Genomic DNA, 72,089 nt, shown 5'->3' on the forward strand with positions numbered 1-72,089 from the left:
TAAAGAAAAGAATAAATGAGCAAACTAATCAGAAGTAGTCTCAGAGATATAGGGGGAAAACTGAGGGTTTCTAGATGGGAGGGCGGGTGGGGGTGAGGAAGAAGGTGAGGGGTTTAGAAAGCACAATCAGTAACCACAAAATTGCCACGGGACTACAAAAGTCAGTTTGGGGAATATAATCAATAATGCTGTAAAGATTTTGTAGGGTATCCGATGGACACTTGTCTCATTAGGGAGACCACCTCAGGGATGATGTAGATGCCTGATCACTGCACTGTACACCTGAAGCTGAACAATAATGAATGTCAACTATAATTTTATATATACACACACACACACACACACACACACACACGAAGTCGAGTACAGCATTAGGAATAGAGAGTGGAAATGTAACAGCTGGATGCGATGTCAGAGGGGTAGTAGATTGAGGGCAAGGGGTTATCACTTTGTGAAGGACATAAATGATAAATGTCTAACTATTACATTGTTTTGTATACCTGAAACTAATATAAATAAATAAATAAACAAAAATTGGTGGCAAAAATATTTTTCAGGAACCTAAGGAGAGGATGCATATCTACCGTGTTTCCCCCAAAATAAGACCTAGCCAGACAATCAGCTCTAATGAGTCTTTTGGAGCAAAAATTAATATAAGATGCAGTATATTATTATTATATTATATTATACTATAAGACCCAGTCTTATAGTAAAATAAGACCGGGTCTTACATTAATTTTTGCTCCAAAAGACACATTAGAGCTGATTGTCCAGCTAGGTCTTATTTTTGGAGAAATACGGTATATCCACTTACATGGAGAGAAAGTCCAGGATATATTATTGAGAAAAATAAAATGAGTCATAGATTGCATGTATATATGAAGCCATTTACATAAAATTATATATTGAATGCTTTGTATGTATACAGAGGGTGCCAAAAACATGTATACACATTTTAAGAAAGGAAAAACTATTCAAATTGTAACACTCAATATATACTGATAACAAAAAATGAATGTACTGATAACAAACAATGAATACAAGTCACGTTTGACTTCTGCAATTACAAGAGGTGCTCAAAGTGGTTACCATCAGCTCTAGACACTTCTGATTATGTCGAACCACTACTTGAGCAACATTGACCAAAGTGTCCACTTGTATAGACTTTTTTGGCACCCCCGATATATGTATAAAAAGAATGAAAGAATGTTTGTTAAAATAGTAATTATTATTTCTAGTTGGTGGAATTTTAGATGTTTACTTTCTCCTTTATATTTCTTGGATAGTTTTTTAAAGTTAGAATGTATCTGATTTTTTGCTATAATAAAAGTTATTTGTATAAATAAAAAATAAGAATAAAAACAATTATGAATATTACAAAACAACCTGGAAAAATGTGTATGATGTTTAATTAAAAAAATCACAATCGAGTTAAATCTGCCCTATGATTACATCTTCAAAATAGGTGGGCTTACTGGCAAGGAATAGAAAGGAATAAAAAATGGAAGGAAATAACTGGTATGTTGTTTAACTGACAGAGTTGATTTTTCTTTTCTTATAAAAATGTCAGCTATTGTTCTGTTACTTGTTAAGTAAACATTTTAACAGAATTTAAGTATTTTAACAAACAGATAGGACCAACAAAGGAAGAACGGCAGATTAATAGTAGGAGCTAGTGGTTTCATTGGTGAAAAAGAAAAGCGATCAGAACAAGGTTGCAAACTGCAGGAAATTTGGAAGAGATGTGGCATAGTCACAAATTGTATAACCTCCAGCACACCCCCACAAATGTGCCTATAGGGTTATTTCTTCCCCGGAGTATTTAGAATAGCATTAACAGAGCTGAAATGGTGAAATACCTACTAATTTTGTAACTTTTATCTAACCCTCTTAGTGGAAAATATTTCCAATAATGAAGACTATAGAAAAAACACTATATATACTCATTTAAATTTGTGAACACTAAGCTCTTCAACATAGCCTCGATCTCACAAAGTTTCTTACAAATCAGTTATAACTCATGATGGATTTCTTTCAGCCTAATTAAACAAACTCTGCTAGACCAGCCCCTGTGTATGTCCATACCTAGAAACTCTGTTAATAAATTACCCATTAAATATCTACATATTATCTAATAGTGTCATGAACGCCCTATGATGAAAGTCCCCTTGGGACGGAATGAAGAGCTTCCAGATCCTAGGTGAAAAGATTATCGTGGAGCTTAACAGACACAACCTTCAGAAAAGTCTTTGTACTGGTCAAAATAATTTCTCCATATTTCAATCTTCTGAGCCTGGGAGGGTTTCTGAGGCTTCATCAGAAGGATTCCCAGATTCCTGACCCAGAAAGATACCTAATAGTCTGCCACTGTAAGATGCTAGCAAAATGTATTCCTCTCTGACAGCTCAACCTTTCGCCTATAAAAGGGGAGAATCAGGAAATTGCAGAATGTTAGCTGTACAAGCAAGGAGAGATCACAGCCCTAGGAACTTCCTGAAGGGTGGTTGTAGGGGAATTTTTTTGAATTTTTGGTGGGTGATTGAGGCAAATTAATAGAAGCTCTCTGCTCTCCCACTGCTTCCATCAAAGCAGCCATGCTGTGACCGGTTTTATACACTGGACTTCCTGTAGGATTTGGTTTGAGGTATGGGGGAAAATTGTGAAAGACTTTGAATTGGATCAAATAATCACTGGGAATAGTTAATGCAAAAGAAAGCCTTGTCTAACACATCCTGAGTTATCTAATTCTATGGGACCTTTGGGACTTTACTAGACTTTTGAGCTATTTTATAACTCTGATAGCAGTATAAACAGCACTTGTCCACAGGCATGCAAATTCTCTCCAGTGGAGGGACAACTGATCCACTCTCCCCCCAAAAAGGCAAGTTTTGCATCTATTTGTAAATCAATTTCCACATACCGGATTCAACAATAAAAGTGTGGTATTTCCAATTCTCTGTACCAGTTGTAACATCTTACTGGTTCTCTCATTACTTAATCCATTAAATAGTATCTTTGACATGTGTTCATTTTATATTTGTATGAGAGCCATGATTTTATACTTTTAAAAATACTTTAAAAGAAAAAGAAGGATAATATTGAAACTGAGTCTAGCCGAAATCCCCATATTTCGTATGCAAAGGAATTGAGGCCCTGAGAGGTGAAGTGATGAGGAGAGATAGCATCTAGTCTTTTCTCACCAAAGAAATCCTCCTTATTAAGTGAACAAAATGAACAGATAATGCTATTTACTCACTTATGCTGAAGAGTGATTGTTTTTAGTAAATCTCCATATTTTATGATATGTACAAGTATATACAAGTATCACGGCTGAATTACTAGTGAAAGATTCTGGAGTCACATGAATTGAGTTTAATTCTCAACTCTCCTACTTCCAAGCATATGACTCAGGCAAGTTACCTTTTCTTTGCCTCAGCTTCTTTACCTGGAAAATGGAGACAATAATAGTAGTTTCCTTTTAAGTTTGTTACAGCATTAAATTGGATAATAATTAAGCTCTTGAAACTGTGCCAGGAACATAAAAAGTGTTCTACAAAGATTGTATGCTATTATCATCCATACTCGTCTAAGGTACAGTTTGCTTATAGAGGAGTTATCATTTTGAAATACTCTAATATAAAATGTAATCATACCTGGATTTGTTCTTTAGGTGTCATTATGAAAACTCGTAAATAAAGTGTTATACGTTGACTTCTATTTTAGTTCTATTAAGTCACCTCTTTTTTACAGCAATTATGTAGTGAATTACTTGGTAAAATTTAAAATAATTTTGTAAAATTTAAAATAATTCTGACTTATTACCAGATTTTAATAAATAGTTTTAAGATATACCTCACTGTAAACAGTACATTGTTATTGTCTAAAAACAACACTTCTAGGGTTGTCTACATATGGTTACTATGGATTATGTGGCCTAATAGCCAGTTTCAAATGTAATTTGGAAACAATTTAATAAAATCAAAAATATTTGATTAAGATCAGTAATGAATGTTTATTTAATAAGTAATAAGGAATAACATACTCTCACCTTTCACATAAGATTGATATTTAATCATTTGATTCCATATATTTCTCAACAGCATTTTACTCAATACTTCAATATTCCTTACATGCATCCACCACAACATTTATACATAGTAGGTGTTCAATAAATGTAAAATAATCTATAAACTAGTATACATTGTAGTTTATGCCCTGATAACCTTATGCAGCTGTGACCTGAAAATAAGAATAGGAGCTGAGCATTTTCCTGTGCACAGGGCTGCCTCTTGTTCATTTTCAGTTTTCATTATTATTCTCCCCTCTATGCTCCTTTTCCTCTGCAGTTCTAGGATGCTCTATAATTAGAAGCCAGCCAGGCATCAACTACTTCCTCTGGGCAAGTGTGTGCCTTAACACCTCTTAGTGACCTTCCATGCTAATTAAACTACCGTGTGAGAATAAAGAACATTGGTACTTAACTGAAATAAAAAGCAATTAAGTGGAAACATTTGGAGATGATTGTATGTTAATAAGAAATCTTAATCAATGTGTATACCTATGAGACTAACAGAAGCACCTTTGAAGAATTCACATTGTCTAATCAAACAAAATACAAACTTTCTTGTTTCCTAAGATGTGCACAAGCTCATAAAAAAATCCTTGATTTGTTTCATAGACAGAGGGAAAAAATTACTTTCTCTGTTATTCTCTTTGCAGTTTTCTGAAAATATCCCTGAAGCAAAATTTACTTTCTCTAATATATTAACTGAGAATACTCTAAATTTTATCCAAGAAATCTAAACTTGGGCTTTTTATCTTTCTAAATCTTTGGAGCACATTATTTATTTGTATTGTAAGTGCAGATAAAAATAGATTAAATGCAGCAAGTTCAGGTCAGGGGTTAGGAAACTATAGTCACAGGCCATACCTTTTTCTGTACAGTCCAACAGCTAGGAATGGTTTTTACATTTTTAAGGGGTTGTTAAAAAAAAAAAATTGAAAGAAAGAAAGAACATGAGACAGGGAGCCTAGGTAACCCACAAAACCTAAAATATTTACTATCTAGCTCTTCAGCAGAAGAAATTTTCCAACTCCTCATTTGGATGATAGTCTGAACTGGAAATCTTAGTACAACCCATGTATATAAAATCATCCTAATTACAAATAAAATGCAGTTAAAAGTCTAGATTAAGGCAGTTAAAATTTAATTTACTCATTGTATAATAAAATGAATTCAATAAATAATTATTTCATTCCAACCATGTTCCAAAGAATGTTCATACAATTAGCTCATTTACTTCTCACAAATGCCTAAGGAGGTACTCGTCATCTGTTTTCTTCGGAGGAATGAGAACCAGGGGTAGTTATGTACGTTACCCTATGTCACCCTTGACTGAAGATGATGTGCCTCTGACGCCAAAGACTGAAAGATTTTCATTATATCATACCAGCTTCGTTACTGTAAAGAACATGCAGGTATGCTTTTAATGACCACTGGTGTTTAAGAACATGTTTTGATTAATAAATAAAAATGATTTGAATAAAACATGAAATTTTAGTATAAAATGTTTTTCATGTTTTGAAAAATAATTTCTTTCTTAAATAAGACAACTTCCCACAAGTTTTATGCACTGTGAATTGTCTTTTCAAATCTTCTTCCTCTTCTATTCCCCAAACAAGTAGGATACACTTAAGAGCATTTGACAAGGTTGAAATTAATACATTCTCTGAATTATTCAGTCCAAATTAGTGAGGTTGTTCATACCAACCACAAGAATTTCAGCATGTTTTATCCAATCTATTCAGGGCATATCATTCTGTGTAGAGTAACTATAACAGTGTTCCTGACCTATAAATGAAAGTTTCCACAGCTACAAATATGAAAAGAGGACTTAGTAACAATCAAAATTCTCTGAGATTTCTGCAATAGTTTTACTAGAAAAGTTTGCAAACCCCAGGATATTACACAGAAAAATCTTAGAATTAACTCTCATTCAATTAAATAAAGGAAGACTTGTTTCTTGACAGGAGAAAGTCAGTAGAGTGCCAACTGTGCTCAGATAAACTGAATCTACTATGTTCTACAATCCTGTATTTTAGGTACACATGGACCCCTCATATGTATTCACAGACCCCGTAGAAAAACAAAGAATATTGCATATGACATGCCTAAAGATAAATCTTGGCTGATCTGATAAAGGATAATATTGGTCAGTAAAATTATGCATTACTCTCCTTTTTCACGTTAATTAAACAAGTTTTTATTCCCAATTTTTATGAAATGTTGACTATACTCCTATCTTCTATATGCACAGTGGTATTCTAGAATTATACCAAACAGCATGGAAGGAATACTTCGGGCCCTCTGGGACCTTAAGATCTACTTCTGGAGGCAAGTAATATAATATTTTGTTGATTCTAAGATTATATTTTTTTCAGTGTTAAACATCTCAAATTGAGATATGCCAACCCCAAATTATAAGGAACTTTATCCCAATTATTGTATTATTATAAGTAGTATTATTTTTACAAAGAGTAATGTGTGTTTCCATGATAAATAAAATAACCCTTTTGGCAGAAGGAATAAGGAATGAACACTCATTAATATCCTTTATTTCCCAAATCTTTCCCTAAAATCTGTGCATTGGGGGAAATATTTTTGCTCTACACCTTGTATTTCCTTCACATGAAGAAAGGTTACATAGCCAAACTCCTCGTCTTCTGCTCCTTCTTCCATTCCACCTTCTGGGGGGATGCTGAAGGCGACTACACTGATGGCTAAATTTAGAAATAATATCTGGGTAGTCTCAGCTCAGCACCGCTCCTCTTCTTCTTGGTAATGAGCCTCCTGGCAGAGAGCCTAAGTCCTCCCTGCTTCTCTACACGATGCACCTCTCCTGGGCCAGCCACCTCCACCAAGGGAGACCTGCAACCACACAGCACGAGGCTACCTCATTCTGAATTTATTGATCAAGCTAGTCTGTCAATTTTTGATCATGAAAATGATATTTTGACCTTTATCTTCATTCTCGTATTTCTCAAATTGTTTAGAACCTGGGTTGGGAAAATGGGCACTATTCACTTAGAAACTTATGCATTATACAATCCAATATCTCCCCATTTCCACTGCATTATAAAATGTACATATACTTCCACAGTCCCTGTTTCTTTTATGCCCTGCCATTTAAATATGAACAAACAACATGAGTTTGCTCCATTTCTTTCCAATGATTACTAGTTAGCTTGAATAATAAATTAAGAATGCCTCTAAAATTTTCAGCTTGCTTTAGAGACTGTTCTGAATAGGGTACAGTGGTTGGGAGGTGGGAATATTGAAGAAAGTAAAGTAAGAAAATTAAGACTTCAAGAATCTCACCATAGATTCAAAAAGAACAGTACAAATTTTACAGTTTAATACACTGGGTTACCATAAAAACGTATGTCTGAAGAAAGTTTCCATTAAAAAAAAAAATATATGGCAGGTTAAAAACTACTATCTCCTTGGAAATGGGATGGCTCGGTGCGATGACAGAGAGATAGTGGATGGGGGGCGGGGGGTCCACAGTGTGAGGGATGTAAATGATAAACGTCTAAGAAAAAAAAAAAACCTCATAGACAAGACAGACAATAGTTTAGTGGTTACCAGAGGGTAAGGGGGCAGGGGGGTGGGAGATGAAGGTAAGAGGGATCAAATATATGGTGATGGAAGGAGAACTGACTCTGGGTGGTGAACACACAATGTAATTTACAGATGATGTGATACAGAATTGTACACCTGAAATCTATGTAATTTTACTAACAATTGTCACCCCAATAAATTAAAAAAAAAACTACTATCTCCGATAATCTTTTATGATTAGGTAAATATTTAGCAGAATATTACTGAAAAATCATGTTATACGTCACAAAAATCTGTCTTCTCTGGAGAATTTTCCCCATTGTATTTAGTATGGGAGCAGTAAGCGAAGAAACTCGATTAAGCATTCTAAAATGTCAAGTCTGGAACTAGAATCTTAGGAACAGAGTACTTTTAGACATAGATGTTCAGTTTACAAATTCTACCTTTTACTTACCTTTCCTTTTAGTCATCTTAGAGCTACTGACGTCTGGTCACGAAAGATTCTGGGAGTCAGTCTCTTGCCCCTGACTTGTAATGCATAAAGAGATTTTTAAAAACTTAAATTGGATCTAATGATATATAAATAATTATAGGCCAAATGCTGAGTGAAAATCTGAATGACAAAAAACTCTTACTCAGCAGGAAGATGTTTGCTCTGTTTGAGCCTTCTCAGAAGTTGCCTTTACCAGATTTCGGAAACCATAAACTCCAGTTTCCGATCTGCTGACTAAAAACTGTCACACATATTTTCTAATCTCCTACAGATCAGGTATGATGTTTTAAATCCTACTCTCCTGTGTCACACATAGCAAAAAAAGACCCTTTTATCTTCTTACTGGCAGGCAAAATTGTAAAGTCTACAAGTTTACTATCCTGTGAAACCAAAGAGGCAGTTTGAAAGAAAAAATAAAGTTTGTGGCCAACTATCTCCAGGAAGCTTGCCAAAGGAAATGTTAATTACCAAGGGACTTTGTCCTAATTGCAAGGAAGGGCTCAGTTTCATTTAGCAACCATGGCTTCTTCCTGTAATCCACTCATATCATACAAAACCAATTTCTAAGAATTAAAAGGTATTTTTACTTTAATGTTTGGTGAATACTATTTAACAACAACAACAAAAAGCCAAGTATCGTATATTTACATTCAGGACAGGCTACATAATTTGCAAGGCCTAGCACAATGTGAAATTGACGGGCCTCTGGCTACACTCACATGCATGAGAAAAACACCCGAGACCACTGAAGAACCATAGTGAAATAATTTTCACCGCCTTTTACCAGGCCTGTCCCTGAAACAGACATGCTAAAAATGTTTTCCCATCTCATTTTCTTACTTTCATGTCTGGTGTTTGGGTGAACTCCTTCACAATCTCCATCTTAGCCACTGCCAAATTAGATATTGTATCCTTAATTTATCCAAAACTTCTATTTTGCATGGGTCTCTTCATGCCAGTCATGAGAACTAGCAGTTAGCTAACTTGTCAGGTCCAGCCACAAACAGGAGGGCTCTTTGTTCTCAAGGACAAGTTGGTGGGTTTGAGGAAGCAGGACTGAAGTTAAATCTGACATGAGTACAAATGTTCTACATAAAAAAGGGAGAAGAATTTGATGTTCAAGGAAGTATTTAGGAAAGGTAGAACAAGAAGAAAAAGGGTAGGGCCGGCCCGGTGGCTCAGGTGGTTGGAGCTCTGTGCTCCTAACTCCTAAGGCTGCTGGTTCGATTCCCACATGGGCCAGTGGGCTCTCAACCACAAGCTTGCCGGTTCAACTCATCAAGTTCCACAAGGGATGGTGGGCTCCGCCCCCTGCAACTAAGATTGAACACGGCACCTTGAGTTGAGCTGCCTCCTGGATGGCTCAGTTAGTTGGAGCACTGGGCTCTCAACCACAAATTTGCCAGTTCGATTCCTCAAGTCCCACAAGGGATGGTGGGCAGCACCGCCTGCAACTAAGACTGAACACAGCACCTTTAGCTGAGCTGCTGCTGAGCTCCCGGATGGCTCAGTGGCTTGGAAAGCGTCCTCTCAACCACAAGGTTGACAGTTCGACTCCCGCAAGGGATGGTGGGCTGCGCCCCCCACAACTAAAACTGAAAGGACAACAACTTGACTTGGAAAAGAAGTCCGGGAAGTACACACTGTTCCCCAATAAAGTCCTGTTCCTCTTCCCCAATAAAATCTTAAAAAAAAAAAAAAAGAAAGAAAGAGAGAAAGAGTAGATGCAGGAGACAATATATATGTGCAATATAATTCTTTTTCTTAACCTCCAAAATGATCCACAAGATCTGTGTGGATGTTTGTGGACTCAGACGAAAGTGGAGTGCCACCTTGGATCTCTGTGGCACAGAGCAGAGACCACTAACACAAAAGAAACAGAAGGATGACTAAAGAATCTTGAGAGCATGAGAAACCTCAGAAATTAGTCTAACTCTTAGAAGGAGGAATGGGGACTTTGGACTTCCACAGGCCATGGAATTAGGGGACTGGAGCCACATTTTCTAGTTCCAGAGGCAATGAGTGCTCTGAGCTCCCACGTGACTCTCACATTAATAATTATGAGAGCTTTAGCATGTGCCAGCCCTCATGGTCACCACTCCCCACAAATCAGCTCAGGTAATCATCCCAAAAACCCTATGAAATAGGGATTATTTTCAGATGATGAGAATAAGATACAAAGAGATTACCGGATTTTCCCAGGATCAGACGCTTACTAAGTATTGGAGGTGTAAGGACTGGAAACCAGGCAATTAGCTTCCAAAACCAATGACCTTGACTACTCTAAAACTCTATTTCCTGTAATGTCTCCAGTGGTCCAGGTAAGTAGATATTATCATTCAGAGTTTATAAGTGACATAAATTCAGAAACATTCATTAACTTATCGGAAGGAAGATAGTACGTGGCAGAACGGGGATCAAACAGGATGTGGTTGATTCCACCTCTTTGTTTTTCCTCTAAGCTCTTTTGACTCATCTGGACATAGAGCTTAGGTTCAGATTCTAGCTCTGCTCTTCACTGTCTATGCAATCTGAGCAAATTACTTAACCTGCTGGATTCTTAGTTTTCTTATTGGCAATGTTACAATTATAAATACTTGGAAGTGTAGTTTTAATAGAATATGAAACAACACACATGTGAGCTGGGATGCATTATGCAAATATAAGGCATATTTACTGCTGTTGTTTTGAAATACAAGGACAGTTCTTCCTTTGATGCTTTTCACTCCCCCATTGCTCACTATTCACAAAGCAGAAAAGAAAGAGATATATCTTTTGAACAATGTTAATTTCATTCCACGGTGTTTTGATTATTCATCCCTCTGAGTGATCCAGTCTCATCACATTCAGTCATTCGCTCTAAATGCTTGGCAGGCATCCAAACAGTTATTTGTTCAACTTAATAATCTAAGTTTATTGTCTTAAATAAATCACACCTGACAAATAATGTATGCTTCCAAATGATTCTTTAAAAGTGCGTGCTAAAGTGACATTGTCAATTCCAAAAATCATGGATGATTTTACGGCTTTTAACAAAACTACTTAAAATCTTGACATTTTAATTTATTGCTATACTGCTTCTTGTAACTGTACTTTGATTGGTTTCCACTACTTACTAAAGCAGTAATTTTTTCATGTGAAATATAATTTATACTTTTAGACGAGAGCAGCTATGAGCAGAGTAGGCAGGGGCAATGTAAATATAAAACTCTTCTTGGAGATCCAATGCTTTGCTACATTTAATTTTCACATTTTTAACATGTTATAATAGTATCAGTGGCCACAAACATATAAAAAGCTGGAGATATTTAATTTCCATAAAAAGATACTAGAAACTCATTTGTATAATTGTGGAAGCACGCTGAGGAGTGTGAAAAATAAATTTTGCATTATATATTATAAAAATGAAAAGAAAGTAGATTAATAATATGATCCTAATTGTCATAAATGCTAGACTTCAGAAGCTATACTGAAAAGAGATAAAGTAATAAAATAACATTTAATCAATATATTTGAATAATGTAAGATTGAAATCAATTAATAAGTACTCAGGTAACGTTTATCATTTCAACCAAGGCAGACTTATATGTTTTAATGGAGGAAAGTATTAGCATGAACAACCCAGAGGAGTATATCATTAAAACAATTTATACTAAATGTATGAGTACTTTGCTCTTTATATTGAATATAAATTTTAGAAGCAACTCAATTTTGTATATCATATTATAATTAAATATATGCTGAGTATATGCTAAAAATATCCAATTAAGGAGAATTTATAAAACTGATGCAATTTCCTGTTGTTTTTCTCCAGCTCTTTATTCAGTTTCCTCCTCTATAATAAGAGAACGTGGTATGATTAATCCAAAGTACCGGCCTAAAACTAACCTGGCTTCTCCCCTAAATGCCTTGTTAACCACTTCCTTAACTGATCAGAAGTCAATATAAAAATAGGTAGGTTAGTTGATTTTTAATTATTTTTTAAGATTAAATACTTTAATCAATTATAATAAATCAATTATATATTATATAAAAATCCTGATTCATGCATCAGATTACATAAATTTTACAATTGCTACATTATGCAATGCTTACATACTTTTGAGTTTGTACCACAGGCGACTCACAGGCCTAACTCCCTCTCTAGGTAGGTTAGTTTAAATGCTTCTCCTTTTGATCTGCCCTCAAATAATCTTCAACCTCATGTCCAGAAAAGACAGAAAGTAAGCAAAGTAAATTGCAATGTAAATACATTGGAAACAAAATATGCAGTAGTTTATGTGCCCTCAGATAATTGGGAACAGAATGCGTTATAATTAAATGTAATATATCCCATATGATCACAGTGTTATGTTTCAGTAACCAGACGTCTAGAATAGAGGGACTAGCTATAGTAGTCCCCCTTTATCCGCGGTTTTGCTTTCCATAGTTTCATTTACCCAGTCAACCATGGTCTGAAAATATTAAATGGAAAATTATAGAAATAAAAAATTCATAAGTTTTAAATTGCATGCCATTCTGAGCAGTGTAATGAAATCTTGCCCCATGCTTTTCCATCCCTCCGGAGACTTAAATCATCCCTTTGTCCAGGGTATCTATGCTGTATATTCTCCCCATCTTTTAGTCATTAGTAGCCTTCTGCGTTATCAGATCAACTGTCCGGGTATCACAGTGCTTACGTTCAAGTAACCCTTATTTTACTTAATAATGGCCCTGAAGAGCAAGAGTAGTCTTCCTAGCAATTTTATCTGGACAAAAAAAAAGTGCTGAAATGCTTCCTTTAAGTGGAAGGGTGAACAGCGTACAATAAGATATTTTGAGAGAGACCATATTCACTTAACTTTTATTACAATATAATTATTTTTATTTTGTTATTAGTTATTGCTGTTAATCTCTTACTGTACCTAATATATAAATTAAATTTTATCATGCATATATAGAAAAAAACATAGTTTACATAGAGTTCGGTACTGTCCACACTTTCAGGCATCCACTGGGGTCTTGTACCCTCTGTGGATAAGGGGGGATGATTGTACAAAAATAAAGCCATTAAGTTACTTAGAAACCTATTAACAATATTGAACATTCCTATCAGGATTCAGATTGTGATAAATTGACTTATAATTTACATTATTAACTAAAAATAAAATATTAATAAAAAAGGTTTTCAAACATTTTTGTCCATCAATATTTGCCTGTAATAACTAAAGTACTAGATTGTACTTCTATCACAAAAATAAGTACTTATATCATAAAAATAACAATTCAATATTATTTTTCATACCATATTGATTGTTTAATTTGTTTTCTTATTCAATCACCTACAGGGATTCCTGCGTTTCTTTAGAATAAATGCCTTTAGTCTACATAAAGATATTTCAGGTCATCCTTAAGAAGTAAGACTTTATCAGATAACACAGTTACCTGGTACTTTGGGGACCATGCACCCAGAAGAATCCAGGCAAGGTATGTTTTTTTCTTTAACTTGAAATTATAGGGTCAGCTGAGTGCAAGGTCCTAAAGGCATCGGCTGATTAAACAATGTTCTGCTACGTTGGGGCTCCCTAGAGATTGCATGTGAAAAGTAACCTATGGGTCAAATTGCATAGAACTGTGCACACACTCACACAAACATGCATGTAGACACACACAGAGATACATGAGTGCAAGTAAAGACTGGTAAAAAATGAAGAAGATCTGGAATCTAGTTAACAATTGCTATATTAATGTTAATTTCGCCATTTTGATATTGCACTGCAGTTACATAAGCAGTCATCAGTAGAGAGAAGGTTAGTAAAGGGCCCATGGGACTCTAAGCACTATTTTTACTACTCCCTGTGAGTTGATAATTATTCCAAAATAAGTTTTTTGTTGTTTGTTTGTCTTTGTTTTTAGTAACCTTTTCAACAATTATGCCTCAATGAACTGATGCATTGCTATATGTAGAATGCTGGATCAGTACCACAGAAAAAAAGATCTATATGAAAATTAGTTTAAAACAAGGCAATAATTTAGTATCGATTCCATAATTTTTGATCTAAAGCTTTAAAAAGAAAACAACTAAGTTTAGGTTAGAATCAGGGTCATAGTTATTGGTGTGCTGGTAAATGTTTAACAACCAGTTCTTGAGTAGCAAGCGCTTTGCCATTTTCCAGAGTGTAAATATTCCACTATGGCCAATTTCAAACTACAAATGTAATAACTGGCTCACAAAATTCCTGAAAATTCAGCATCAGTTCTCACGTGAAACTCTTTCACCAGGAAAGAGAATGGACTCTGAGTGGGTCCATATCCTCTTGGCCCATTTGACTCATCCCATGGGGAGTGGGCAGCAAGGCAAGGGCCAGAGTTGGGTCTCTACAACTGAGGTCCTCTATGTCTAGATCTATATCATCATCCTATATGCCAACTTTGTCCACCCAATTTTCTTTTGTTCATTCACTTTATAACTAAAACAGATTCAACCAAGTTCAGAAATATTTGATAAAAGTTGGAGAGGACATGCTTATTACACATCCCTTTGTGGGATAATTTCTGTATCAATGGTTTTCTCTCCACATACATACCTGACTCACGCTCTGGGCTATTACCAACTTGCTTATCACTGATTCTAGAGAATCAAAACACCTTCTTATGTTAGTACCCTGTTTCCCCGAAAATAAGACCTAGCCAGACAATTAACTCTAATGCATCTTTTGGAGCAAAAATTAACATAAGACACGGTATTATATTATATTATATTATATTATATTATATTATATTATATTATATTATATTACATTATATTATATTATATTATAAAGACCCAGTCTTATATTATAGTAAAATAAGACCTGGTCTTATATTAATTTTCGCTCCAAAAGACGCATTAGAGCTGATTGTCCGGCTAGGTATTATTTTCGGGGAAACACAGTACATAGTATATTCCAGTAATCACTCCTGCAAATGAATGATGAGAGCTTCTCTGAAGATTCTGTGCTCTTGACTAAAAATTCATTTCTCTTCTATTGGAGAATCATGCTCTTTGATAAAACATGTGTCTTTGTGGGACAGGACTGCAATGTAGCAGCAGGGAAATAAAAGGATACTTAGCTAGGCAACCAGATTCTTGTTAATATTGATAGGTGGTGATTGATGCCAGCCATCAACCCAGTCATAACTGACTGGTCCAGTATAGAAAGTTCAATATAAAATAAAATAACAGCTTAAAATATAATATAGGTCACAAAGACTGATTTAACAGCACATTTTAAACAATGACTCAGAATTTTAAGACAAAAAAATTCAGGGTAAAACTAAGACAGACAAAATTAATTTTAGATTACTTGGAGTCCTGATTTGCTTTTTTATTCTTTCTAGACAACATTCACTAGACAAACTATGAGTGTCTTTATTCCCAGAGAAGTGATCCTACTCACTTCCATAACCTGCCTAATCATTTTGGAATCACTCAAACTTGCCAAAAGTGTGATTTTGGCTTAAAATCACAATGGAAGTTTTATGTTACTCGTTATTCAGTCCATCTCTTCCTATGATTTTCCTATTGGATTAAAATAAAATTTAAACCCATTTCCATGGCCTACAAATTACACATTCATTTTTTTTTCAGAATGTAGATAAAATTAATTTACATGAATTACAACTGACATATTTTAAGGAAAGGAATGGAATAGAGTAGCATAGGATAGCATAGAATATCCATTTTACAAGTACTGTATGGGAAACTATCACCCATAGTTGCAATCTTAAATTTATTTTTTATATAATACTAGTAATAACTTAAAAAGTAAACTGCACAGCTGTAATTGTGGTACCCTCCTCTCTGACTTCATCTTATATTTTGTTCTATTCTTTACATTCATTTTTTTTTCAATTTAAGACCTTTATTAACAGGTGCTTGCAGTTTGTTGACTTTTTTGGGGAAAAAATCAAGTTGTAAAGTTTTATTACAAATTAAAAATGAAGTTCTTAAAAATTTCACCTTGACCAGATATGAAACAATTTAAAAACCTTTTTGAAGGCTTTTTTAAAAAAAACATGTTTGTCATTAGCAAAAAGAGACATCTTTAAGTAATAATAATAAACTTGCTGCATATATAATGCAGTTATTTCAAGTTTTGTAGTCAATGGGCAAAAAACAAGCACTTAAGGTCTTCAGCTCCAATCTTTCGTTCATTTATTATTTCGTTCATTATTATTAATTTCATATTCATTTCTTCTTGTTGAATGACTAAACTGGATGACGGCAGAGATGCTAAGCAGGCATTTACTCAGCCCTGCCCTGCTCAGCCTCAAGATCAGACAAATTCTCAGCTGGTGTACCCGCTGCTTGTGTCTCCTTGCCATCTTGTGGTTTAGGGTCTTCTGGGCATCTGCGTTGGTGATGGAAGCTATGGCAGTACCGACGTTGAGGTGGCTGTTGACCTTAGGTCTCAACTTCTTAATTTTCCTTACCTTCTTCATTGCCGTCCTCTCTAAGGTGTGCTGTCTAGGCTGTGTGTATAGCCCCATACATACTCTCTCCATCACGTCTCCCTGTACAAGAGGATTGAAATACGGTGATCAACACCCATAGGGTCTCTATAGGAAGTAAGGTGGGAATCTTCACCTGCGGTACGGCGGGGCTGTTGGGCCTGGCCTTAGGGAGCACTCTCCAGTCCTTCATTCTTTTCCCCATTCTCACTATTTGGTAATTTTGCTGATAATTTCTTGGAGGACCCCTGTTATATAGATAAATCCCTAATGGTTACACTGGGCTGCATATTTACTGCCTTGCACTGGAACTCGATCAGGGCCTGTAACATTGGCTGCCCCTGCACCCTTTTCTCCTTCAACAGCATCAGACTCCGCAGTCTCTCCATCTCCTATACAGCGAAAGTACTGTGTTATTCTTTATGGCAGTCTGGTGTACAAATACATCTTCCTTGGTGTCATTCCTGTTGAAGAAACCATATCCATTTCTTACACTGAACCATTTTACTGCTCCCCAAACTCTCATTGAGACGACCTTCTTGTCCCCGCACGCAGGCACTGCCTATGTGAGGCCACCTGGGCAGCGGATTCCTGTGCCCCTGCGGGTGGTGTGGGGCCTGGTGTCTACAGCGCTGAGGGCGGCGGTGGCCGCGGGAGGCTGCTGGGTCTCTGGCTCACCACTTACAGTTGCGGTGATGGTGACTGGGGCCGGCTGCAGCAGCTGCGGCTCCGACCATGGTGTGATGGTAACTAGGCGGGCGATGGCGGTGGGGCTGGCTGCTCAGGGCTCTCTGGGGTCTGCTCTGCGCCCCTGCTACCATTCAAACTCTTTTCATTCCTTTTATCTTGTTGTAGTTCCCTTTGGATATTTCCTGATGACTAGCTTGAATTTGCTTAACCTGTCTTCTGCGCTGCCTAATCTGCTCTTAAACCCACCAAATAGCTCTTAATTTTACAAATTATGCTTTTTAGCTTTTAATATACAGTTTTTTCCTGTGGATTCCAACTCTCTTTCAAAACTCCAAATTTTCATCCATTTTATATTTTCCTGTATTGTCTTTAACATATATTTAATAGCTATTTTACAACACTTGTCTGCGAACTCCAACATTTAAATCATCTTCCATTGCTTGTTTTTTTTATCAGTCATATTTTTCATCCTTTTTCATACCTAGTCATTTTTTTACTTATATGCAAGAAATTGTGACTAAAGGAATTGTGAAGACTGACGTTAATGTTATTTTCCTCCAGAGATATTTCATTCTTAACTCTATTGGGCATATGGAGTGAGGAGCTGTTTATCTTAGTCCAATGAGGAGCTGAGCTGAGATAACAGACAGCCATCAGATAGACTCTCTCCATGTCTGGTCTCGAGTATCTTAAGCATGAGATCAGTCTTGGTTGCAGGCCTCTCTATCTAGAGGACAAGGAGACTGTGGGATAGTTGACTTAGCCCATTTAGCCTTGCATCCAGCACCATATCATATCCCAGAACTAAGCAAATTTTACACAGAGAAAATCAGCCAAAATTTTAGGGATCTTTAGATTCTAGTTCATAATGCCAGTCCACATAACAGTCCACATAAAAATATTTGCTGGTTTCCTTCTCCCATTAGAGCCTCTATGCCAATGGCAAACTCAATCCTCAACCTGTGCCCAGACCAGCAATTGCCCCTAGATACGCATATCTCAACCCATCAGAACACAGCTCTTCAAATAACCCAACTGAAAAACACGGACAAAGGACTTGAATACATATTTCTCCAAAAAAATATACACATGGCCAACAAGCACATGAAAATATTCTCAATATCATTAGTTACTAGAGAAACGCAAATCAAAACCATAATACGATAGTACCTCATACTCCTTGGGTGGCTATAGTTTTTTTTTTTTTTTAATGAAAATTACAAGTATCAGCGAGGATGTGGAGAAACTGGAACCCTCTTGCATGGCTGGTGAGAATATAAAATGATCTAGCTACTTTGGAAAACAGTTTTGTGGTTCCTCAAAAAATTAAACATAGAATTACCAGCAATTCCTCTCCTAGATATATACCCAAAAGAATTGAAAACAAACAAATACATGCACAAGCATGTTTATAGCAGCACTATTCACAATAGCCCGAATATAAAAACAGCCCAAATGTCCACCAGCTGATGAATGGATAAACAACTTGTGGTATATGTATACAATGGAATATTATTCAGCCTTAAAAAAGATGTAACTACTGATACATGCTACAATGCAAGTGAACCTATTATGCTAAGTGAAAGAAAGCAGATACAAAAGGACAAATATTATATAATTCCTTTTATATGAAATACCAGAATAAGTAAGTCTGTAGAAACAGAACACAGATTGGTTGTATCCACTGGTTAGGGGAAACAGAGGAATAAAGAGGAACTAACTAACGGGCATGGGATTTTCATTGGGGATGATGAAAACGCTCTGGAACTAGATAGAAGTGGTAGTTGCACAACATTGCAAATGTAGTAAATGCCACTGAATTTTTCATTTTTAAATGTGTAATTTTATGTTTTATGAATTTCACCTCAAAAAAAGAGTGCTTTCCCCTAGGGGAGTTTAGTTCATATACTCCTCTATGCTTTCATAGCTCTACAATGCATTTTTTAAAATGATTTTAAAATTTCTTTCTAATTGTTACAGTGAAAAGAATGTCCTAACCAGAAGTGAAATTCTACACATTAAATTTTTAATTTTTTTAAATCATTTATTACTTTTTGAAATTATTTTGTTGATTTACTAATTTCCTTCTTTGCTATCTGCTTGTAGTGATCCTTAGCCCCCATTCCCAGATTCCCCTGCAGACTCTAGCAGAGCAGGGACCTTGTCTATTTTCTTCACTGCTATATCCATACATCTAGCACAGGGCTCAGTTCACAGCAGGCACTCAACAAATAATTCCTGCATACATTAAATGTTTTCAGGAGAAAGAGTGCAGTTCTCTTTTAATATTATTTCATATAAAACTCCCATCTATCTTTGTCCCTGAATTAATTGATAAATCTATGGTTACTTGGTAGGGGTAGAGGGGGGTGTCATATTTCTATTGTCTCTAAAGTAAAATTGGGAGGAAGGAATGGAGAATAAAATTTTCAATTCAGTAACACCAAAGATTCACAAACAAGCTGAACAGCTTTCAGATGCAATTTCAGTGAAGACAATTTACTATTATAATCCTAGAGTATCACAAAATCCTTGCAACCTGGGAGGCTCTATAAAAACGATTGCTCTGGTGACTAGACCCCAATATGAAGTGGCACAAATTAAAGAAGTCATATCAGTTGCCACCTTGTCAAGCAGTTCTTGAGATCAGAGGGTGATAGAAAATATTTGCTTACCTGATCTCAGCTGACTGACCAAGGTCTGAAGTACCAAAAAAAGACCATCCCAATCAATGAACCTGCTCTGAGCAGTGGCTTTCAAGGGCTTCTCAGCTCTCCTTTAGGTCAAACTGCAACATAAAAACAGCACCAATGATATTCACCCAGCCTTCCTTCATTAAACGTTATCGCCAAATTTAGCTCTCACTTCAAGTGCATGGGCTCTTAGGTTTCCAACCGCCTTGACAATTTTGGAATTTATGTAATAAGTACCATTGACTTCGTGGGAAGTCAGACTTAATATTTCTGAATAAATAGGACTTAGCAGACGAGAAAACGGCTAATGAGTCTTCTTGGAAATCAAATAGCCCTTTTGGAAAATGGACACAGCTTGCATGGACACCCTTGAAAAGTGTCTGCAATAAAAAAACAAAATTCCAGTTCCTTATGCTTACTCATTCCTCTCTTGTACATTCTATGAAAGCTTAACCAAAAAGCTAAGAATATGAAATTGTAACTGAACTGTTTCTTCCAAGATTCTATTTCTATGTGGTTTGCACCAAATAATTTTTTATTTTCTCATGCTTTTAGGTATATATTTTACCATTCCATATGCCAAACTCACTCGGTTCAGGTTTATTGTACCACAGATAGCTAGCAACACATTCAGAACAGTCTATAAATAGATTTCATGTGGTTACTTCAATCTGTAACTATTCTTTTAGAATATGTGGTTGTGTATGCCTTATATGTAGTATTTTATATGCGAAGTACCTTCAGGTGATCAAATGAAAACGTATATTAAAGCGTGACAGTGTGTTTACCTTACCATCTTAATATCATTAATTTCTTTGGAGAGGATTAATTCTAGATAAAACTGGGATTTGGGCACATTGATAACATTCTGACAATTATATCAGTTTCAATTCAGTGAGACTAAGTTTATTTCTGTAAAAGCTATGGGCCTTGCATGCAATAAGCTCTTGGAATCTTAAAATTAATAATAATAATAATAATAAAATCATTTAGCTTGGGTTTTTCTCCTCTTCTCAAGAGAGCCACATTTCATTGTTTCTCAAAATGACCCTAAAGTCTTTACATCAATATCTCAAAACCTCATTCTACAAAATAAAAAAGTACTTCCTGAACAGTGGTGTGATAGTTCTCTTTTCACTCCCATTCTTCCCTGGTAATCTTCACTAGGTTAGTAAAAGAGGTATTGATTTTATCTACAGCTTCAAAAAGAACTGTTTGTGGAGTCCTCAGTTTAACCCCCATTGGCATACCTTCCTCATTTTATTTACGAATGGCCTCTGCATGTATACGCATTTTGAAAAAACTGATCCCAAACTTGGAATATTTTGCTACTATAGAAACAGGTAACAAAATTATCCTCTCCATCCTTTACAGGACATTAATTCTCTGACCAAGGGTACCTACATGAACCTCGCTCATAGCCTCCGATTGACATCAACTCCCGGCTACAGCTTTGGTAGTTTCTCTGACATCCAGCGGATCTGGAGAACAGTGCCCAGGAGAGGTGTTTGCACTTCAGGTTGTTCCTAGGTGAGCAGATGCTGCCGGGCAGGAGTTGGTAAGTACACCATCTACCCATAGGGCCACCACGAGGCCACTGAGATAGAAGGCACAACAATTTCTGCAAAAGAACATGGCAATGTGGGGGTCGGGGTGGGGGTGAGGGTGTCTTACTGACTCAGCCCAGTAATTTTCTCAGTTGAACCTGGTGGTTTGTAAGTCAACATGTCCTCTCTTGTACAAAGCAAAACTGACTTAAGAGCTGGGGGCAGTAGGTGCTGCGAATAAGACCACGGTACCTGAGCGCTCCAGTCATGAGCCTTTCTATGACGTAAGCTGCTGGAAATTACTGCCTTTTGAACACATGCTGGCTTTCTCTGTGCCTTTAGTTCCTCTATGGAGACAGTTCCTTCTAGTTCTTTTTTTTTTTTTTTTTAATGAGATTGATCTAGAAAACAACCTCTATTCTTCCTTCAAAGTTTAAACTTTTTATTGTAATTTCACTTACATAAACTCTTTTCCTCATTTCTGATTATCTATTTTTTTGTGGCTTTTTATCTTTCAATGCAGAAATAACAGCAAGTTTGATAATCAGGTGTTTCCCCAGATTTCCCTGGAGGTAGTGGGTAATATATGTTGCATTATCTATCTAAAATTGGAAAAATGATGAATTCCAAGAGTTTAAGACTAGCAGAGCCTTCTGCTGGCCCGTTTCAGCCATGTAGCTTGAGCAATAAGTAAACCTTTGCTGTGTGCACTTAACTTGGGAGTGTTTATTATATATCCCATCCTGGCAGATATGGGCCCCAACCCAAAAGCTTCATATGTCAAAAAAAGCGTCCTTTTCCATATATTATTAATTCATATAAATTAAATGGTATGTGTTACTTGTTAAATAGGACAAAGTTTAAATCTACCTGTAAGTTATCCTTATTAAATATATTTTAAATACAGCTTAAAGTGAGTTATTTGAAATATGCTGATCCAAAATACTTTTAATTAAAATGGTTAAGTGATTTTTTTGTATCTCAAGGAGGATTCTCCAGGTTGTGTATAACTGGAAAAGAGATTTAAAGGTGAGTCCATGGTCCCAAACATTCCTAGCAACCCTGGTTTCTGGGATGCTGCTCTTTGAAGAAGGTCAGAGCAGAGGCCTCTTGTAGCTGCCACAGTGGCCTCTAACATAGGGATGCAAACAAAAGCAAGCCCTCATCAGTTTGGTTGAATCCTGATAATTTTCACTTCAGTAACCGCCAGTGCTGTAGAGTAATTCTTATGAAAATTACTACCTGCCTCTGCTTAGTGCACAGAAAATTCAGTAGTAGACGAATTCAAAGAAAGTTCTCTGTGTAAAGATTTCATTGCTAGTACAAGATATATTTATTAAGAAACATTATCACTGTTCAAGTTTAACTACTTCTTTTTAAAAGTGACTACCATGATTTAGGGTTCCAGCATTAGACTACTTGATCAGCAAGACAAGGTGTGTGGGAAGGTTCTTTGTATAAACAGAGTGAAGAACTATGAGATCAAAGTGGGGTTTCAAGGCTCAGAAATGTTGGCCCACTAATTTCCTTTCCCCTGGAATCCCCACCACCAGAGTTAAGTGAAGTTCTCATGTGTTGCATCAGCTCCTACTACTTGCCCAGCCCTAAGTTAGTTGTTATGGGGATTGCCAAAAAACATTTAGAAGGCAAATTTTACTAAAGGTATCAACAGTAATGAAATATTCAGAACTCCACAATTCTACTGCTAGGAATTTATTCAAATGAAATAATCATAGTTGTGCACAAAAATATTTCTATCAGTTTTGTTTTCTTTTTAATAACATCACTGAAAAAACTGGGTATAACCTAAGTGTCCAAGAATAGGAAATTGTTTAAATTAATTTCCATATAAAACAGAGTCAATAATAAGTTAAGAGCAAGGCTTTGGAGCCACATGTAGTAGGATCAGAATCAGCGCTTCACTCCTTTCTATTTATTCAATCTTGGGCAAAATATTTAACTTTTCTAACAACTATTTCCTCATCTGTAAAATAGGAATAACACCTACATTATAAAAAAACAATTTGGGGGAATTGAATTATGAAATTTAGACATAATATGTAGCACAGAGTCGACTACATAGTAAGTATTCATCATATAATTATCATTTTTGTAACAATAAAACTACATTTAAGGATCAAAATTATGCTATGAAACAAGATTTTGATATGAGAAAATGCTCACAATTTACTGTTAAATCAGAAAAACTAGTAACAAAAAAATATGGGAAATTATCTTAATTTTTAAAAAGTATTAAAAAATGTGTATGGGTATAAAATAATGGGAAAGATACAACATATTCTAATAATGTTTACTCCTAATAATGATAGAATTATGGGTGATTTTTGCTTTTTTCTTGATGTTTTGCTTAATTGATATATTATGCATTGCAAACTGAATACACATGTTTTTTGCAACATGTAAAAAGGTGACTGCTGCCATAAAAGATAATAATAATAATTTTCTATAAAAAGCAGGAGAGATTGCGTCCATCTAGGGGGATTAGGGAAAGCTACAGGGAGGACATTGCACATAAAATGAACTCCAAAGTATATGCAGGATTTGGTCAGGCATGGACAAGGAAAGTATCTGAGGGAATATAATAGAAAGGAGGGAAATGCAAAGGTATAAATATTTTAAGCTTATTTAGGGAACAGTTCATGCAGTTCAGTTTATATGAAGTACAGGAAAGAGTTTCAAACATCCAGATCTGAAAAAAATTTAAAGGCTAAGTCTAAAAACTTTGTTCTAAGTCCAACAAAATGTTAATAGAACTCTTAGAAAAAGATCTGTAGTCATATAAGTTAAGGAAAAGCTTAATGTTTTACCCTCGTCAGATAGTCCCAGTGTGATTTTAGTATATTAAAGTCTTTGCCAAATTGCACCTTTAAAAGACAGAAAAACAAACTATATTTAAGTTTGTTTAACCCAGTATTTGTAGATGGTCTAACACTATTTCCCTATGCTACCTTAAGAATGACATGACGTGTAGATGAACTTCGTAAAAAGAAGGAAATGAGAAAAGGTTCAAAGTTTCAGAGTTCTGTCCACGTAGAAAAATTGTGAATAAAACATTCCAGGCAGGTTTTTAGGACCTAAGAAGCAGAATGTTAGAAAGAAGCACACCAAGGGATGGAAGAGAGAATGCAGAAGAAAAACTTTATCTCCCTCCCGGTCCTACCTGAGCTGATTTAGTCTGCAATATAATTACCCAAATGCTCCACTGTGAAGAAACAGGTGGGAAATCTTCATAAGACGCAATGGGAGGTCTCCAGGAGGGGAGTCTAGCAAGAATCAAACACTTCGTCTCAGCCTAACCCATCATTTACAATCCCTCGCTAAACACAATGAAAAAAGGAAGGTCAAGTTCTTCCACTGCTGACCAAGTGAAAAGGAGAAGCTATTGTAACATACCACTTAGCTCTCCATGCCCCCTTCCAACCTGACCTTCTTGTATATCATTACCATTACTTGTATGGCACTTTTCACACACGTCATTTCATTAATAAAAAGAACTCAATTGAAGCCAGTAGAGCAGATAACCCCAGTTTACAAATGAAGATTATTAAAGTTAAGACTATAATGAATATAGTACTAAGGAGACCTTTATCACACATAAGTACAAGGCAACTATTTAGATCACAAAGTTCTACAAGCATTTATTAATGATGATTAATAAATAGTATCAAATATAAACACACAACATAAAAATACAAAAAATGCTAGCAAATATAAGCTGTAAGATGAAAATACTAGCATTATATGTGTAAAATGTTCAGAAACAGTGTGAAAAATATGGTCAAGTTTGACACACAATGGAAGACAAGAAAATGTGCATCCATCATATCAAAATCAATTGATTTCTAAAATGTGCTTAGTTATATCTTAAATAACAAAAGAAACAGTAAATCTAAATAGATTTCTACAATGTCAGAGGGGCAATAGATTGGGGGGGGGTTATTACTTCGTGAGGGGTGAAATGTCTATTCCATTGTTTTGTACACCTGAAGCTAATACAATAAAATAAACAAATAAACAAACAAAAGAACAGTAAGAAGGATTGCTTTATAGTTATCCCACATTATTCAAACACTTCATACATTTTAGTTTGTTTTTTTTTTAATTACAGCAAGTACCAGTGTTCTAACAAATCCATCTGGTTTCTTTCCCATTGCATGACTCTACAGTGTCAAAATCTATTTTACAGACTAAAGGGGAAAAATGATCTGAGAAACAAAATAGCAAACTCTTGCATCCCATGCAATTTTCTTCTCTAGAGATAAACACAATTTGTCAGCCTCGTATGTAAACTGGAACTATACAGATCCTCAAAGATTCATTGTTGAAATTTTTTTGGAATGAAATTGAGGCAATATTTTGACTAAGTCTTAGGGGAAAAAAGAGTTTAGACTTCGAACTCGGATTTAAATTATTATATAATTGTTCATTGTTCCACAGAAATTATGAAATAATTTGAATTGCAGCCAATTACAAATTAATTTTGCCAAATGTACTTCTAAAACACTATATATACTGGTCCAGGGCAAGTAACTATAAACCAGAAACACTTTAGTAATGCTTAACGATGGGGAAATCAAATTTATTAGGCCTCATCATAAGCGCATTAAGCACATTTTGCAATAATTCTTCTAAAAACTCCACTGCAGTTTAATGTACACTTCAGAATGTGAGTAATTAACTTCAGGTATCGGAAACAAAGAAAATGGAAAGCTCTCCACAGCAAAAATGAGATTCAGATTTCTAAATTTTATCTAATCTCTAGGGAGATGTGTGTGTGTGTGTGTGTGTGTGTGTGTGTGTGTTTGTGTGTGTCTGTGTGTGTACATGTACCCACACCCATATATATGAAGAAATAAATGGAAAGAGAACTAAAGAGAGATCACTGTAAGCTGAAAAACTGGTGGGAACAAAGGAGATGGCAATTACAAATATTTCTCCTCAAGATATTAACAAAAATCGTAAATATATTTTATCACATCAGTCATTATTCTAAATTTACTCCAACAATACTTGAAAACAGTCCCTTAAGTTGGAATATTATAGTATCATTTTTTGTCTGAGTTCATAGAATCTCATGAGGTTTTAAAAACTCATTAGCTAATAGAATTGCTCTAGATCTGGAAGTTCACTAATAAAATTAAATTCTCTAGTGTTTAACTAGCAAATTGTACTTGCTAATTGGTTCTTTGTAAATTGCATTTTGATGCACATTGTCCACAGTTTATTTGATGGAGGGGAAAACAATATGTATACGGGTATATATAAAATTCAGTGTCCATATATTTATAACATGAAGTAGCTAAAATACTGTTTCCCAGATACAATAACTTAAAAAAACAAACAAACAAACAAAATACAGGGCTATATATAGCACTCAAGTTTGCATCTTATATATACATATGTCCTTTAAATATTTGGATGTCATGTATTTTTTCACCTGATATAAATTTGGAAAATTTACAGTCAATACTTTAATAAGAGCCAAATCCAATGGACTGGATCACTTTAAATGGAGTGACTAGTTTTTCTCCAGGATACATCTAATCTTCTCATGAAATCTAGAGATGACTCCTAGAGATTTAACAAATCTTGTTGACATGGAAGGAATAAAGCTACAGTTTTGTTATTATGGAAGACTCATGATTCCCACCCACCTGGAAAGTTTTTGTCTTTGACCTTGATTGTTTGAGAGGTGAACAAGTTATTTCTGTTTTTTTATTTCATATAATGCACTCTATGTTAACCTGACTAATTTATACAACTTTACCATCAAACATCGTTAATCTGCTTATTAAGGATACAGTTTTCTGATCATGAAAAAGGAGGGTGTATTCCCTAGAACATGGACATTTAATGAAATTCATTTTCCTTATTTCCAAGTGATTTAAGGAAATCCATTTGGAGAGAATACAACTTATGCGAATATCCTATACTTAGAAAAATCTGGTAGGATTGTCTCCTCTCAGATATGAATAAATGTAAATATTTATACTGTAATATTTATATACATATGCATAAATGTATATAAATGTATGTACAATAACAAAATGTACTTTCATTAATTTATCAGCAATAACTATGTTTATTTTTAAAACTTCGGCAATTTAAAACTTTGTCAGAGAAAATGACAAGCCAACAATGCATTTGTTTTCTAGTTTTTGTTTTTATTTCCTGTGTGCAGGTGACAATAGTAGATATAGTTTGGGAAAGAGAAGATTATGAGATGGAGGCATTCAATATATATATTGAATTCAATTCAACAAGTAGTCATTGAATTCCATTCACAATCAGTGTAGCAATAAGCTTTATTGTTGTGGAATATACAAAGGAGATAATATAAAGATTGGCTATGCAAAAATACTTAGGGAAATAGATCATTCTTGACATTTAGGATGGCTATAGTTTTACCTTTTTAAGCTTACAAATATATTAACTTTGATCATTTCCATTTCACAATAAAAATAAAACTTAAAATTTTAGTAATTCATGAACACACTATGTTGTAATTAAAGTGATGCTTTCAGGACTTTTTGATGCATTCTGAATTAAGTGGCTTTAAATTAAATAGCCCAAGACCTCTGCAGTGTGTGAGTGTGTGAATGTGTGAGTGTGTGAGTGTGTGTGTGTGTGTGTGTGTGTCTGTCTGTCTCCATTCTCTCTTTCAGCCTTATGATTATCATCTCTTACTGTTGTGAATGTGTCTGCCTATAAGCAGTCCTTACCTGCCTTCTACTTTACTCCTGTCAACCTATGTGGCCTTGGAGACCATACAATCTGACTTGCTAAAGGTGTTTATAAAGTAAAGGCAGATAAGATCCAAGTAAGAGACCAAAGATCTGTTTTGTGAATAGTGTCAGTGTTAGCATACGGTTTTGAATCAATTATTTTGATTGGTCTTAATGGTTTTTTTTATATACTTAATGGCCCTCAGCTCTGCTCTGAAGAGGTAAGGCTGCCAATGGGTTCAGGTCTTTTCCAGTGAAATACAAGGTGTCTCAGTCTTGGTGCAGTTTTAGGCTTTAAGAACTTTATAATGATAAATGCTGATATCTTATTTTTAAATCACTTAAAAGTTTAATTATTTCCATTTCTTTCATATTTGTTGAGTTTTGAGAATTTTTAATAATATGCTTTTAATTATTGTTTTGTCTCAGTCAATCTTTGCTATATTCAATCAGCAGAAATAAAATAAAAACAAATTAAAAATGTAATGTTGAAAATTCCCAAAACTATAGTATAAAATCATTTAAATAACTAAGTGTTTAAATAATTTGTACAAGGTTTACTAACTATACTTCTGAATTTATTAAAGCTTAAGTCTGACTAAAACTTTTGGGACATTCTATATTATTTTATATAACAATAACAATGACCTAGAAAAAATTAATCTATTCTTTTCCTGGTGGTGGAAGATGTGAATTTCAGAGGGCATTTTGATCAAATCCCTCTATTAGAATGTTTTAAGAAAAAGGAGATGCTGAAGGGATAGAAGAAATGTAACTGTTTTGAATGCTTACTATGGTAAATTGATTACAAAAATGGCTCAAGCTTTCTACTTTGCATTTCTTACATACAACAATATCTCATATATATATATGTGTGTGTGTATATATATATATATATATATATGTGAATTTGAATCATTTAGTCTGTCCTTATTTCTCTATCCTTACACCAATATTATGCTGCATTATTTACTAAAGTTTCATAATAATCTTTTGATATCTGATAGGGCAGGTTACTCTTCATTATTGTTCATATTCAAAATGATTTTATGTATTATTAAACATATACCCTTTCATATGAATTTTAAAGTTGGTTTCACAACTTCCATATAAAAAATTATTGGAGATTTTGACTGGGATTGCGCTACATTTATAGAATAATTTTTGAAACATTGACCTCTACTAAAAATTAAAAATTTTGTCCATGAATATGGTATATCTCCCTATATATTCAAGTTTTATTTTGTGTTCTTCAATAAAATTTTATTGCTTTCTCATGAAGTCTTGTATGTGGCTATAAAACCTTTCTTAATGTTCTTAAGATCTTAAGATCTCTGAAATGTTTAAGGTATTGCTTAATAGATATTTTCAACTGTACAAAATGGTTTCTAGGAGTCTTAAGTCTATTATGAACAAAACAGTCTGACGTACCCAAAGTAATAGTAACTAAGTCTACATAGAGAGGTATATCTCAAAAAGAGTTGTGGATGTGGTTTCAGCACATGGAATGAAATGGATCCAAATATATTGAAAACCCACAGTCTTTGAGATATCTCTTGGTAAAAGAGTTACCATCCTGTGGTAAAACGACTTAGGTTGTTTTATAATGTAGAAAAATCCTCTGTGCTCTCCATTTCCTATAGGCAGGAAGATAGTTGGAAAAAAGTTGCTCAAAGGGTATGTTCTCTAAGGCCTTCTTCAGAAGTGACCAAAAGGGGTAATAGAAAAGTAAGATTTTCCAGAGAGCAAAGATAATAACTATGAACAACAATAGACTAAGAAGCCAAGGTCAGTAAGCCAAACTGGAGACTAATTAAAGAATATTCTCCATTCCAGAACAGAAAGACCTAGCAATATTTGACCAGTGGAATTTCAGACTTCTTAGCTGCCTCACAATCTTCTCGTTTTCAAACATGAGGGTTTACTTGGTTATATTTTTCCTGTTTTATTATTATACGCTGGATGTGTGGTAGTACATAACTAACCTTTTTAGTTCAAAGATATCTGAATCAAGAGGAGTCACATATGGACCTGATACAGATCATGATATTCTGGACTTTGAGCCAATTGGCTGGATTGAATTCTTTTGGGGGATCTGAGATACAGATGAGAATATTTTGCATTTGGATGAACTGAGAATACTTGTGGCCATAGGAACAGACAGGGATAAATTTTGTTGATGGTTTCTATTCTTTATCTTCCATGTATCCTTACATTTTGCCAAGTAACTTCAGTACCTTAATTCCATGTGAGGGGTCGTCTACCATATCCCTTTTCATGGGGCTCAATCATTTGACTTGCTTTGGCCAATAAAGTATTAGCAGATATGACATAAGCAGCAACTAGAAAGCAGCTTACTATCTCAGGCTTGCTGTCTTGTACCTTGGCTGTAAGCACAAGAATAAACCCAAGCCATCCTGTTGGCTGGATAATGAGAAACATGTGGAGCAGAGATGAGTTGCCTCAGACTTCCTGGCTTGAGTCCAGTCTAAATCAGCTGAGAGTTAGTGGATCACCTAGACATGTTAATGAGCCCAGCCAATTTCAGCCTACATGCCTAGCAAAACCACCAGCTGACCCCACACATGGGCAGTACAATTGTTTAATGATTTTGCCACTGAAATGTTTGTGATATGGCATTATTACGGGGATGACGCCTTTAAAAATTTGTATAATTCCCCTACTAGACATTAATGTATTGAGGTAAAGGCCTAGTCTAATTAAACTTTGAATATCCTACCTAGCAGAGTGCCTTATACACTTTTTTAAACAGTAAATTAATCTCAGTGTGTTTAGTAAAGTAATAAATTGTAGAAAATGTGGATTATATTGAATTGGATTATTATTTAGAAGAACCTCAAAGAGTGCTGCTAATCAATTACTTAGCCAAAAGGAAAAACAAAATAAAACAAATATTGCTACAAGCTAAAGAGGCTATTAGAACCATGATAGAATGTAATGTGGGTGCTCCAAAGGAGAAAAGGTAAAATAATACCCACTCACACAAATTGTTCAGTGCAATTAAACTTTGAATGGGATGTGTTAGTTATGGGCTAAAAAAAAACAAATATAATTACATTCCCTTCTAATCATCAACACAGCAAGAGCCTTTATCATCATAGAATAAGCATTACCAACATCCCTATAGTAGCCCTTAAAATTATGCTATATATTTTATATATTTTTAACTACTCTCTTTATCTCAAATAAGAAAAGCCTTACTATCCATCTGACTATCAAATGTTACTGGTGGAAAAACATTAGAAAGAGTACATGATCCTAACCACAAAGCCAAAAGCTCCGTCACCTGATCATAGAACTTCCACATCTTGTGTTACTTTTCTTATATCCCATTTTATACAATCTTGGACTTTTTATTATGGCCAAGTAAAACTATGGCTTATGACTTACTTTCTCTATGAATAAGCCTCCTCTCAGGACCTCACTTATGTTTTTCTTACTAAGTCACTTCAACAAATTGACTGTGTGAATCTTTATATAATGCCAGAAAATTCATTTTGTATTTCAATAACTTAAAAATGGGTATGGCCTACCAAGAAACAGATTTAAAAATGTGGTACACGGACTACCACTTCCAGGTATGAATGAATGTGTCAACCCAAAATATTACATAGAGATAAAATAGCCTTCATTTGTTTCCAGCACACCTGCACTACAAAACAAATAAACAAGCAAAAATGCCAAAGGCCATTGTTCTAGTTTAAGGAAATAAATGCCAGAGAGAAACCTGAACCTATGGAAAGTAATGAACAACAATAGAAAAGCTAAATAAGTGGGTAAGTTAAAAAGACTGTTTCTTTTATCCTTATCAAAAATTGCATTAAATGTAAATGTACAAAACATTCCAACTGAGATAAATTTTGAGACTGAGATAAATTTTAACACAGCAAGACCCAACTACATGTTCCCTACAAAAAAAAACATACATTTTTAAATATAAAAACATAGATAGGGTGAAAGTAAAAGGAAGGGAAAAGATACAGCATGAAACCAGTATGTATAAAAAAGCTGGTATGGCTACATTAATATAGAACAGAAAAGACTTCAAGATCAAGAATATTACTAGACATAAGAATATTTCATAATGATAAAAGGGGCAATTCATCAGTAACAAACCATAGTCCTAAATGTATATACACCTAAATAATGGGTATCTAAATAAATGAAAAAAAAAAAAAAACTGACAGTGCTAAAGGGAAAAAAAAAATCAACGTATCCAAAATCATATGTGTAGATATTTAACAACCTTCTCTTAATAATTGACAAGACAAGTAAACAAAAACTTAGAAAAGATGTAGACAATCTGAACAACAGTATCACCTAAGTTGACATGACATTAATAGAACACAATCTCCAGTACCTGCAAAATATACCTTCTTTTCAAGTGTACTTGAAATACTGACATAGATCATATTCTAGCCAATACAACAAGTCTCAATAAATCCCAATGATGGAAATTTGGCAAAGCATGTCCTCTGATTACAAGGGAATTAAATTCAAAATCAACAATAAGGTATATACAGTAATTTCCAAACATTTTGAAATTAAATAACAGAACACTAAATAAGCCATACATCAAAGAGGAAATCATCATGGAAATTAGAACTATTTTATGATTAAAAACACAGTATGTCAAAAATTGTGGGATGAAGATAAAACATTGTGTGAGAGAATATTTATAATCTTAAAACATAAAGTCTATAAATAAATAACATTTACACTTTAGGAAGTTAGAAAAATAAAAGCAAATTAAGTGAAACAATTAGAAGGAAGAACTTAATAAATATAAGAACAGAAATCAATAAAATAAAAAATACCAACAGAAGAAATAAGAAAGGCAATGTTGGTTCGTTGAAAATGTTAAGGAAATTGATAAAAACTTTAAATATTAATCAAGAAAAAAGAAAAAAAATTATCAGAATAAGTAATGAAAGACAGGATATCATTATAGATCCTAATAATGCTAAAAGGGTAATAAATGAACAAAATGAACAACTCTATGCCAATAAACTTGATAACTTAGATGAAATGGAGAGTCTTTGAACTATTTACTAAAGTTAGCTCAAGAATAAACAGAATGGTAAATAGTCATATATTTATTAAGAATATTGAATTCATAATAAAAAGAAAAATTCTCCAAATAAATAAAACTCCAGTGCTAGATTGTTTTACCAGGGAATTACATCAAATATTTAAGAAGGAAGTAGTACCAATTTTACACAAGATCTTTCAGATACTAAAGAAGGGAATGCTTCTCAATTCATTTTATGAAGGCAACATAACACTGATAACAAAATCAAAGATATCACAAGAAAATAATATTACAGACTATTATCCATCACTAACATATGCAAAAATTCTTAACAAAATGTTAGCAAATAGAATTCAACAATATATGCCAAAGATAATACTTCATGACTAATTTGGGTTTAATCACATGAATGCAAGGTTATTTAAACAATCAGAAATCAATCAGTGTAGTTCACCATACTAACAGAACAAAGCAGAATAATTAAATGAACATCTCAGCACTTTCAGAAAAAGCACTGGACAAACTTTAAACACCTATGTATAATAAAATCTCAGAAAACCAGAAATAAAATAAACTTTTCTTAACTTGATAAAGGGCAATCATAAAAAACTTATAGCTAATCATATTTAATAATCAGATATTGAACACTAAGAGCAGGAATAAGGCTAGAACTCTCGTGGTTTCTATTTAATACTGCACTGAAGGTCTAGCCAGGGCAGTGAGAAAATAAAAAAATAAAACAAAGATTTTTAAAGACTAAAACGGTCTGTATTCTCTGATGACATGTTTATCTTATTGAAAATACCAAGGAATACATTTTTTAAAATATATTACAGGGGCTGGCCCAGTGACTCAGGCAGTTAGAGTTCCATGCTTCTGACTCCAAAGGCTGCCGGTTCGATTCCCCCATGGACCAGTGGGCTCTCAACCACAAGGGTGCCGGTTCAATTCCTCAACTCCCACAAAGTATGGTGGGCAGCGCCCCCTGCAACTAAGATTGAACATGGCACCTTGAGTTGAGCTGCCGCTGAGCTCCTGGATGGCTCAGTTGGTTGGAGCGCATCCTCTCAACCACAAGGTTGCCAGTTAGACTCCCACAAGGGAATGGTAGGCTGCACCCCTGCAACTAGCAACGGCAACTGGACTTGGAGCTGAGCTGTGCCTCCACAACTAAGATTGAAAGGAAAACAACTTGATTTGGAAAAACGTCCTGGAAGTACACACTATTCCTCAATAAAAGTTCTGTTCCCCTTTAAAAAAAAAATTCCTATTAAAAAAAATATATATACTAGAATTAGTAAGTGAAATTAGCAAGACCACAAAATACAAAATTAATATATAGAAAACATTTGTAAATTGGACATCATCAAAATTTGACTTCTTGATGATTTGACGTCATCAAAATGGCGGTGTGAGGTGAGCCTCCGTAAAGCTCCCCTGGAATTTACAACTAATCGAACAACAATAACTCCACAAAGGACTCCCTGCACAGCAGACAGGCAAGACAAAGAGGCCCACTACTGAATTCACCTAAAGGTGGGCGAATCGCGAGCGGGGGGGAGGATGGAAGGGAGAAGTGCGGAGACGGAGTCAAACTCCAGTGCTAGATTGTTTTACCAGGGAATTACATCAAATATTTAAGAAGGAAGTAGTACCAATTTTACACAAGATCTTTCAGATACTAAAGAAGGGAATGCTTCTCAATTCATTTTATGAAGGCAACATAACACTGATAACAAAATCAAAGATATCACAAGAAAATAATATTACAGACTATTATCTGCGCTGTTTTGCCGGCGCAGGACGCAGACCTAGCTCAGTGCTCCGAGCTCACTGCATCCCGGAACTACCACAGCTGTGGGAGAGGGAAGAACTCGGACTGCTAGGGCTCTGCTTATGGCCCACAGGGCTGAGGGGGCAGCATATAACACGGCTGAACCCAACGCTCACAGCAGAGACCTCGGAGAAAAGACTGAATGAAGAAGGCTGAAAACAGTGGTTTAAGCCCTCACTATCAAGCAGAGAACGGAAGCCTTAGGCACTGAGACAAGCCGCCCCTCCCTACTCTCCCAGATCTCGCCCTGCCCCCACTTGCCCTGTGCTAGAAGCGGAACAGCAGCAGTGTCAGATCAAAAGAACAGAATATTCGCTGTTTTGTGAACTGTGGACCGCAGACACAGATTCACAGCCCAACTAGTTCTGGCAAAGGGGAGGGAGCTGTGGAAGCAGGACCGGCTGTGGTGGTGGTTGCCGCCATTGCTCTGGGCCACCTCTCACAACTCACCGCACCCCTGGCCCCACCTATCTGGGCGGATCCATGCAGGAGTAAACAGAACTGCTGAAACATACGGGCTCTGAATCTGGTGCAGGAAGAGCTTTGGAACTTCAAAAGCTCTCCGCTAACCGACACAGACACTGTGCACTGTGACCCAGGTGAGCTATTAACAGAGGAGAAGCCCATCTCCCAGGGAATCCCCCCATTGTTTGAGAAGCTGGAATAGTGCAGAGAAAACAAAGCACTACCATGTGAGAGAGAAAATAAAAGGCTGTAGTCAGAGAGAAAAAAAAACATTCTACCGACAAGTACTGGAAAACAAAAGAAAGACCTCTTCCTATCAACCTGTTGCAGAAGCCACTCCTGTAGATGTCTAGGAAGAGAAATAATAAATCAGTAATTTCCATGAATAACCAAGGCAACAAGACAGCTCAGAAAGAAAGTGAAAAGTCTCCCAGAAAAGGAACTTAAAGATATGGAAATATGTGACTTAAATGACAGAGAATTCAAGATTGCAGTTCTGAAAAAAACTCAACCAGATGCAAGAAAACACAGAAAGGCAGTTTAATGAACTCAGAAACACAATCAAAGAACAACATGAGCATTTTATGAAAGAGACTGAAATTTTAAAAAAGAACAAAATAGAATTTCTGGAGATTAAGAACTAAAAAGAAGAAATTAAGAATGAAATAACAAGCTTAGCTAGTAGAGTTGACCAGATGGAGGAAAGAAACAGTGACATTGAAGATAGAAATCTGGAAATGACACAGATGGAAGAAGAAAGAGACTTGAGACTTAAAAGAAATAAAGAACTCTGCAAGAACTTTCTGACTCCATCAGAAAGAGCAATATAAGAATAATGGGCATACCAGAAGGAGAAGAAAGAGAGAAGGGAACAGAGAATATATTCAAACAAATTGTTGATGAGAACTTCCCAAACTTGTGGACAGAACTGGGTCCTCGAATCCAAGAAGCAAATAGAACACCTAATTACCTCAATCCCAACAGGCCTTCTCCAAGGCACATTGTATTGAAGCTGTCTAAAATCAACGACAAAGAAAGAATCCGCAAGGCAACCAGGGAAAAGAAGACGGTAACCTACAAAGGAAAGCCCATTAGATTATCATCAGGTTTTTCAGCAGAAACTCTACAAGCCAGGAGCGAGTGGAACCAAATATTCAAACTATTGAAAGAGAGAAATTTTGAGCCAAGAATAATATATCCAGCAAAGATATCCTTTAGATATGAAGGAGGAATAAAGACCTTTCCAGACATACAGAAGCTGAGGGAATTTTCTAATACACAACATGCACTACAAGAAATACTAAAGGAGGCTATTCGACCATCATCAACAGGGACAATTTGTGGCAACCAAAACATAAAAAGGGGGAGAGTAAAGGCCTGAACCAGAATATGGGAATGGAGACAGTAAGCGTGATGAAGAAAATGGAATGCTCTAAATATCAAACTTTCTTTTACATAAACTTAAGGGTAACCACTCAAAAAAAATCCAGAATTGAAATATATACTGTAATAAAAGAAGAAACAGAGGGAAACATCATAGAATACCACCACACAGAAATAATACACAACAACAAAAAGGCAAAGAAACAATGGAAACACAGCCTTACCAGAAAACTAAAGATAGAATGACAGGAAATCCTCACATATCAATAATCACCCTAAATGTAAATGGACTGAACTCACCAATAAAAAGGACTAGCAGACTGGATCAAAAAACTAAACCCAACCACATGCTGTCTCCAAGAGACACATCTCAGCTACAAGGACAAGCATAGACTCAAAGTGAAAGGGTGGAAATTGACACTCCAAGCAAATGGTACCCAGAGAAAATCAGATGTAGCCATAATGATATCAGATGAAACAGACTTCAGGGTGAAAAAGATAACAAGAGACAAAGATGGACATTTCATAATGGTAAAGGGGACTATACAACAAGAAGACATAATGGTCATCAATATTTATGCCCCCAATCAGGGAGCACCGAAATATACCAAGCAACTACTAACAGAACTAAAGGGAGAAATTGACCAAAACACAATTATACTAGGGGACTTAAATACATCATTGACAGCTATGGATAGATCATCCAAACAGAAAATAAATAACGAAATAGCAGCCCTAAATGACACATTAGATGAAATGGACATAATTGACATATATAGAGCACTTCATCCTAAAACATCAGACTATACATTCTTTTCTAGTGTACATGGAACATTCTCAAGGATAGACCATATATTGGGACATAAAATCAGCCTCAGCAAATTTAAGAAGACTGAAATCATACCAAGCATATTCTCTGATCACAAGGCTTTGAAATTGGATATCAACTGCAAAAAGAAAGCAGGAAAAAACACAAATACATGGAGATTAAACAACATACTTTTAAAGAATGACTGGGTCAAAGAAGAAATTAAAGGAGAGATCAAAAGATACATAGAAACAAATGACAATGAAAATACATCCTACCAAAATTTTTGGGATGCAGCGAAAGCAGTTTTAAGAGGGAAATTTATATCATTAAACACCTATCTCAAGAAACAAGAAAAAGCCCAAATAAACAACGTTATGTTACATCTTAAAGAACTAGAAAAAGAAGAACAAGTGAAACCCAAGTTCAGCAAAAGAAAGGAAATAAAAAAAATCAGAGCAGAACTGAATGAAATAGAGAACAAAAAGACAATAGAAAAAATTAATGTGACAAAGAGCTGGTTCTTTCAAAAGATTAACAAAATTGACAAACCCTTGGCTAGACTCACTAAGATAAAAAGAGAAAAGATACTAATGAACAAAATCAGAAATGGAAAAGGGCAAGTTATAACGGATGCCACAGAAATACAAAGGATCATCCAAGAATACTATGAAGGACTATATGCCACCAAATTCAATAACCTAGAAGAAATAGACAAGTTCTTAGAAACATATGGCCTTCCAAGGCTGAACCATGAAGAACTGGAAAATCTAAACAGACCGATCACCAGTAACGAAATTGAATCAGTCATCCAAAACCTTCCCAAAAGCAAAACTCCGGGACCAGATAGCTTCACTAGTGAATTTTACCAAACCTTCAAAGAGGATCTAATACCAATCCTGCTCAAACTCTTCCAAAAAATTGAAGAAGAGACAGTACTCCCTAACTCATTTTATAAGGCCAACATTACCCTGATACCAAAACCTGGAAAGGACAACACAAAACAAGAAAACTACAGACCAATATCTCTGATGAATACAGATGCAAAAATCCTAAACAAAATTCTAGCAAATCGAATACAACAATGCATTAAAAAGATTATTCATCACGACCAAGTGGGGTCCATCCCCGGGGCACAAAGATGGTTCAACATCCGCAAATCCATCAATGTGACACACCACATAAACAAAATAAAGGACAAAAATCATATGAGTATATGAATTGAAGCAGAAAAAGCATTTACAAGATACAACATCCATTTCTGATTAAAACACTTAATAAAATAGGTATAGAAGGAAAATACCTTAACATAATAAAGGCCATATATAACAAGCCCTCAGCTAATCTCATAATTAATGGTGAAAAACTGAAGCCCTTTGCTCTACATTCAGGAACACGACAGGGCTGTCCCCTATCACCTCTGCTTTTCAACATAGTGTTGGAAGTCCTTGCCAGAGCAATCAGGCAAGAGAAAGAAATAAAAGGCATCCAAATTGGGAATGAAGAAGTTAAATTGTCACTCTGCAGATGACATGATGCTATATATAGAAAACCCTCAAGTCTCCAGCAGAAAGCTATTAGAAACAATCAACGAATACAGTAAAGTTGCTGGCTACAAAATCAATGTACAAAAGTCCATTGCATTCCTATATACTAACAATGAAATCTCAGAAAAAGAAATACAAAAAACAATTCCTTTTGCAATTGCAGCAAAAATAAAATACCTACGAATAAACATAACCAAGGATGTGAAGGACTTATATGCTGAAAACTATAAGACATTTTTGAAAGAAATTGAAGAAGACACAAAGAAATGGAAAGACATTCCGTGCTCATGGATTGGAAGTATCAACATAGTTAAAATGGCCATATTACCCAAAGCAATATACAGATTTAATGCAATCCCCATCAAAATCCCAATGGCATTTTTTAAAGAAATAGAAGCAAAAATCATCAGATTTGTTTGGAACCACAAAAGACCCCGAATAGCCAAAGCAATCTTAAGAAAAAAGAACAATACTGGAGGTATCACACTCCCTGACTTTAGCTTGTACTACAGGGCTACGATAATCAAAACAGCATGGTATTGGCAGAAAAACAGACACATAGACCAATGGAATAGAATTGAGAACCCAGAAATAAAATCACTTAAATATGGACAGATAATTTTTGACAAAGAAGCTAAAAACATACAATGGAGGAAAGATAGCCTCTTCAATAAATGGTGCTGGGAGAATTGGATAGCCACGTGCAAAAGAATGAAACTGGACCGCTATCTGTAACCATGTACCAAAATTAATTCAAAATGGACCAAAGACTTAAGAATAAGACCTGACACAATAAACTGCATAGAAGAAAACATAGGTACTAAACTTATGGTCCTTGGTTTCAAAGAGCATTTTATGAATTTGACTCCAAAGGCAATGGAAGTAAAAGCTAAAATAAACGAATGGGACTATATGAAACTTAAAAGCTTCTTCACAGCAAAAGAAACCATCGACAAAATAAAGAGGCAACCAACTGAATGGGAGAAGATTTTTGCAAACAGTGCCTCCGATAAGGGGCTAATATCCAAAATATACAAGGAACTCATGAAACTCAACAACAACAAAAAACAAACAACCCAATTGAAAAATGGGCAGAGGACCTGAAGAGACATTTCTCCAAAGAGGACATACAAATGGCAAATAGACATGAAAAAATGCTCAACATCACTAATCATCAGAGAAATGCAAATAAAAACTACAATGAGATATCACCTCACCCAAGTCAGAATGGCTATCATCAACAAGACAAATAGTAACAAGTGTTGGAGAGGCTGTGGAGAAAAAGGAACCCTCATACACTGTTGGTGGGAATGCAGACTGGTGCAGCCGTTATGGAAGGCAGTGTGGAGTTTCCTCAAAAAATTACGAATAGAATTACCATATGACCCAGCAATCCCTCTCCTGGGTATCTACCAAAAAAATCTGAAAACATTTATACATAAAGACACATGTGCTCCAATGTTCATTGCAGCTTTGTTTACCGTGGCCAAGACATGGAAACAACCAAAATGTCCTTCGATAGATGAATGGATAAAGAAGTCGTGGTATATATACACAATGGAATACTATTTGGCGGTAAGAAAAGATGATATAGGAACATTTGTGACAACATGGATGGATCTTGAGAGTATCATGCTAAGCGAAATAAGTCAGACAGAAAAAGCAGAGAACCATATGATTTCACTGATATGTAGTATATAAACCAAAAACAACAAAAGAACAAGACAAACAAATGAGAAACAAAAACTCATAGACACAGACAATAGTTTAGTGGTTACCAGAGGGTAAGGGGGTTGGGGGGTGGGAGATGAGGGCAAGGGGGATCAAATATATGATGATGGAAGGAGAACTGACTCCGGGTGGTGAACACACAATGGGATTTATAGATGATGTAATACAGAATTGTACACCTGAAATCTATGTAATTCTACTAACAATTATCACCCCAATAAATTAAAAATAAAAAATTTGACTTCTTGTTTTCAAGAAGTGTTAAGAACATAAAAAGCCATGCCACAGCCACTGGAATAAAATATTCACAAAATACATATGTATATAAAATAACCAAATATAGACATGAGACTTATACAGACATTTCACAAAAGAAGATACATGTGGTTAATAAGCACATGAAATGATGCACAATCGTTACTCATCATAAAAACGCACATTAGAACCCGAAGTGAGATATCATTTCAAACCCATTAAAGTGACCAAAATTAAAAGCATGAGAATTCTAAGTGTTGGCAAGGATGTGGAGCAAATTGAACTCTCACACATTCCTGGCGGGATCGTAAAATGATGTAATCCCTGTGGAAATGAGTTTATCAGCTTTTATAAAGTTAAATATACAATTGTCACATGATTTGGCAGTTCCACTCCTAGGTATTTACCCAAGAGAAATGAAACTATATGTCTATAAAAAAAAAAAAGTTCAAGAATGTTCATAACAGCTTGGTCTTTAAGAGCCCCAAACTGGAAATAACCAAAATGTACACTAACAGGGGAGTGGATAACAACATCATAGATTGATCATTCATTGGCATTGTAGTCAATAATAAAAAGAAAAACAAACACAATTTTCTAAACCGTGTTGATCAAAAGAAGTCAGACAAGTTTTAGAACCGGTAAAACAAGTTCTAGAGAAAAAATATCAATGGTTGGTGCCAAGAGGGAGATGGAGTGAATGACTGCAAAGGGACACAGGGAACCTCAACAGAAATAAATGTCACAAGTGGTGCGGTGGTAATCTGGGTGCATACATTTGTCAAAGTTCATCAAACTATTCACTTAAGTGTTCACATTTATATATAAATTATAGCTCAATAAAGTTGGTTTTAAAAAAGGATCACTCTGGCAGGTATGTTGAAAAGAGTAAGAGGTAAGAGTAGAAGAAAAAATGCCATGAGGTACACACAATAAGATGTAACTTAGTTTACCTCCCTCTGACTGGAGAAAGGAAAATGTTCCTGTTACTTCAGTACTGACTCTCCATCCCCAGATAAAGACTGATGCAAATAAAGACCATTTCTAAGAATTGAATCCAGCCCTTGGTAGAACAGGCATTTTTAATTTAAATAAGGAAAGAGACCTTAAATGGTAATGGGCCCAGTCTTATTCCAGTAGACACCCAAGTGGAAGCAGGAAAGAAGCAAATCCCTACTCTTCAGAACATTAATATAACCCATGGGTTTCATGGGAGTCGAAGGCTATTACCTGCTTAAGATTTACTGGGCTGTACTGATATATTTTCTTTCTTCAATGAGTTTAGACTGAATTGCTCTGGAGAATGAATGTTTGTTTTGGGAAGAGGTCTGAACATATGTGTTTCATTTTAAAGAAATAGATATTCTTCCATCTCAAGCTGGAGGAACACTGGACCCTTGGAGGACTCCTAACCTGCGGACCCTGCAGTTCTCTATCAGTGGTTTTCCTACTTCCATTACTCCCCTCTGCTGTGCGTAGTAAGAGTTTCTAGGCACCAATGATCCTTTCTACCAAAATCCAGACCAAATAACCTAGATTTCAATCTAGGTAATTTAAATGTGGGATAAGGAATATTTCCAAGTATTTAATGTCCTGTGGGTTTTAGCATGAGGACCCCAGAAGGATGGGTTAAGATTGTGAGGAGATGAGAAAAAAACTCTTTAAAGAAAAAGACACAATCCTTGCATCAGAAGAGCGGGTTAGCAAATGGCTTGATTTCATATAGGCAGCTCCCTGTGAACTCCCAGGTAAGGAATGTTCAGTAAGAACTTTTAACTTGTCCCCCATACACTGTAATTCCCATTGCAAATGGCTGCAACCCTTAGGTGAATAACTATGCACTGTCCTACAAAGCATGATGAGGTGATCTTGGGGAAGCTGAAGGCACAAGTAATAAAGGAGAAGTCTGCTTCTTGTGAACGTCACGTGGCCTCTGATAGGGGCTTAGCTTAGATCTGGTAGAGTGTGTTGTATATAACCATGAATACCATTGCTAGTTTAGAGCCTGCAAGGAAATATGAATAAAGGGGAAGAAGGAGAAGCATGGAAGCAAAGTGTTAGAATGATAAGAAAAAAGAAAGAAAGATATTCTCGGGCAATTTAAAGGAAGGATGACAAATATTTATTGTGCACTGCATTGTACCTGGTACTGTACCAAGGCCCTAGGGCATAAAGGCTCTTTCCGTTTCATAGTCACCTTAGAAATAGGTATCATTATTTTACCAATAAGGAAATTGATGTTCAGAGGATTGTAATAAAATGCCAGAGTCTATATAGCTAGTAAATGGTTACATGGGGTCAGAATTAAAATTCAAGTCTCTATGACTCAGAAATAAAAATTAGAACAAAGGACAGAGGAAGCCACAGAATGGGAAAGAGAAAACAACCAAAACTCACGTAGCTGGAAGAGGGTAGGCAACTTCTGTGATATTAACACAGCACTACATGGAAACTGCAGAGAGGAGTAGGTGCTCCTTCTTCGACATTGGAGTTAGCTAATTGGCTAGTAGTTACAACTCTTCTATGAGATCCTTCATTTAAATCTTCAGACTAACTGAAGCCTTTTTTAAAATCTAGGTTCTTCAAATGTGGCCACAGGTTGATAACATAGGCATTATCTTCACCTGGAAATTTGTTAGAAATGCACATTCTTGGGCCTACTCCAGACCAGAAACTCAGAAACACTGAGGGTAGAGTTCAGCAAATGTGTTTTTTTAGTTTAATTTTGTTTTGTTTAGGCATAAAACAACACAGATTCATTACCTTACAGTTCTGTAGATTAAAAATCCAACACAGGTCTCACTGGGCTATAGTCAGTGTGTCAGCGGAGCTGAGTTCCTTTCTGAGGACTCTAGGGAAGAATCCATTTCCCTGCTTTTCCCAGCTTCTAGAAGCCACCTGCTTACCTTGGCTCCTAGCCTGTTCCTCCATCTTTAAAGCCAGCAGCAGTAAGTTAAGTCCTTCTCACAACGCATCACTCTGACCTCCTATCTGCCTCCCTCCTTCACTTTGAGTTAGCCTTGTGATTATATTGGGCCCACCCAGATAAACCCCCAGGATAGTCTCTCTATTTTAAAGTCAACATTCGCAAACTTGATTCCATCTGCAACTGTATTCCCCTTGGCCATGCATATTCACTGGTTCTGGGGATTAAGATACTGACATCTTCAGCAATTATGTTTAACAAACCCTACAGGTACTGCTGACCGTTTACAGTTGGAGACCCAGCACTCTAGGCCTCAGCATTTGCCAAAGGCTTGGTCCCCAGATCTCCACATACTACATTTTTATAGCCGCAGGTCCCAGAATCTGAAAGAAATTCAGCCACAGCTAAAAAGCCTGTGTACAAATAATAATTCTATCAGGGTGAAATCACAACCACCAGAGACTGCAATGAACTTTTCCAAGCTATTGAAGCTTGTCACCTTCAGAAATATCATCATTAAGGACCTGGATGGTATTCAAGAGCTAATATAATTTACCAAGAATCTATTAAACAAGCCAGGCCTGTGGAGTTGTTCTGCCACATGAGCATTTTTCACCTTAATGATTAGGCTGCACAGAAAAGGAACCAGCTCTCCTATCCAGATAGGCGGGCTGAGAGGTCTTTTCTCAGACAATTTACCTATACCTATGACAAAAGCCTCAGACTTAAAAATAATGAGAGCCTCAGAAAAGAATAATATCGTTAATTAAAATCACAATAAAATATATCAAAAGTATAAAAGGTAGATGCTGTGTACCTATCCTCAATGAGATTTTTCTCTTAAATTCCTTTGTACTTCCCCTCCCCCCCCCAAACTTGAACCTGACCTTATGTTCACCTTGATATTTAGTTGATGCTGACTGGCTTTTTTTCTTTCTTCTTTTCTTTCTTTTTTAATATGCAGTATTCATAAGAACGTGTTGTAAGAGTTACACGTGGGTAAAAAGGTTAGTAGAGCCAAATTAAACCAAATTACAATAAGTAACAAAAGAGAAAATAAAATATTTCATTAAAATGATACATTCTTATTATGTATTATCGTGTATTTAACACAGGACTTGCTATACATCACAAGTGTGTTATTGCTATGCATATTTGGGGTAGGAAAGTAATGAAAATAATATTTCATTCTGTAATAGTAATGTGGTTTTATGGGCAAAATTTGAATGGAAAGCAGTAAAATCAAAAAGTAAACCTGATAATCTCTGCAATAAGGTTAGGCTGGGAGGGTAAGTGGAGGGAGAAGGTGTTTGAAGGAGATGAGGAAGCAAATAGATAAGAGGGAGAAAAAAATCAAGAAATTCCAATTTCTTGGCAATAAATCTGAGTTTGTGAGAGTGGAAGTCAGCCAGAGGTTTTGTGTTGTAGTAAACCAAAGCTTTAGTTCAATGGCGGAAGCAAGAAACAATAGCATACCATGGTCAAGACATTCACTACTGTTTCTTAGGCAGAAGGAGGCAGCTGTAGATAGAAAATGTGCTAAAATAAAGCAAGAAGGAAGTGGTAACAGTCTTAAAGGGAATGAGAAGAAGTATGGCAGCCAGAAACTCCAGACCGAATGAATGTGCTGCAGTATATTTATCCAAACAAAGGCATCTTAGGCAAAGCCCATTTTTCCTTCTCTTATAAAGGTTTCCTTTTCTCTGTGCATGCTGGAATAGCCTGGAAAGTCTATACCTCTGTAGTGGTTCCTGCAGATTGCTTTTCACTCTTGAGAGTACACACTTAAAAGTATACACAGTTAAGGAAGCCATGACCCAGCCATGGTAAAGATGTTTAGTTCTGGGATGTGTGTGTAACTTGCATAAACACACACGATGTCCATGCATCTTAACTAAAATCTGGCCGTGGGTGAATCCCACCTTAAGCACAGGGAAGGTATATTGCGTTCATCTGTGCACCCTAAACGACTACAGTATAATTCACTCTGAAGTTGCTGCGAAGAAGAAAAGAGGATAGATTAACCTTTCGGTGCCACACCTGGTCTCTGGATTTCCCAACATGTTAATGAATTTTCTGAGATGGGAGTGTCAGACCTGCTGGCAGTACATTAATCTGAGGGAGCACGAAGAAATACATCCTCTAAACTCAAAGGTGGGTGAACCAATTTAAAAAATGTTAAATCAAATCCAAGCCATTCCGTAAAGACTGTACCAACCTGCAAAGCCCAAAGACACATGGAAAACTCACTGTAGCACAGCTCACTCAGTTGTGGTTAAGTTTCAAGCCTCCTTTTCTTTATCCAGAAAATAAGGTATCTGGCTCTGCACCTCTCTGAAATTCCTTCCGAGAAAAGACACTTGTCAGGAGACCTGTAATATTAACAGGTTACCTCTCACATGTACCCACCCACAGGTCAGCACCTATTCTGCTCAATATTTCTGCAGAGATAAATATTTTTCAAATGAGACGAATGGCAACAGAGACAAATATACATTTTTTTAAAAAAAGTTGTTTTGTCATTGGGGTAACACACTGAGGGTGAGAATCTACTGGGAAGTGCACATTTTAAAAATCATTTTAGGAGATATTTTTACTGCTAAGTTTCAAAAACATTTTTAAGATGGGTTGGTAAAACTAATATGTAGACAAGGAGGAAGAAGAGGGAAATATAAAGGAATCTCATTCTAAAAAGCTTTTACTAAATTTAAACATCTGAGGCCAAATCCAGTGTGGTAAAACTGGCCTAATGGGGCCACGTTCTGGAAGAGTGGGCTGGGGAATGCTTCCTAGATACCCAGTGGAATCAGGTGCAGAAGGTGCCTGCAGGGTAGGAGCAGGAACAGTGACAGAACCTGGAGACTTGGGGTTCAGACAGAAGTGTATATAAAGCCAGGTAACGGAAAGAATGGCAAAGAATATGCAAGACAGTCAGGGGATAAAGGAAAGGAAATGTAGCTGCCTCGGCACCATTGAGGAACAGGGACAGCAAGCCAAGCGGAGTACAGACCTGGACCTGTCCCTACTCCAAATGATGCAGTGCTCCAAAGTCTCACTTCTTGGGGAAGGAGAAGGTAAAGGGCCTGTTTTTCTTTGTTACTCTCTTCCTAAAATCAAGCAGGACAGCTGGCATACAGCAGAGGGTTGATAACGGTGCAGACTGAATCAATATGACAACCATTCAACATACTGGGAAATGTTAAGTGGTGGGAACACATCCCTCAATTTCAATCTCAGTGCTTCCTTGTGTTTCCTGCCCCACGTTGCCCTAACACTTGTATCCCGAGGGCCTGGCTTTCTCCAGGAGCCCACATGGCCTGGTGAAAGTTACCCATTGTGTGAGCAGCAACAGGCTGTAAGACTGTAGCTTTAATTTCAGGAGGTACTGTCAAATTACTTTCCAAAAAAGTCTATAGCAATTCACATTTCACCAGAAGTTTATGAGAATACACTTTTCCTTGTTTCCCTACCTTAAATTATTATTCTCATTTATTTTAATTTTTGACAATCCGATAGGTAGAAAGTGAAAAATGAACGGCTGCTTTAATTTCTATTTTACTCACTACTCGTGAACATGAGCATATTTTCATATGTTTATCCGTCATTTGTATTTGTTCAACTGTGAACTACTTATTCATTTTTAAATCTATTTTTCTATTACATTGTTTGCCTCTTTGTTTTTACCAATTTGTAAAAGCTCAATTCACATGATGCATATTAGCTCTATTACATATGTTCCAAATTTGTTTCCATTTATAAATCCTGTTAATTTTGCTTATGTTAATTTTGCTTTTGTGTGTCCGCTCTGGTTTTTTAAGCAGAGAAAAATGTTAATAAACGTTAGCTATTTCACATACTTATGAGTGGAGAAACGGACTCAAGACTAAATTCTGAGGGATGGCCTCCAATCCACACAGTAGAACTGGCCTGAGCAGAACATGCATGTGCCAGCAACTTGCTTTTCTGTAACCACTATCATTGCCATTGCCACAGTCAGGGAGCAGGCCGCTTTCTTTTCTGTGGGACATAATAAGAAAGCATGTTGTCCTGACCACAATTGGCAGCTCTCTCAAGATCTGAGAGGGTCACCAGTGTCAGGATGAGGCTGAACACAAGGATGGCAGAATAGGCCGTCAGAAGGAAGCATGACACCATTAAACCATTGCCTGAAACAATCTTAAGGCCCACGCACAGTATTGCTAAATTTCCTGTTCTATGAAATAATAATTTTCTGTATCATTTAAGCTTGTTTGAGTCAGGGTTTTTGATACTTGAGCTGAAAGTGTTCTAAGAGATATGGAAACCATCATGGTCTGATACATTTCTTCACCGTAGATCTTTAAAAACATTTTCTGTTTCTATGGCAATAGATCAATTGATCTAGGAAACCATCCATTCTGTTTAGGTTTTCTAACTTATGCCAGAGGCAGCAAGTAGAATTCTCTTAAATGAATTCTATATTGTCCAATATTTTCAGATATAATTTAAATCAGCAGTGCTATTCTTTCAAATGGAAACATACACAGTGCTGTTTTTATTGAAAATGTTGAAGAAAAGTCTAGAGTTCCACATTGCTCAGATTTTTGGGGGGACCCAAAGCACTAAAGTTTCACAGAGCACCATGTGAAAAACATTGCTCTAATTCCAATACCACAGTCTAAGAATAAATTGAAAAATGGAAAGTTTACTATAATTCTGTTTTGCAGATTTAAATAAAATTTGGACAAATAATATATCTGCATGGTTCAAATACCAAAAATGTAAAATGGTATTCAGTAAAACACATCACTCTGTTCCTATACCGTATTTACTCAGTTCCTTCCCTCACCACAATGTTTAATATTTCTATTTCTAGGTAATATTTAAATATATGAATATAAAAATTATACATACTACACATATTCACATACACTTACAGATTTATAATTTTTGTACTGTTTTAGACAAACAGTAGCATGCTACATACATGTATGCATGTGTATATATGTATGTATAAGCGTACTTATGCTTGCGAATACATTTATATTTTTCTGCCATCCTTTTCTTTCGCTGACAATGTATACTAGCGATCTTTATCAGTTTATGGATAGATTTTTCATATAGCAACAGTAACATAATGTTCCAGTATAGGTGTACAGCATAACTAATGGAATCAATCCCTTATAGGTGGATTTAGATGTTTCTATTTTCTACTATTACAAATAGCACTGCTGTGAATAATCTTGTACATAAGTTATTTAGAGTGTATAGGAGTATATCTACAGGATACTTGCTGAGAAGTGGAATTTCCAGGTGACAGGGTAAATACATTTGTAATTTTGATACATACTGCCAGATTGGCCTCTATAGTAGTTGAATTAATTTGCATTCCCACCAATAATCAATGTATCTTTTTCCCATTGTCTCACCAACATCTTGTGCTACCAGTTGTTTTTTTTTTTGTTTTTTTTTTTTAGCAATACTATAGGGAAAGATGACATCTCTATCTATTTTTTAATTCTGGTGTTTCTTCTTATGAATGAGATTGAGCATCATTCTATGTGTGTAAGAGCCATTGGAATGTCATTTTCTGTGAACTTTCTGTTCTCCTTCTTTGCCTACTTTTCTTTTGGTTTGTTGATCTTTTTCTCACCAACTACTAGAAACTCTATATTTGGAGTGATTAGCCACTTGTCAGTGATGTGATTTGCAAGTGTTCTTGGTTCAGCATTTGTGTTTTAACTTATAGCATTTTTTTTTTGCCATGTAGAAGATTGTGTTTTAATTTCATACAGTCATCTCTATCCTTTACAAAGCTGTTTAATTGTGTGTCACCTAGAAATGTCTTACACATTCCAAAGTTAAACAGAATTCTGCTTTGCTTTTCTTCTATTATTTTTATGGGTTTCACTTTTGATAGTTATGTTTTTATCAGTTCTGTACTATTCATGCTGAATGTTGTGAAATATACTAGGATACTCTCCTATCCCAATATTAGTTCCTGACTAAAACCTTTTCCACATTGATTTGAGATTAAACCTTTATCATACATAAACAATATAACTAGTAGGCAAAGCTAAAAGCTGATTCTCTGAAAAGTATTAAACTCACCAGTCATGTTTTCAAAAAATAAAGGATGAAAAACACAAGAGTAAATAAGCCAGATTGTAGGGCAATTCAAGGGAGTATAAGAAACTAATTTACTTAACTCTAATAAATTTGAAAACATGGACACAATAGACAGTGTTAAAGTGAACTATAATTAGTCGAAACATACCTAAAATTAATGTTTTTGTTGTTGGGATTTTATGTCTAAGAACACAATACACCCATATACCTGTTTAAGTTTTTGGGGGGTCCTGCAGAGATGTTTTAAGTTTTCCTCACATAAATGTTTATTTAAATCTTAATATTTTGTGTTTTTTATCATTTTCTTATTAATGATGACACTTTTGTTTGTTTTGGGTCTTCTTTTCCTATCTTATAGATCTATATATTTTTAAATCTTTTAAACTCACTTTATATGAGTATTTCAATTATATTTTCTCTGTTCTCTCTTCTATGTATCTTACTGTGTTTTCTACAATGTATGTCAGACTAGCCTTCTTCCAATTTTGTCTTATTCCATGATAGTTTATTTTTTCTTCTACTTACCTCCTGAATTCCACCAGCTCATATTTTATTTTCTCTTACTGCCTCATATCTCATCCCTGAATTTTTGCTTTAATTCTTCGTGGATTTACTTCAAAAAAGCAACCTTGTTCATAAAGTTTTTAGTTTATGAGTACGTTGAAATATTTTTTTAACAAATTTCACCTGTCCCACTTATAGTGTTTGTCAATAAACACTGGCGAATAGTGTTTGTCAATAAATTTTGATACTAATTCCTTTTTTCTTATATTTTTAAATAAATACTGTGTAAGTTCCTTTGGTGTTGCTCATTATTGAATGAGATGGGATTTTAGGGATCAACTACTTCAAGTAATTTCCATAGGTGGGAAGGAGCAAGGATAACATTCCAGGGGAAATGGTTTTCACATTGCAGAGAGTTCTCTTCTCTTTAGCTTCCTCAAAGTAAGACAGCTTTTTGCAAAAATAACGGGTCTGTGGGATTTTTTTTGTAGCAGAATCTCTTCTGCTTCTGTGAACCTAATTGCTTCTCTAGGGTGTGTTTTCTCTATATATATTTATATCTCTGTCTCTCTCTACCTCTAACATCTCTCTCACCCACTTCTCTTGACTCATTTCCAAATGTCTCCTGCATTAAACTAAACTTATTTGGCCCCCCTTACAGATTATTTCACATTCTCCCTTTTAGTTTCTCAGAAATGGAGTTTGTGTTTTTGCTTTCACATCTCTTTGTTGTTTGCCTTTGTTTGATTTTCTGGAGAAGTTGGAGATTGCTACATGTATCCAGCCTTCATCCTAAAAATCTTCCACTAGAACTTATGCCATTTTTAATTAGGAAAGACCATATAGATTATGTAAACCAGTCCCTCAATTGATGCCTGAATCCAGTGCTTGTTGATTTATTTCTAAAACTTTGATACTGCAGAAATGCGACAGCTTAGGAAATGATTGGACTTGCAACTGAAAGAGCCCCAGGTCAAGAAGATAAGAGACTTGTTTAATCCTTCCTCTCCCACCACCTGAGGTAGAATGAGACAATCATCTGTGTGGACCTCCAATTCTCCAACTGAATTGGATGAGATGATCACCGCTAGCTCTCCTCTCTTGAAAAGTCAGCAGCTTTTGTAAAACTTACGACAAATTCGGAAACAGACATCAGGACATAATAACCCACATTATTTAGTATTGTATACTAAAAAATTTAGTAGTATTATTTAGTATTGTATACTAAAAATATTGATACATAGTCAAATTTCTGAATGTATCCTCAACCATGACACGTCCCTCTCTTCATTATATCTCTTTTTAGGCCAAAACTTTTTCAATTTGGCTTTTCCAACAAACATAACTTGAAAGTGTTTTACCTTTTCCCTACACTTGGCATTTTAATTGTTAAATGTTATTCTAAGTTAAGTTTTGACTGTGCAAGCCATGCCATTGCTAATAATTTAATTTGGAAAACAAATTATATATCATTTCCCTGACAATCTGAAATCTGTAAACCACTAAAAGGGAGTCAAGTTTGAGTGGCATGATAATTAATGCTCATAATAAAATAATTATATTTTACATTGTAAATGTCTACAAAGTCACAGTAATTCTTCAAATCTCTTTCTGCTTATTGACATTAGGAAAATAGAACAAGTTTGCTTCACTTCAAACCATCACTGAAATTTTTCTTAGTGGTTAAAGCCCACTGAAGAACTGAAGGTTCTTAGATAAAATCTACACAAAGCATTGTCTTTATTAATAAAACTGTGGAAGGTCAGATAGTTGTAAATGTTCTAGGTCAAAATGTGACTCTCCCAAATGTAACCTAGAGATTTGGGAAGGTGGTAAGTGCAGTTACTATGACAATTTAATAAGTATACGTGAACTGGACATTAGCTACTAAATCCTGCTAACACCCAGTTTACATTTGCTTACCAGCTTATTGGCATCAACTATAACTTGTTAGGAAATAAAAGACTGTTTACTTTTGCTTTGGTTTTAATAAATAAAGTGCTATTTAGATTCTCCTTACAAAAAACAGTTCTCACGTTAAACTTTAAAATGGAAACATACTTGTTTAGTATTCTTATCATGACTAAGAACTTACCCTACAACTGCAAATGCAAATTTTCTCAGCCTTCTTCTCCTATAGTTCATTTTTAAAATTCAACTTAAATTCATCTGTTTGACCACTTTGCTTGACAAAGCAGGTAACATAAACTACTGTGTCGGAGTTTCTCAACATTGTTTCTAGTGCTTTCCAAGGTGTTCTGGACGAAATGTTTGTGTCCCCCACAAAATTCACATGTTGAAATCCTAGCTCCCAATGTGATGGTATTAGGAGGTGAGATCTTTGGGAGGTGATTAGGTCATAAGGATGGAACCCTCGTGAGTGGGATTAGTGTCCTTATAGAAGAGGCCCCCGAAAGTTCTCTGTTCTTTTCCATATGATGAGAGCACAGCAAGAAGATAGCCATCCATGAACCAGGAAGTAGGCCCTCACCAGACAATGAATCTGCTAGCCCCCTGATCTTAGATTTCTCAGCCTCCAAAACTGAGAAATAAATGTTTGTTGTTCAAGCCACCCGGTCTATGGTATTTTTGTTATAGCAGCTCAAAAAGACTAAAATGCAATATAAATATAATTGTTTCATTTCACAGAAGTGGAATTCCAGAGTCAAAGAGACGGGGCATGAGATAGGACTAGCGGGGCACATATTTTACTCTAGGTAAAATTCACTACTCTAGGTAAAAGTAGTGGAGCACAGATTTGCCTGACTTGGTCCAAGCCCCTGATCTTTCTACCCTTCTTCAAATGCACATATTTAAGCATTCTTCTAGGAAATCTGGGAAATTAACAAGCAATTAGATAGGGAATCTGATGAATCACACACATTTCTGCCAGAAGTAACACATGCCATTTCCTCTCACGTGTTTATTCACCAAAGCAAATCACATGATCACACTTAAATTACCAAGCATTCAGAAACAGGAGAGATGAAAAGTTTTTAGTAGGTAGCACTGATGACTGTGGCATTTACTTTGGAGAGTCTATCTGTGGGTTATGAGGCTAATAAAGTCAGTTTGTACGTAATGCTGAAGGACTTCAAACTCCATACTCTAGGACTTCAGGAACCACTGAAGGTTTTGAGCAAGCATATGACACTATCATGGTTTGAGCAGCGGTCTGAATTTACTAAACAGACATGGGCTGCTACAAGACCTGCTCTTCAATTACTGTTCCAAACCAACCCAGTTCTTGATTTTCTTACTCACCAAAGCAGAACTTTCTCAGGCCAGCTTTTCCCTCTCCAGAATTGCAGAAGGATGTGATCTTTTAACACTAAAAGGAGGAACTATTATCTGGTGCTGGGTGAAAAGTCCTACCGACACCACTTCAAGTGAATTGTAGTTGTATCTGGCAGGAAGGTGATCGAAGGCTCTCAGAGAAGACTAGCCTGCCTCCAGGGACCAGCACAATCACACAGCTGTGTCACTGAACGTGTTCCCTTTATTTAGTGGAAAAATTTATAAGCTTCCTCTCTGAAAACGAAAATGTATACAGAGACACATAAATGTAACCCTTTACTATGTATGACTTATCTTGTTATTTTGGGGACATTCCAAACCTTATGCTCATCACTGCAGAGGCAGGTACTGATTTCCTTTAGTCTAGTCAACAATATGTAGCCCTGTTGCTGTCACTGTATGTACTTTGGACTGACATTATTTTCAAACTGGTTCTACATGTGGTTGTTTTATAATGTCTAAGACAGAACCATGTAAAATTTGATATTTAATACTGTAAGAAAATATATATGAATATATATCTGGCAAAAAAATGTATGTAGAACATATAAAAGGCATACAACTCAAAAAAATGTTAAATACAATAAAATGGGCAAAAGACTGAGGCACTCTATAAAAGAAGATGTATGAATAGCCAATAATACATGAAAAATACTCAATATCATTTGTTATCAGGGAAATGTAAATTAAAACTCCAGTCATACCTACTAGAATAGATAAAATTGAAAAGACTGATAATACCAATTGTTGCCCAGGATACTGAACAACTGGAATTTTCATCCACTGTGGACAAAAGTGTAAAATTGTACAACTATTCTGGAATTCTCAGTGGTTTCTGATAAAGTTACATTTTCATCTACCCTATCATTGAAACATTTCACTGTCAAGGGATTACCCTAGAAAAATTAAAAACAAAAAGACGTGTGCAAAAAGGTTCTACCTGCTTCATTCAAAAGAGCCCAAAACAGGAACTACCCCATGTCCATCAAGAGGTGAATGCATAAATAAATAATAATATATTTATACAATGGAAAACTACTCAGCATTGTAAAAGAAAAAAACAATTGCTTCCAACAACATGGATGAATCTGACAAACATTATGCTGAAAGAAAGAAGTTGGACCCAAAAAGTTCATACTATATGATTCAATTTATATAAAGTTTTAAAATAGAATTAATCTATAGCAATAAAACTTTCATCAGTGGTTATATATGGGTGGAAGGAGCTACTATTGACTAGAGAGAGTGCAAGGGACATTTCTGGGGTAATGGAAATGTCCAACATCGTCATGAGCATGTCAGTAATGCAGGAAATATGTGTTTGTCAAAATTCATTAATGTAAGGTTCACACTTAAGTAATCAATACCTTAGCCTATAGCTTGATTTACCTCATAGTTTACTACTCAGCTGTTTTCTCTTTTTTTCTCCCCACCTCACTGCTTGACTTAATGACTCTGCTTTGTTCTCTTCCTCAAAGGCTACGCATACTTTGCTAATTCTTTAGTCCTCAGGCATCCAGGCATGGGAATCCATTTTGCAAGTCCTTGCACTTTTTACTGGTAACACATAAAGCCCCTGGCCTTAGTGGTCTAGTCCGGAGATAACATTACCTTGAAACAGACCAGACCTCGGAGAGCCATGTCAGCCCTGGGACCTGCCTGACAGACTCCCCGATTTATCTTTGTTCTTTCCCACCTGCCTGCCTATGAAACCTCTTGATCATTCTCAGTTCAGGGAAGATGTCTTTTTTTCCCCATGGACGTTAGTCTGCCATCTTCCCTAGCTGCCGGCATCTAGAATAAAGAATACTCTTCTACTCACCAACTCTTGCCTCTATAATGTTTGGGTATCATGCAGCAAGCAGCAATGTACCTGAGTTTGCTAACAATCTATATTTAATGTCTGTGCAATTCCCTGTATGTTACTTATATCTCAAAATATTGAAAATAGGTGTTTAATAACCTGGTCTGAATAATGACAGCTGGGATTTCGTAGGAAAGTATGAACTCTGATACATCTGCCATACTTACTCCAATCTATTTTGGAAATTTCCAACATACAGCCTGGTATAATACAGGAATCACAAAATCAAAAAATCTGCAGTAGGCAATAACCAACATAAACCAGTCAAATGGTCTGAATATAACAGTAAGGAGTTGTGGGGCCCATGGTGAACTGCAGAGACAATGACACATCTTGTAGAAGCCTCAGGTATGGCTCTAGCCAATATTAGCTTCTCGGAGATGCTGACCCAGAGTGGCTAGATCTCCTGGTTTTTCAAAGGAAATCAGAAATCTGTATATTTGTGTGAAATATATTGATATTTACATTTTGGTAATTATTTTTTAATGTAAACACCAAGCAAGTCAAATATTATGTTTGATATATGAGTATATTTCAAATAGTTTAAAATGACACTGGTTTCCTCAGCCCTACCTATACTCCAGCTATTTCACTACAGCATTGCTTTCCAAGACCAAAGGCTGCATGAGGAAAAAAATCAGTGCTCACAAACTAAATGACAAGGCACATTGCAGGGCATGCTTTCTTAATCCAAACAAGCCCGGGTGCTTTCTGGTCATGGAGAGAGAATATCAATGCAAAAGGTGCCTGGATCCCTTTTCCAACCCTTACCTTTCAAGAGTTTCCTTCTGCTTGCTAATACTTCCTGCCACCTCCTTATGCCAGTCCTAGGAGGCACTGTATCCAATTGAAATCTCTATGCCATGTTTCTCTCTCTCTCTCTCTCTCTCTCTCTCTCTCTCTCTCTCTCTCTCTCTCTCTTCTCTCTCTCTCTCTCTCTCTCTCTCTCTCACACACACACACACACACAAACACTGCCCCCTCCACCCCCCACCCCATCAAAAATAGCTGAGACCGGGGCAGCCAGTTAGCTCAGCTGGTTAGAGCACAGTGCTCTTAACAACAAGGTTGTTGGTTTGATTCCCTACATGGGCCACTGTGAGCTGCACCCTCCACAGCTCGACTGAAACAACTACTTGACTTGGAGCTGATGGGTCCTGGAAAAACACACTTAAATAACAAGTTAAAAAAAAAGCCTGGCTTAAATCTTTAAACCCAACTTCTAAAACATTTCTAAAGAAAAAAAAGAACATACAAAAAGATAATCTAGTTAATAAGATTCAGTTATCTGAATCTATTCTGTTACCTTCTTTAGTATATGATGTCTGCAGGCTGCTATATCTTTGAGTAGATCCTAGCCTGTCTCCATGGATCAAAGGTAGGATGATTCTGATGGTGAAACTGACCTAAAATGGTTCCCTGCCACATGAAACTGACCTAAAATGGTGGCCCCAGCAGAGACAGAAGTCCCCAGCCTAAGCCCCAGCTCACTTCCGCATAACCCCCTCCAAGCCACACCCCGAGCCAATCACCAGACACCTACCCCTTCCCCAACTCAAGGATGTCCCCAACCCATAAAAACCTGCTCAAAACCTTGCTAGGGGCTCAGTCTTTGGGAAGGATCCCACTGAGCCCACTGGCATAATAAAGCTGAACTTCCTAACTCTCTGAGTGCCGCTTGGGTTCATTCCAGTCCTGGTCTACTCCCTATTGTTCTTGGGATGGTCTTGGGGTCTGCTTATTTTCCTGTCATAATTACTAATAGCTTCCTGTTTCACTCTGAGAAATACTCTGGTTTGAAAGATGAATGTTATGGTCACCTTAGTCAAAGTGTATCTTTTGCTTAAAGTCGGAGTAACTATCATATCTACACTCTGGGAGTTTATAACCAGGAAGGAAGCAAAGTTATTTTCTTGCCTCTTCATGGCTCATCCTTTAAGTCCTAGTTTCCTAGCCAAAGACATACAAATAACAAAGAATTCCACTTCATTTCTGAAATTATTTAAAAATTCATAATAAAGAAAATAAATATAGGCATACCTCAGAGAAAGTGCGGGTTTGGTTCCAGATTACTGCCGCAAAGTGAGCCTCTTAAAAAAGCAAGTGTCGTAACAAAGCAGTGTCGTAACAAAGCAAGTCTTAATCCTTATGCTGATGAACCATCTTGCCTTTAATTTGCAAAACAGGCAACACCTGTGAAGCTCCATAAAGCCATGTGCAATAAAACGAAGTATGTCTGTATTTGTTTTCTTCCTGTCTCAGACTATCAATAACCAATGGGGAGGTAGGACTGGCCCTTGTGGTTCTAATTATGAATGCAAGATGCCCTTCAACGATAACCATAGGGAAACTTTGAAAAAAATAAAGGTTTATTACTCACAGGACCTGAAAATTATACAATACACCTGGGGCCACACAGCCAAGTGAAGGCTGGGTAGAAAGAGAGCATGCGCTAGGGCCTGGGGTTCTGCTTTTATTGGGGATGAAGGTGCGGGCCTAGGGTTTCATGGACTTACTCTTTACGGGTGAATGTAAAACATAAAAAGAGGAGTTTAAAACACCAGAAGAGAAAACACAAGTGGCCCAAATGGTCAGTTATTGAATTCAACCAAGATCTCTAAAACAAAGGAGCCTCAGTGGGAGGAGGTGGCCTAGGTATTTACCTAGTCTTGTGACAAGCAATATGTTTATTTGAGATAGCCCTCTTTGAAGTGGATGCCTCTTTGAAATGGATGTCTAGGTAATCAAAGCTTAAGTCATGCATTTGCATTACAAAAAGAAAAAAATCTGTCAGGGCTTACACTACTTTATTGAAAACCAAAGGATGTGTGGTTCGCCCAAGCTAGCCATTATAAAAAAGATTATCTGAGTCCCCAAATCCTTGATTCTAAAAGGACTGTAGTACATAGTATTCATGAGAAAGGTTAGTTAGCATGTTGTTAGGTAGACAGGGAGGTCCCGAGTGGAATAAACAAAAGACAGCCATATCCTGAATCTTCAGGTTTTGAAATCACTCCTTCACTCCTGGACAAAATATAACAGTGCCTTGAGGTTAATCATAAAATTCCTTTTGGCCTGACAAGCAGAGTAGATCTGATAGATAGGAGTGGGTTATTTTGTTAATACTCTCAGGATGGGCAAACAGAAAAAACTGGCTGACGAATTTCATTAGACGGTGCCAGTTCCCTTCTTCAAACAGGCAAGAGAAGATACAAGAAGAGCCTTTGCCCCACACTGGGCACCCCACTCAAGACCCCATCCCGCTCAGGAGCTCTGACCCTTTGCTTTCAATAAACTATCCTCTTTTCTAAAAAAACTCCTGCCTCTCCTTGGTCTGTGCTTCCATTCTTCTGTCTCACGAGACACAATCCCAGCACTCACTCATTAATAACATAAATAATACATTTGAAAAGAAGGCTTTATGGTGTAAAAGCAAGTAACTGACACAAAAGGAAATGAGGTAGATAAAATGGGGAGGAGGGCTGGGGAAAAGAGGTCACATCCACCTACAAAGTCAAAACCTTGGATAAAGGTAGTTACAAGTTAGTGAAAACCTTATATAGGTTTAGGGAGATACCATATCAGAGGGTACGTGTGTCTCATATCTCAGGGTATAGCTGAAGGGAAGGTGTAAACCTTAGAGAGAAACCTGTACCCTTGAAGCTGTAGAGTGTCAAAGGCTAAGTGAGGGGTCCAGGCAGGCAGGTGTAGGCAACCTTTAAAGTCGTAGGCAACCCGGGTAGTTAGAGTAAACAGAACATCAGAGAATCTCTAGGACCCCACAAGAGGGGCTTATATATGGCTGAAAGATGGCTAGTGGATCAGAATGACCTCAAAAAGGCAACAGATGGCCTGACATGTTAACCAGAGGCCATGACAGATGACTGGGTTATCACAGTGGGTACAAGTTAGTGATAGAAGACAATGAGCAAATGACTAGCCAAGAAGAGACAAGCCTTTATGGATCCCAACAGGGGACAGAGGACAATCATGAACTGAGCAACTCCTTCCCTCAATACCATGAAGCCCAAAAGCCCCTGAGAACTTAGTTGCTTACACTGGGGAGAAAGACTAGGAGGGTAAGAACACCGGTTTAACTATGCTTATCTTGAAATGTCTGAAAAATAAAGTTGATTGAGTTTATCTCGAACCAGAGAGGCTAAGTTTTCTGCTTTGAAGCCAAAAAGGAGTGTGAAATAGAAGCTAGGTTTCATTTTTGCACATTTGAGTCTGTGGCCTGTGAAATTCATCCCCACGCCATTGTATTTCCCCAGGTGCGCTACAGCTTCTTATTGTTGCTTTCTACCTGATAACATAAAAAGCAGAAATCTTAAGGAAAAGTAAGTTTGGTGACTAGATTTCACTGAAAAAAAAAAAAAAATGTATTCCAACTCCATAGAATACCCGAGAAGCCATAAATCTGGCCTGTGTGTGGCATTTCAAGTAGTTGACTCATTATCCATAACAATATTCCCACAATCAGGAAATCTAATTTTTTTCATTTGTTTCGAACTCTGTCCTCACCACAATATGAACCTGAACTGCCAAGAATAACAAAATTTACAGATTTGTAATTCAACTCTCCATTTCCCCTTTCTGTTTGTTTGATGGATGTGTAGATTAGCAGTGAAATGGCCCAAGACTAGCAAGAAAATGAGAGAAAAATATCTGGTCGTGGTCTCGTAACAGAACTTTACAACTACACCTTGCCAACATCCTGCATCTATGTCTTTGCTTTAAAAACACATGTGCATGCATGCATGCACGTGCACACACACACACACACACACACACTCACACTCTCTCTCCCTCCATAAAGATACTATTATCGTACCTGTCTAATATTTTTAGATCAAATCCATTCTTAACTTTAAAATAAGAATAAATTATTTATACCTTTATCCTTTTTTATTTACATCCATCTGCTTGTATTTTATTAAGAAGAATTGCCCTTGGCCTCTAAAATGCTTTTCAATTATGCTCCCACACTTTTCTCATAAACGCAACAGATAGAACAACTTCCAAGCCCTCTACCTTCACACAACAACCTTTCACCCTTTATAGGTGTCCCATCCAATTAGCCATCTTCTTTCTTTCCAACCACCCATGTCAAGCACCATTCTCAGACCTTTGCCACTGCCCTTTGCACATGATGGTGGATCTTGGAACGCAAAAGCCTCAAATATCTCAGTTGCCAAGACACAAGTCCACTCCACTTTAACCAACCACCTGCTTCTACGGCCACATCTTACCATAATTCCTGGACGTTGCCCCCCTCCAAAGTCTCCATTTCCAGACATTAGTTTTCTCTGACAATAGCTCACCTCTTTCCACTTTTTCCTAATTTCCACACTTCCAATAACTATTTCTTATGATCATTATCACCTCCAGATCCTTGAACTCTACCATGCCTCTTAGATGGCCAACAGCCCTCTTCTGGACTCATTCAACTCTCTAACTGGCCTAGCCAGTTATTTTATCACAATCATAGAATAATCCCTTCTATAATATTCTACCACCTTACCTTCACAGACACCCATACTTTTCCCTCATAATATTGTCCCAGTACCAGCTGCCACGGACTTCATGAAATGCATTTCTATATATAAAACTTAACCTGACTGAAGTGAGCTCTCCATATTGGATCTTTCTCATATTCCTTGAGCAGAGGTTTCAAAACTTTTTCAGTCTCCTTAATCCCCACCTCCAACCCCAACTAGGACCTCTCAATTTCACCCTTACCAAGGTCAATTCAATAGAATAGAAGCTTTTTCAACTTCCCTCCACCTGATCTCAAAATATTTTTCTATTTAATTCCACCGCTTCCTGTTTTGCTCCAGAATTTTTCCCTGTTTCTCATTTTCAATCTCTCTCTCTCTCTTCCCCCTACCCACCCTGCACCAAGCCCTTTTCAACTAAGTTAAGCATCATGCTTAATTTTTCCACATCCTAAAACACTTGCCTCCACTCTGACCAGACAAAGATCATCATTCGATGTCTCTCTTTTCTTCCTTTTTACCCTCTCTTTTCAATAATAACTTATTTGATAAGTGTGTTAGTTTCATTCTTCCCTCTGGCTCCTCGCCCACTTCTTAATTCTTATAATTTAGTACCAGCCTTCCTTTCTCAGTGACCACATCTCAGTGCCTATTCTCCATCCCTTCTCAGTCGTATGTGACACTGCTAACCCCAGCCTCATTGAAATTTCTCTCATCTCTCTGCTGAAACTGGCTCTCCTCCTACCTGTCTGAACAATCTCTGCCCCGTTTTTAGCTCTACTTTCTCCCCCTGCTCTGCCAAGTATAGGCAACTTCATGACTACCCTCAGCACAAGAATTTTCTCTTTATACACTTTTCTTCAGTGATTTCATCCCTCTTAACATTTCCAATAGCCTCCTAGATATCTTCATTTCAACATCCTATTTATATCTCAAAATTAGTAGTTGCAAATTCAACATGTCTTCTTTCCCACATATACCACTTTCTCCAGAATTTTCTATCTTTTGTTAATATTCTTCATCATCCTCTAAGTCATGCAGAGCTAAATTTCAAAGTAATAGCCAAACCATACATCATCCTTTTCTTCTATATCCAAGCTTCATCTAACAGCCAATATCTTCAAAATTCTATGGTTTTATCTGAAATAACACTTGTCATCACTCACTTTACATTATAGTTCAAAAGTTTACTACCTCACATTGTAACTATTCAAATTGTTAAATTGCCTCCCCTCTCCTTTCTTCTCTAAGTTATCCCAGATACTTCTGTTGGACTAATCTCTTTAAAGCACAGCTTTAACAATACCACTTCTACTCAAAACAGTCAATGGTGTCCAATTGTCAACCTGATTAACTACAAACTCTCCATTTGGGTACTCAAAGACTTCTACAATATGGCCCCAGACTGTTTTCCAGACATCTATTCTACTTATCCTCATGCTTTAATCATTTAAAGAAGCTGGAAGAAAAATACTGAGATTGGTTAAAACTGAAAAAGGTCTTCCCCCTCCACTTTATTCTCCCTTTGTACTAAGATTTACTTTATTACTTAAAATTACCAACTTAAATGTCTGTCTACTCTAGTAAACTATTTTATCTTTAATTTCCTATTGTTCTGAAGGTAGATTTTGATCAAGGAGAACAAAAAAAAACACATTTCTCAAGAAGCCAACAATTTTTATTCCTAAATAACATTGAAATAAAACTACGTTATAGAAGAAACAGTTGGGTTTAAAAAATTCTAACACAATAGTAGCACTAAGTAAATGCTATTTATTATTATGGCTATACTTATTCTAAACTTAGCTCTTCATAACTATAGGGATTAAGCTTAACTTTTACAAACTAATAGCAATGTAAAGAATTATTGTTCATAGACATGAAATTAATTTAAAGCCTCCAAGCCAGTTTTGCATCCATTTGCTAATTCATTTCAGTATCCTTGATCTATCAATGCAGCTGTTCATTGGATTCTCCTTTAAACTGGTCCTAACATCTTATTAGTTCCCTCATTTAAGTAATGAATCAAAGTCTTTGAGATATATGAGGTCAGACAATTAAGTTCATGAACTCATCTTAGAAAAAGTACTACATACCTCATTGCTGAATATCACCATGGTCACCTTCAAAGTACTCCCCTTGGGAAGCAATGCACCCATGCCAGTACCTAGTCCACCCTTCAAAGCAATTTTGGAACTCTTTTTCTGGAATGGCCATCAGAGCTGTCATTGTATTACCTTTAAGTCCCTTGAGTCCTGAATGTCATCAAAATTTCTTACTTTCAATATTTCCTTTATCTTTGGGTAAAGAAAGAAGTCATTGGGAGCCAGATTGGGTGAGTAGGGAGGGTGTTCCAATACAGTTATTTGTTTACTGGCTAAAAATTCCCTCACAGGCAGTGCCATGTGAGCTGGTGCATTGTCGTGATGCAAGAGCCATGAATTGTTGATGAAAAGTTCAGGTCGTCTGACTTTTTCACATAGTCTTTTCACCACTTCCAAATAGTAAACTTGGTTAACTGTTTGTCCAGTTGGTACAAATTCATAATGAATAATCCCTCTGATATCAAAAAAAAAGATTAGCAACATCATTGCAACAAGTTTGTGAACTTAATTGTCAGACCTCATATTCACTTCAGATAGGTATGAGAATCATGTTTCACCTCTTTTTGAAAAGCATTCTTTAACAGGTACCTTCATCTCTCTGACTACAACTCCCACCAGAGAAAAAGAGCATCGAATCTGCCTGCCATCCTCAGAGAACATTAGCAGTCACTATGGAATTATAAACCTACAGCCTTGCTTAGTTTTCTGGTACCCCTCATGTTTGCAAATAAAGCTTCTATACCCACACTCATCTTTCCTTGGGGGTTATGGTAGGGTGACATTAAGTTATCCTGGGGGTAAATACAATATCTAGGAGCACCCTCACAACACCCTAAAAGCTACATCAATGTCCCATAAATTATCATATACTATTCCTGAAGCCTATACACATAAGTATCAAGGGAGTGATTTAGGCTCTGGAAAATATCGGGCACAATATAAAGAAAGATTTTACAGATAAGGAAAATTGAATTGCAATAATAAAAAGGTGAGTCTTGCCAACACTAAAAAGCAAGTTATTGTGAGAAATGGGGTGGCAGCCTGTGGCTAGAAAGGCCCAGCATCGTTGGAGTCTTGCTGAGTGTACAGGCCACATGCTCTACCTGAACTCTCCCCTAGTCCCACCAAAGCTAGTAAAGGACAGACACACACGCAGAATCATCCATCTTTCCTGGAATAGAAATCTGCTAAGAAGAGCCACTGCTGCAGCCGTGCAGAAAACTAGGAAGTCTCACTCTGTCAAGCCTGAGCAAAGGACAGTCTCGATTTAAGTGCTTCTCATTTATCAGTCAGTCCATTATCACTGCCATCCTTGCCGTGAGAAGCTGGGGATGGGGAGATCTCTGCATATGTCCCCTGTACGTCTCCAACATTTCCTAAATACTTGGCTAGAAATGGACAGAAGAGAGCGCCATGTGATGGCCACCTAACTGCCTTAATCCTTACCCTTACTAGTACAACAATGTTCTGAGTACAGCCTACACACATGCCTCCTTCTAGCCTTGGACAGCCACCAAGGATGATGTCAGCAAGCCTAGTTTGAGAGGTTACCCCAAAACGATGAAATCTGACTCTTCTCCCATTGTGTGTCTCTCAAAGTCACTTAATTTCACCCTTTTCTCTATTAACTGTATAAATTCACATCATAAAAACATTGTTCTATTGGTGGATTTTTTTCTGCTTCATTACACTTGCTTTTCTTTCTTTCTTTTTTGTTTTTTGGACTTCCCTCCCCTATATCTGCAATGAGTACATGCCACCTCCCTTGCAGCCTCTCTGCTTTTAGCAATAATTTGCACATAATGGAACAGCCAGAGGGGGTTTGATCAATGACCTCTGTCTCAGAGATGCTGTTCCTAGGGAAACACATCTGCCAACATAAAGTATTGGAGCAATCACAGCTCAGTGAACGCAGTAATAAGCAACTGTTACTCTGGCGCCATCAGTCATGTTCAGTTACAGACCTGAAAGGAAATGGCACCTCAGGGAGCAATGTCCTTCCATAAATTTGGGCAACAATGAAGAATGATTTGCAATCAAGTAATAAAAGGCCCAAAAAAGGTCCACCATGCATACTAACATCCAGTACAGCTGACAAAGGAAATAAAAAACCTTGGCATTGTTTGCTCGTTATGTAAACTACACAGCTGTCCAAGCAATTAAGATATGATTTTGGGAATTCTCTCGTAAAAATTTGCTAACAGTGCTTCCACTTGTGAAAGTGACATTCTTCTTTATCAGTAAAGTGCATTTCATTAAGGTAATGCAATTTCATCAAGCTTAATAGTAGGAATTGCTTAACCTTATGGCAAGAGTACGTAAACAACATAAAATTAATGTCGCTCCTCATGTGGGGAAATAGATTTGCATTAGTGACAGTGCTGATCAAGTAATAAAGAAAGCCGATGGAGGAGCCTTCAGGGCCAGGGGCTCCAGGGGCAAACAGCTGCATCCAAACCCACACTTTAGGAATCTGTGCCAGCAAGAAAACAGTTACGTGTTAGACGTCCATGCAAAGCATTGAGCTGGCAGGAAAGAGCAGATCAAACTAGTGAACATTTGCTAGGAAAGGAGATGACGTTAGGATGCAATAGGACACCCATCGTTTATACTGAGAAGGACCACAGGCCTGATAAGCAAGCAAAAAAAAAAAAAAAAATGAATAGGAAAGTAACACTCTGGACCCAAGCATGGAGTTGTGTTGGCCCAAGAGACAATGTCCCCTTCAACCTATTCTACACCATATAACCCTTGTCTATTATACTTGAGGTCTTCTCCGGAATCTGGGTAGTAGTTAGCAGTAAAAAGAAGTTCTCTCTAATCAGAGTTCCATTAGAACTCTTCATTCCCATCAAATCAAGCTAAGTCGAATTTTCCCTCATGAAGCAAATATTATAGAGTTCACACAGGAGAATTAGTGCTTGAAAATCCTTGTCAATGGAAGAAAGAGCCCTTCGTCTTCTATGTCAAGTCTAAAAAACATGGTTATCCTTGAAAAGTTTCAGCCTTCTCCTCAATATTGCTTTCATCAAAAGTGTTCTGGATAAACACAATTGATTCATTTCAAATCTCCTCCTGCAATCTTCCATCCATAGCAAAAGAGTGGGTGAGGGAAACAAACGCAAACAGACGAGGTTATTCCCAGGTTACATTATTAACCACCAAATGATCGCATTTTTGTCCCGCAAGCAAGCCCACTCCCCATCAGTTGAACTGCACAGTCACTGCTTACTGTGGACTGATTTCCAGATGTGAGAAGGGTGGAGGCCCTGAGCTCAGGGAGCAAGTGGCCTGATCAGGAAGACAAGCATGCAGATAAGAGGAGAGAAGGTTGAATGAAATGAGCAATACTTAGGCATGTGATTTGCTACCAGGAGCCAAAAGGAAGATGGGTTTAATTTTGACTGTGGGGTGAGATAGTGAGTCCTCGTGAAGAGGGCAGCATTTATTGATGAATAGGCCCGTCCAGAATATGACTCCATTGTGAGGTCTTTTGAGGTCTTATGAACGAGACACATTGACAGATGTGGCTAGATTGAGAGTTGAGAGCCAGATCATGGAGGGCTTTGAATGACTCAGGGTTCTTTGAGAGCCAAATGGCAAGTTCAAATGAGGTAATCAAGGAAAGCTTAATGGTGGGATATTTTTAAAGGTGTGGGCAGGATTAAGGGAAGCTAACAAGGGATAGTGAAATAGTCTATGGCTAGCGACAGCAGAGAGTCCTTATCACCCTAGAGATTAGGGATGGAGAGCAACCTAAAGAAAAAGTGGCTGCTGGAGCTGTAGGTTTGCATCACCCAGAATGAGATACAGTCTTAGAGGGATATAGTCATTAGCAACCAAGAGGGATACAATCCAGCAGGGAGGAAGGCAAAGGAACAAATATTTTGATCTCCCTCTGCCAAAAGTCATAACCAATCAGAAGTCAGAAAGCAAGGGGGCCCATTGTTCCAGTCAATAAATGTGAGTCCCAAGACAGAGAGCAGAGGACAAAAGGATGGAGTGCAAGGGGCATATAGAAAATATCCAGCAAAGCCTAATCACCATGATAAGAAATTCAGACCTGGTTTACCTTTTTGGTTATATTTCTAGTAATAATTCTATATAAGTTGGACTGTAAGATTCCCATTTCAGATTGAGCTATTGCAAACAAGGACTGTGTCTTTATCATTGCTTTATCCCCTGTGTCTAGCACAGGTAGGGCACAAGTTTCAGTGTGAGAATATAAGTGTCTAGCAATTAAACAAGATTGATACGGGCAAGCCTCAAATGCCGTGAAGAATTGTTGATTATGGTCTTTGGAAACCTACAATTGTCCCTTCACAAGAGTAGCAGTAGGTGTATGTCACAATGCACGTCATAATATTTCTGACATCAATACAATTTTAGGTCAGCCCTGAGTATTTGCACCAAATCTGGAATGAGGCTGGAGTATCCCCCCCAGGCACGAGCCATCTATTGCAAAAGTCAAGCTGAACATGAGTTTCTGGGCTCTAGGGCCACTGTAACTTTAAAATACATTCTATGGTGTGCTTAATGTAGGCTGAATCCACAGAGGGAGAATAATAACGCACCCCACTGGCTTCCTCTGCCTGCAAAGAGCTGGAGACCCAGGCCACTTTTCCCCAGGGAGAAAAAAGGAAGATACACGGTAGCAACTTATAGTACCAAGAGTCCTGGGCTTAGCATGAGCGAATCTGGGTTTCAGGCCCAGACCCCTGCATAGGACTAATGTGATTGTCAACAATTCTCTGAGTCTCACTGAGCCTGAGCTCTCCCTAGGTCAGGTGAAGATAATCCCTGTACTCCAGCATTGTCCCGGGTGTAAATGAAATAGCCTGTGGGAAAGTGCCTTATGACCTGCAACACAATATACAAGTAGAACAAGTAGAAGATATTGTTCTGGCTGTTGTTTTCTGGCATTCAAAAATTATCCAATAAATTTTAATTAAAAAAAAATTTATTCGGCCTGCAAAGCCCACACTAGCCTCTGAAAATGCATTCTGTACAACTCTCCTTGCCCCAACAAAAAATAGAAGGGTAAAATTGAACAATTTGCAGGGATGATAACAAGGTATTCTTGGACATATATTTATGTCCATATATGTAGTATATTTATTTCAGTGTAAGGGGAGAGTAACAAGATTTTTAAATTTTATTTTATTTATTTATTTCATCTCTAACGAAACCTAAAAAACATTTTGTTTGATTTATTCAGGTTACCATGTCAGCTTTGCTAAATTTTCTATCAAATGCACGTGGTCACTGAATGTCTACAGAATGTAGTGGCTCAATATCCTATACTAGGTTCCTCAAGGCAGTCAAATGTTGGAGGTGGACAGTAAAGATTTAGCTGGAAGATAATTACCCTTAGAAAGTTTCATCATTATGCTGAAGAGAAGGTGCACTAGAATGTTAAAACAGTGGTAGTTCTTTATCAGAAATCTTCAGTCAACAGTTTTCAATTTTTGTTTTTAATGCGATGCACTTGACATATAACATTATATTACTTTGAGGTGTACAACATAATGATTCGATATTTCCATATATTGCAAAATGATCACCCCCAATAAGTCTAGTTAACATCCATCACCATAGTTACAAAATGTCTCTTTTGTGTGTATGTGATGAGAACTCTTAAGACCTACTCTAAGACCTACTCTCTTCGCAACTTTCAAATGTGCACTACAGTATGATAAATTATAGTCCCCACGTTGTACCTTACATACCCAGGACTAACTTACTTTATAACTGGAAGTTGTACCTTTTGACCTCTTACCCATTTCGCCCACACACGCCCCCCACCTCTGGCAACCACTAATCTGTTTTCTATATCTATAAGCTGGTATTTGGGTGTTTTTTAAAAATATATCATATGGTATTGTCTTTCTCTCTCTGACTTATCCCACTTAGCATAATGCTAAGATTCAAGGTTCATCCATGCTGTTGCAAATAACAAGATTTTCTTCTTTTTTATTGTTGAGTAATATTCCGATATATATGTATACATAGATCATATATTAGGTGATATACATATATATCATGTATATTAGGTGGTTTCCATGTCTTGGCTATTGTAAATAATGCTGTAATGGGGGTACACATATCTTTCCAAGTTAGTGTTTCATTTTCTTCAGATAAACACCCAGAAGTGTTTTAAATTCTCTCCCTTTCATATACTTTCACCATTACCATGACCTCAACGGGCAACCTTTGATAATAGCCGAATCTGTTGGATTGGCTTTCTTCTTGGTATCTATCTTGAAGTGGCAGCATAATGCAGTTTTAATTATCATGCTCCCTGAAGCCAGATGGCAAGGGTTCAAATCCTAGCTTTGCCATTATAAACTGCATGACCACAGAGAAAAGTTATGTAGCCCCCATATAAATTTTGAGATTATTTGCTCTAGTTTGGTGAAAAATTGGTATTTTGATAGGGCTTACATTGAATCTGTAGATTGGTTTGGGTAGTATACACATTTTAATGATGTTAATTCTTCTTAACCATGAGCTCAGCATATGCTTCCATTTACTTTTATCACTTCATTTTCTTTGTTCAGTGTCTTATATTATAGTTTTCTGAGTACAGGTCTTTTACCTCCCTGGTTAAATTTATCCCTAGGTATTTTCTGATGCAATTGTAAATGGGACTGTTTTCTTAATTTCTCTTTATGATAGTTCATTATTGGTATATAAAAATGCAACTGATTTTCGAATATTAAATTTGTATCCTGCTACTGAATTTATTTATCAGTTCTAATACTTTCATTTTTGTTTGTTTGTTTGTTTGTTTGTTTTTCGGTGAAATCTTTAGGGTTCTATATATAGTATCATGTCATCTGCAAATAATGACAGTTTTCTTTTTCCTTTTCAATTTGAATGTCTTTTGTTTCTTTTTCTTGTCTTATTTCTGTGGCTAGGACTTCCAATACTATGCTGAATATCTGCAGACTCTTCTTCGTGCCTCAGTGAGCAATGGGATATCATTCACTGTGAAATAGATATGATGCTCCTCTCTGGGGATCCCTACAAAGTGAAAGGACAGAGAAGATACCAAGAGTACTACAACTGCCTTTAATGACAGAAGCACTAGTATGGAAGGATGCTAAATTCCAAAGCTGAGGTTATCTGCTAATTTAAGAGAGCAGCACTTAAGATACCTATCACCATAGGCTTTTACTCCGTGGCCGCTCCAGTCCACTTAGCAGCAACCATAATATAATAGAAAAGACACTGGACAAAGACTCAGAAAATCAGGATTTGAGGCTAGTCTTATAAATTTACATAACAGAAAAGAGTATTTGTCAGAAATTTGGAGTATAAAAAATATGGATGGATAGACTCAGATATGAAGGTTACGTATCTGCTTAGTTCACAATGCACCTGAGGGTCTGTGATTCGTGCAGGCTTAAATTTATTCTGAGGAATTTATAGTATAGCTGTTTCCATTTCTTAAGTAAAGGTGAGAGAGGCACATAAATGAGGCACATAAATGGCTGGCCTATTCAAGTGTTTGAGGATTAGGATATAGATATCTTTTTGGGACCAGTATCCTACCATACCAGTAGTGCTTTTAGGGTGAGGGAGGCATTTAATGGCCTTTCACAGAAGATATCTGAGCACCACCCAGTGGAGTTCTTTCTGTGAGTCAGTCTACAAGCTGTAAATGACTCTCCTACACAAAGAGATACCAACGAGCCCTCCCATTCTCACATTCAGGACACTCAGAACCCTACTCATGACCTGGAACACCAAGGCAAAACAGAAAGATTCAGAGAGCTCAATGTCCTGGAGATGATAAATCAGGCAACTAGCCTTAAGAGTGCATATTGAGCTAAGAATCCATAGGAACTAACTAACTTAAAGAGCCTCTCATAGGAAATACATTAGACAAGGGAATTGAGGAACATAAGCTAGCCTATAATGGGGTAGATTAAAAACTAGTCCCTTGGCCACACTGTGTCAGTGCTATCACCCATTGCTTTAGTCAACAGAAACTTTAAAGTGATATCAAATCAATGATCTCCTGGAAGGCCGTTACAGTGCCAGAACTCAATACCCAATGTATGTACAATAGATGTTCAACAAGCATACAAATGTTGTTGAATGAATGGATAAATGGATGGATGGATGGATGGATGAACGAACGAACGAACGAACGAATGAATGAATGAATGAAAGAATGCTATTCTGGAGCCTTTTCTCTCATAATTATACAACTATTATAACATTTTACTTTATATGCAACATTTAAAAATTTTTTACAATGAGAAATTGATTTCAATGAAGATCAGCGGTCATTATGATGAACATATGCTATATATCAATAAAGTTATATGTGCACATCATGGGATAAGGTATATATGTGCCTGGGAGCGTGTGTGTGTGTGTCTGTGTGTGTGTGTACATACATGATATTTTAGAGTGTCTTTATTAGACACTAAGGAAT

The 72,089-nt window shown here is 36.5% G+C and overlaps 1 pseudogene; it reads right to left on the reverse strand.

The window, feature by feature from the left end:
• Positions 1-16,380: 16,380 nt before the first annotated feature.
• LOC117031527 (Y-box-binding protein 1-like) lies at positions 16,381-21,548 on the reverse strand (annotated as a pseudogene).
• Between the last annotated feature and the right edge of the window lie 50,541 nt (positions 21,549-72,089).

The sequence above is a fragment of the Rhinolophus ferrumequinum genome, chromosome 12 (genome assembly GCF_004115265.2).
Source record: "Rhinolophus ferrumequinum isolate MPI-CBG mRhiFer1 chromosome 12, mRhiFer1_v1.p, whole genome shotgun sequence".
Classification (NCBI taxonomy): Eukaryota; Metazoa; Chordata; class Mammalia; order Chiroptera; family Rhinolophidae; genus Rhinolophus; species Rhinolophus ferrumequinum.